This window comes from Podarcis vaucheri (assembly GCF_965113315.1).
Source record: "Podarcis vaucheri genome assembly, chromosome: 3".
In the NCBI taxonomy this organism is placed as follows: Eukaryota; Metazoa; Chordata; class Lepidosauria; order Squamata; family Lacertidae; genus Podarcis; species Podarcis vaucheri.
This window is the reverse complement of record NC_138761.1, coordinates 84,374,254-84,446,342: the sequence shown is the minus strand read 5'-3', so window position 1 is coordinate 84,446,342 and position 72,089 is coordinate 84,374,254. Positions and strand designations below refer to the sequence as shown.

The following is a 72,089-nucleotide window of genomic DNA, read 5'->3' as shown; positions in this document are numbered from 1 at the left end:
CTATGCTGCAGCTAGGGAGGAGAAATTTGATTTAGTTCTCCTTTAAAGGCGAACCTCCCTAATTTGCACATTCCAAAACAACACAAAAATCAAAACACAATCCTCAAAACTCCACTTCTTTTTGCACTGCCATTCTCCAGCCAAGTAAAGTGGACAAAAATGCACATATTAAATGTGCATAAAAATGCATATCTCCGTGAAAATAACATTCAAAACAACAATAATAATATGCAATCACAGGCATGATGCATTAGATGCCTGTGACACTTTGTGGAACTACATTCCACAAAGCTATCACTATCCAGGCTGACACAGCTGTCCGTTCAGGCGAGAATGACATGTCACCAGTGACAAAATAATATGCTATCCTAGTGTCACGAAAAATTAGGTACCTCCACTGCAGAAGTGCTACCTTGAGAAAAGATATCCAGATCTCCTGCCACAAATGCCTATTTATTATCTGCTTGAAAAGCCATATACTTGACATTCGTTTTTAGCACATTTTGACTTTTATGTTAGAAAATCCCTTTGCTGACTCATTCACAGTTCACCACCTCATTGTAAGTCCTTCATCCTTCTGAGCAATACATCACAGTCCTCTTTATAGCTCATGCACCCAATCCAGAGAACCATGGAACTGTTGAGTTTGAGGAGACCCTGAGGGTCATTTAATCAAACCCCTGCAATGCAGGAATCACAACTAAAGCATCCATGATAGAGATGGTCATCCAGCCTCTGCTTAGAGAGGCACACTTCTATTCAGTAATGCAATACAGGACAGAGGAGCCTGTGAGAGCATAGCCATTAACACATACAGTGATACCTCTAGTTATGAACTCAATTCGTTCCGGAGATTCGTTCTTAACCTGAAACTGTTCTTAACTAGAGGTGTGCTTTCGCTAATGGGGCCTCTTGCTGCTGCTGCACCACCAGCACATGATTTCCGTTCTCATCCTGGGGCAAAGTTCTCAACTCGAGGTAACTCTAGAGAGCCAGTGTGGTGTAGTGGTTAAGAGTGGTAGACTCGTAATCTGGTGAACCGGGTTGGTGTCTCCACTCCTCCACATGCAGCTGCTGGGTGACCTTGGGCTAGTCACACTTTTTTGAAGTCTCTCAGCCCCACTCACCTCACAGAGTGTTTGTTGTGGGGGAGGAAGCAAAATGAGATTGTTAGCTGCTTTGAGACTCCTTTGGGTAGTGATAAAGCGGGATATCAAATCCAAACTACTCTTCTTCTTCTAGGTTAGCGGAGTTTGTAACTTGAGGAGTTTGTAACTCAAGGTACCACTGTACACCCATGTATATAGGAAATATGTGCCGTGTTGGCTGTTTTACCATCCCCCTCAACACTTTCTGCCACCGTATCACCCCACTCATGTCGCATTGAAGTATCTTCAATGACATTACCACTATCTTTATAGCTTTCATTATATCCAAGACATGGACTGATCCTGCTTATTTTGCTGTGTGAGTATATTCTTTCAGATTGAATCAAGAACAGTGATGACAAGGGGGCGGGGAGTGGATTGATTTAACAAAGAGCTCCAGACTCCTTCTGTAAATGTAACCTTTGTAGGCTGAAATGATTCACTGGTCCAAAGCTTTAAGAAATTAGTTGCTAGATAAAAGCCCACAGAAGTGAAAGGGCAGCTGGCCTACTTTAAATATTTTAATAATAATAAAAAAAACACGGCGAGAAAAATAAGTTTTCATGTCTGTGGGCTTTAAGAGAGCAAGTTTCACACCACTGAGTTTCATGCAAAGCATTAGGCAATATATTCACATAACCACAGAGGAACTCAAATCAAAACATTGATACTTGCCAGTATTATCTGTCACACTTCCATTTATAAACAAAACAAAAAGGCCACTTTCTATTTACAGACAGAGGATGATATCCAACTACCTAGTGCAAGCAAATAGCAAAGCGATGTCCCACCATATTCAATCATTCTGTCTTCTTTCCAAGTTCCCTTCAGCGTAGGTGCACAGGATCTAATAAAATGGGGGAAGAATCTCTCTGTGAATGAACAGTTATAGTTCTTTAAAAATAGCAAATTAGTTTAGGCTTCTGCCACTCATATTGGAAAAGCTAGTTAGCCAACAATCTTAGACCCAAATATTTAATCCAAATATATATACTTTTCCCATATTATGTTAATAGATTAGCTTAACTGTTCCTTTCTTCCTTTTTTCAGGTTCAAAACAGTGTCATGAGAACCACTGCCGCAAGAACTAAAAATACTACAGTGCTCAATGGCAAGTTGATCACTGTGTTTTAGATGAGGGTTTCTCCTTTATTGTTGGTTTTGATATAAAGGTCACTACAAAGTCAGCTATTATTATACCTTGGGAAGCCTAAACTCTATGCCACCACATACAGAAATGACAAGTTTTAATTCTTTGGCTCTTACTTAGTAGGGGGGGTAATGTTTTCCATAGCAAAGTACTTACTCTAAGATGGTTGTTGAGTTTATATTTTAGACAAGTTGAAACATTTCAATTATGTTATATGTGGCAGAAAAGAAAAACAATTCTAGTAAACAGAATACCTATTGAGTAGTATTTGTACTTGGTGGATTTGTTTTGTAGGGGTTGCAACTAAATCCAACCATCCACCAACACAGACCAAGATGGACTGTCCTGCACTGGAGAGATGGGGAACCTCTGAAGCTCTTGCTGCTTGCTGGACCAACATTCCCATCATCTCTCATCATTGGCTATGCTGACTGGGGCTGATAGGAAATGTAGTCCTGCAACATCTAGAGGGCAACAAGTATCCTACCGCTGCCATTAAGGGTGATTTTTTAAAAAAATCTTGCTGATTTATTTTAGAGTTTTAACTCGCCATATTCTATAGGTTCGGGTTCAGTCACAAAAATGCCAAGCCCCACTCCCCACCCCTCAAAGTACATAAAATATATAACAAAAAATACATAGAAAACATGCCACTAAAACAAACCCACACTTATCCCTAGCCACTAAATGCTTCCTTAAGTGAATTATATCATTTCTGAGAGCTTTCCAGGCTCAGCCTTTGGCAAAACCCATGGAAAAGAAGGTTCCAGAAAGGGAGAAGAGCCAGCCATTAGGTAGAATGAGGTGGAGCACTTCAGGACTCAAAAGTAAAGTTCAAACGCCACTGCTTTGCAGGACTGTTAGCTCAATGACCCATCACATGTTTGGTATGCAGAAGGACCCAGGTTTAATCCCCAACACCTCCAAGTAGGTCTCTGTAAAAGTCTCCTGTCTGAAAGCCTAGAAAACAACTGCCAGGTGTTGTGGACAATACTCAGCTAGCTTGACCAATGGCTTGACTAAGCATACCATCTTCAGAACTTGGTTCTCAAACCTTCATTTCACAGCACTTGTGAAATTCATCTGCCAGCAGCTATACACACCAAACACATACCTCTAAAAAATATGGAATAAGCGGGTATGTCCTCTTACAGAATGGTAACAAGTTTAAGAACAATAAACAAAAAAGAGAAAATGAATAAATGGTCAGTTCTCACAATGGAAGGATGCAAGAAGTAGACTCCCACAATGAATTGTATTGGGACTTGTACTTTTTAACTTGCTCATAAACAACCTGGAATGAGGGTGAGGGGGTTAAGTTTCCTGATTTCTCCAAACTGAATGAGCATTAGAAGTGTGATTTAGATTCAGTATAAGCAAGTGTAAAGTGATGCTTATTGGGGCAAATGTCACATGCATGGGATCTGAACTGATGGTGACTGAGTAGAAAAGTGAGTGACTTTGGGGTTGGAGTGGGTGGCTGTTATGTACTGAGTTGAATAGGATCCAAAAGGCAGCAGTCTGATTGGTCCTAGAACAATAGGATCCATAATGCAGCAGTATGATTTGTCCTAGAACAATAGGATTCAGAATGCAGCAGTGTGATTGGTCCGCAGCCACCCAATCCAGCTCCAGGTGGAAGTGAATCCACAACCTGATTGGCCTACAGGAGAATCCCGGAATTAGCCAATCACGTGCAGCCCTTTGTGTAAATAATGTATATAAAGCAGATGTTTTGAGGAAACATTCATTCCTCCTCACCACTATGAGCTGAATAAAGAGCATGAAATCCACTCTCAGCTCCGAGTACATTTCAGTGGCTCAATGAAAAAGGTCAACCCAGTGCGCGGCAGCTGAGAAAAAGGCAAACATCATGTTAGGGATCAATAGGAAAGGAACTGAAAACAAAGCTGCCAGTATCACAATTTCATTCTACATATCTATGATGCAGCTGCATTTGGAATCAGTTCTGGCAGCTGTACCTCAAAAAGGATACTGTAGAGCTAGTAAAGATTAAGAAAAAGCAGCCAAAATGATAATGGGGATGGGAAAGGTTACACTATTTGAGGCTTTTTGGTTTAGAAACAAGGCAAGAGATGTATAGAATTATGCATGGCATTCAAAATGGAATAAATATTATTATACTTGTTATAATACAGTGGAACCTCAGTTTTCAATCGTCTCAGAAGTCAACCGTTTCAGCCTTCAGATGCCCAAAACCCGGAAGTAACTGCTCCGGTTTTTGAACAATTTTCGGAAGCTGAACGTGCCACGCGGCTTCCGTTTTGAGTTTCCCTATTGTATTGAGGCTTCCATATTGAGTTTTTGGTTTTCAGACGGTCTTCCGGAATGGATTACGTTAAAAAACCGAAATTCCACCCATGGCCATCTAATGAAGCTCAGTGTTTGGGGAGTCAGACAAAAGGAACTACTTCTTCACATAGCACATATTTAAAACGGCTCAATTTGGCCCTGCAAAACATAACTTGAATAGCATTTGGAAAGGTTTACATCAACTTGAGTCTCCAACAGTTTTTGGATTACAACTCCCATCATCCCTAGCTAGCAGCACCAGTGTCCATGGATGATGGGAATTGTCATCCAAAATAACTGGAGACCCAAGTCTGAGAAACACTGGCTTAGATCAACTCATGATGGATGAGGCTATTAGTGTCTACTAGCCATGGTGGCTGTGTTCTACCTCCACCAGAGGAGGGGATATGTCTCTGAGTACCAGTTGCTGCAAATCACAAGTGCAAAGAGAGATGCTCTGCTCATGTCCTGTTTGTGGGCTTCTTATAGGCCTCTGGAGGACTCTAAGAACTGGCAAGAGAAGGGACAGTATCACACCTGAGGGCAGGAGGTGGGTTTAGGATATAATCCACACAACTTCAATACCTCACCGCTGCTTTCCAACAGCACACCTGCTGCCTCACTCTGCCGTGGAAATGTCACACAAAATGTGTGACTTTAATGCTCCCCCAGGTTTTCTAAGCAGAGTACTTCATTTTCCAGGAACAGAAGAGGAAGGAAACAATACTTGGGAATGACTTGCAAAGGTCATACTTTGATTCATGCTACTATAGACACCCTCAACAAGCTGAACAGGATATAGACACATAACTGTGGTTGCCAATGACACTGATATCTTAATCCTACTTCTGTATCATGCTAAAGGAAATGTTTTGATGCAATCTGACCGGTATACAGGTGATGTGATACTTTCTAATCTGGACATTGACAACGTACAAAGGACAGACACAGGCAGCTGATAAGTGCTCTGGATGACAGTCACTACCTGAATATTCAAGAGCAAGTCTTGGGACTAGGAGAGCCCCAATCCTTATTTATGTAAAGCATGTATATGCTTTAAAAGTAAAATCTCTGGCCTGGGAGCTCCCATGAAAGCAAGAATATGCAACACAAAACCATCACAAAAAAACCCCAACCATAACAGAGCACAACCCTATTCAAACCACCTATGTATAATAATAAAAACTGTATATCGTCCAGCTTGTTAGCCTCAATGGAGCTAATTCACTGGTCTCAAACTTCCAGTACTACACCTTTGTCACTTGTAAATCTAGATGTTGACCCAACCATTTTTGGAGGGTAGAAGCTAGACCAGGAGCAGCTGGAAGGCCCAGTGGGGCTGCTAGGAGGTCATGAAGTGGTGGCCAGGTTGTTCCTCATCCTTCTCTATTGAAAATATATTATGGACGCATAAGCACTGCAATTTAATAAACTGCACCAAACTAAACTGAGGGGGTCGAAGCAGTCCCTGCTGTCAGAGGTGCTGCTTTACTGGAAGAACTGCCAAGAGCATTGTCTGAGCCCCAGGAACTTCTGCCTTCATCGCCAGAGCTTCTAAGTTCAATGTGATACATTCACAGTTGAACTTGACAGTTCCAGTAGTTTCCACGTGGATGAACAAGTACTACGAACCACCCCCACCACCCCCAAAGTAATACCAAAGAACAAGCAGAAATGATTTAGAGCAAAATTAATCATTAAACAGCAAAAATTGATGTGCCAGTCAAATTTAACTATTCCACATATGCCTCTAATACATTTCACTTGAAGGATTGATTTGTGGCAATTAGATAGCTCTCTTGGGTTTTATATATCATTCTGAAGAACCATCTCCTCATGAGGCATGTCGGTTTTCTTAATGGGATCAAGTCTATTTGTCTAGATGAATAATGAATCAATATGGCTATTAACAATTTACTACAGTTAAGTATTCAGAGTTGGATACTGCAAATCTCCGCCTCATAAGCTTGAGCTTTGTTAATAATGAATTCCCAAAGAAGTAACCATCTCTTTCTCTCTCAGGGGGGAAAAAAAGTATTGTGGCACCTTAAAGATTAACAAATGTATAAGTCACAGGGTTTGCCAACCTTTGGGGGCCTGTGGCAAATGTAGAACTCTATGAAAGAGCCATGGGCCCCAATCACACTTCGATTCCCCCCATATAAGAACTGAGAGGCTTGTGGTCACCTAGCCCAAGCCCCTCCCTCAAAAAACGACAAATGTAGCCATAAAGCTACAAATGTACCCGAACACACAGGTATAAACACACACTCCTGCCTACACACACAGCTTTATATCCTTGATAGTGTAGCATGTGATACTTTTGAGCACTTTTAACTAGGCACTGTAAGTGTCAGACTACCATTTTATTTTCTAGTTCTGTCAAGTAGTAGAGTGTTACCCAGAACCAACCTGGCCTTGCTGGTCTGCTTTTTTCACTTGGCTTCTTCGTTATTGTAGCCTGAAAAATGTCTGGTGTATTTCTTTTCCTCTCTGTCCAGTGAGTCTCAACAGATGTGATTGTATTGTAGGCCTTGGTCATAGACAATGGATTTGGTGTCCACATACAGATCCACAGAGATCCTCAACATCCAAGTTGAGTCCCATCAACATGGGCAGTTGAGCAGACACAGCACCTCAGCTCTGCTTCCCTTTTGTACTTTGCATGCTGATTGCAGAATCTGGGCTTGACGAGGCATTAGGCCCTCACCTGTTCTGAACCTACTCTAGATGAGAACTCATAGACCTCCTCCCAGAGCTAGCGAGCCCCACCTGGCCAGCTAGGGAGCTGGGCTGTGGGCCCTTGCTTGCCTCAGCCTCCTGGGGCACCCTGCCCACGGCTCCCTACACCTCAGAGCCCACCGTGTTCATGGAGTTATGGGTCCCTCTGCTGCTCTGGTTCCTGTGCACTGACTCCCATCACCTTGCCAATTACCCCGTGTGTAATTCCTACACCCACCTCTCCTTCCCCATCCCCAGTGTGTCCCAGTCCTGGCTACACCCCTTGCTGGGATCCTCTTCCTTCTCCCCATAGTCCTGCCAGTTCATGTTCATGACACTAGCTGGCCTAATGAAGAGGCATTTGATCATATCCTTCAGCTTCAGTCTGAAATGGTACTGCCCAAACACACACAAACAAAATTTCCCCCCTAAGTGAAATGGTCAAAAGCATTCCTGGCCACTAATTTAACTTGCAGTTCCAACGCTGCTGTGGCTGTAGGCAGGGGCCCAAGCTGGAAGTTTGCAGGACCAAGAGTAGCTATAACCCCATTCATCGTGGGAGAGGTTTTCTTGTCAAGAGCTACTAGCCATAACAGCCAGTGCTTTTTTCTGAAAAAATAAATGTTTTGGGGTTACTCTCATTTTGACTCAAGAAAATCACCATTTTATAGTTCAAATCGGGAAAAATAAAGGCAGCAAATGGACAAAAGTACAAAGATTCACAAAATGTTTAGGGGTATGCGTACCCCTGCGTACCCCCAGATAAAAAAGCACTGATAACAGCAATAAATCAAATCTCTATATTCCTGGGCAGCAACCATTTTACAACATGCTAGGAAGAAACAGGGAACAGTTCTCTCAATTATGCTTCCTAGAAACTTCCCTGAGGCATCTGGCTGGTGGAGACATTGAGTTGGATTAAAATGATCTGTCAATTCTTAAACCAAAATCCATGATCCTATGTGCCACAATGGGCCCAAGCAGGGGTGTTCTGAAGTGCATCTTAATCCCCGAAGATTTGCCAAGCATTCAGCTCCCTCTCCTGGTGCAAATCCCCTTGCCAAAAGCCACCAGCTGCAAAGGAGTGATTTGAATTTCACAATGAAGATAACGTTCATCGGTGCCCCCCTTCCTTCCTTCCTTTCTCCTCTTCTGAGGCACACGGCTTGACGTGCGTGAGAAACAGACAGCTCTTTCCAATCTGAACTTTTAATTAGTGCTCCCACCTTCCCCCTCCGCCTATTGTTTCAGCCGCTTTTACCAGGTGAAGAAAGCATACCGCTTTCTAATGAAGTGTCATGCTCTGCTCAATGACATTTAGCAGATGTGGCAAGCGGCTGCCCATATTACATTAGGGAGAAAATAGCCCTCAAGGATGAGTCACGGCGCAAGACGGCAGAGCTGATGAGTCACCCCCAACTAGAGGAAAAACGCTTTGTGTTCTCAGCGGAATTCACTTGTTACGATCGCAGATTTCAACTGGGTTGACTTTACAGAGAGAAAGGCACATGAAACCACAGCACCGTAATGGCTATGCGTCAGGAGACGAGGCTATGCACCAGAAAAGAAACTTTTAAGAAGCAATTACAACGGGTTTCCCCCCTGCATTTTTGCCGCATACTTCCGAAAGCAGAGCTTCCAAAACTGAAAGATGTGGAGATAAATGCAAAGTTGTTGCTTTAGCGAGACTTGGCACAGAGCCCACCGGAATAGGCAGAGTGGGATCCACAAGGCTCTCAGAACCAGCTGGCTGTATTCTGCATAATAGAGAAAGGCAGGAGCTGAGCAGGTACACTTCGCCTCGGCCTGGACGTCCAGGGGTGCTTGGGCTGCAAGCTGACTGCAATTGTGAAAAGATTCAGCGCCCAGGCTCAACTGTGGCAACAACCAAAGAATCCTGGCAATCTTTCTATACAGCAAACAGAGCGTGGCAAGTTTCTAGACCTCACTGCTGTTGGAACATTTCACGATGCTCAGATTCACTGCAGGTCATTCCAAAGTTATTTGAGGCTCAAGTATAAAGTGGTACCTCAGGTTAAGAACTTAATTCGTTCTGGAGGTCCGTTCTTAACCTGAAACTGTTCTTAACCTGAGGTACCACTTTAGCTAATGGGGCCTCCTGCTGCCGCCGCGCCGTCACCACACAATTTCTGTTCTCATCCTGAAGCAAAGTCCTTAACCTGAGGTACTATTTCTGGGTTAGCGGAGTCTGTAACCTGAAGCATCTGTAACCTGAAGCGTCTGTAGCCCGAGGTACCACTGTACACATTTCTCTCCTAATGTCCTACTGTCTACTGAATGCGCAGGATCTGCTGCTGTAGCCAGCCATTTTTGTTCTCTCCCCGCCTCCTGCCATCTTGAGGCTTTCTCCTATGTCACTTTCTAAAACTTGAAGCACCTCCCCGTTAAGATCTGCAATAGAGAATGAAGGGCAACTTCTTTTTCTGGAAGTTTTTATTTCTGTAGGAGCCTTTGGCTCTCCTGATGTTGTTAGACTACAACTGCCATCAGCCTTGAGTGTTGTATGGAGCTGATGGGAGATGTAGTCCAGCAGCTTCTAGAGGGCCAAAGGTTCCACACACCCTTATTACAGCATAAACTGACTTGGGAACATAGGAAGCTGCCTTATACAAAGTCAGTCCATTGGTTCATCTACACCAGGGATAGCTATTGTGGTGCCCTACGGGTGTTACTGGACTAAAGCTTCCATCAGCCCAAGCCAGAATGGCCATGGAGGCAGGTGGAGTTGCAATGCAACAGCATATTGAAGGCACCACATTGGCTACCCCTGGTCTACAATGGCTAGCAGTGGCTCTCTGGGATTTCAGATGGGGTCTCTCCCAGCCCTACTTGGAGATTGAACCTGATACCTTATAATAATAACAATGAAAAGTAAAAATGTACTTTTTGTACCCTGCCCATCTGACCGGGTTGCCCCAGCCACCCTAGGCAGTTTCCAATGAAATACAGTGGAACCTTGATTCTCGAACAGCTTAGTTGACTAACAAATCAGCTACTGAACACCGAAAACTTGGAAGTGTTCTGGTTTTTGAACGTTTTTCGGAAGCCGAACGTCCAATGTGGCTGTCAGCTATTGTTTCCTGGGCGCCTGCACCAATCAGAAGCTGCACCTTGGTTTTCGAATGTTTCGGGAGTCGAACAGACATCCAGAATGGATTAAGTTCGAGAACCAAGTTTCCACTGTATAATGGAACAGAACGAAACACCAGGTTTCCCGAAACAGGGCTGCCTTCGTATGTCTACCTTCTTCATGCCAAGCAGATGCTCTACCACTGAGCCACAGCCCTTCTTTTGAACTTGAGTAGCTTATTTAGAAAGTGACTATATATTGGGGGAGGTCTATATACATACACCCACTTCCAGAAGGTGGCTCCTCAGGACTAGAGAAGAACACATGCCCTGGCAGATCTCCAGGTAGGACTGGAAATGTCATCAAATCGTAGAATTGTAGAGTGAGAAGGGACCACAAGGGTCATCTAGTCCAACCCCCTACTAGACCAAATCTCTCCAGAGCTCCTGCCAGTGTGGGAAATAACTGAACTAAATGGACCAAGGGGCTGACTTGGTGCAAGGTAGCTTCCTATGTAAGCAAGGCTGTTTAGCATTCACATCTTACAATTTGTAGCTGTATCTTGCTCTCCGCTTTCTCAGAACTTGAAAACGTGTCAGATCCCATGCCTGTTGTACTTTGAAACGCATGGCCAAACTAAATGTAAATTTAAGTGTGTTACTACATTTCATGTGCATGGTTAAAAAATGCAAATAATCACTGGCTGTGATCAAGATCAAAATGAACAGGAAGTGGGAATATAAACCTTCCCCCCCCATACACAATCCTAATGAAATCCCACCCCCAACACTAAGTTTGGTCCTCCTAGGAACTTGTTCCCAAGTGATTGTGCTTAGAACCAAAGGAATATTTGTATAACATTTACAGACTTAACCATTAATTGGCAGCTCTTTGATCTCCTCTCCGTAAATAAGAACATCTGCATTAAGCAACAAGACAATAGGAATATTTATGGCTGGTGGTATAAGTACAGTACAGTCTGGGAGGAAATTAACAGCAGCTTGAAGATGCAAGAAGGCCACAGGAATAGTTTGATTAGGGGAAGGGCTAGACAATAATGTAGGCTGCTTTGAAGTTTTCGAGATAGAGCAAAAGTCAAGGTAAACAGAAATGGCCTATGAAAGAAGAAAATCAACATAATCACTTGGGTCAGCCTGGTTCAAACAAGCCAACCATTTGGCATTTTAGATACCATTGTGTACCACACAGATCAAAAGCCTTTGTTTGCTTTCGGGTGGGAAAAGCTAGCAGCAAGAGAATCTTGCAGATACATACAGTTATGTCTTATGCCAATTTCACTGTAAACAACTAGGATTGAAACAGATGTAATGCAGGAGATCATTATTATCTCGAACTGTATGAAGTGGGGGGGGGAGTTTGAGCAGCAGCACTTGGGGTGGGGAATGCTGTTGTATTTTGCAAGGGAAAACCGGGACTTTTAAAATTTCAAAGAACACTTAGCTTTTAACAGTAAGGTAAAGGTAAAGGACCCCTGGACAGTTAAGTCCAGTCAAAGCCGACTATGAGGTTGCGGCACTCATTTTACTTTTAGGCCAAGGGAGCCAGTGTTTGTCCACAGACAGTTTTCCGGGCCATGTGGCCAGCATGACTAAACCGCTTCTGGTGCAATGGAACAGTGATGAAAGCCAGAGCGCACGGAAGCGCTGTTTACCTTCCCGCCACTGTGGTACCTATTTATCTACTTGCACTGGTGTGCTTTCAAACTGCTAGGTTGGCAGGAGCTGGTACAGGAGCAGAGCCAATAGTAGGTGTGGCCAGAGGCAAAATGTGGGCAGGGCCAGGGGCAAATGACTTTGTTACTCCATCCCACCTGTGGAAAAGCCTGGTTTGTCACCCACCCATCCTCTGCATCCTCCATTCAGGCAAGCAAGAAGCATCATGACATAGTTCTAGGGCATATTCCAGCCACTGTCTAACCTACCACACAGAGTTGTTGTGAGGATAAGATGGGGAGGGGTGAACCATGTACACTGCCTTGTGCTGCTTGGAGGAAAAGGCAGTATATAACTGTAAGGAATGCAATCAACACCACACTATGGAAAAATCAGCTACATGTTTACAATCGAGGACAGTCTGATTTGCATGGGATATGCTGAACTTTGTAGAATTTGTAGCTTTAGAAACTGTGGAGGGTTCACTTCCTAAAAGAGCACTGTAGTGGTAAAAGTTATAGTAGGCCTTGAAATAGTAGGTGCAAGTCATGGACGCTTCACCTGGAATGCTGGAGCCTTTTACAAGCACTGGATGAGGTCTTCAAACTGTGCAAAACAGGCATGTGCAATAAGTAACCAGCCCTCAGTTTGTACCCACATACATCTACTTAATCCATTTAACTATATCATAGGTGAATAAGCATTTAAGTAGTTGCATTTCAACATCATATGTTAAGCTACAGCGGTTAGGAATGCTGCAGTTAAGTCCTAAATTACATGGAGTATTTGTAGAGTGAACGGGAGACCCTGATAGAGATCTCAGCATGGGTAACTTTGAGGATCACGTCAACATTAATGGTTTGAGGATGTTATTATCTATAGTTTGGTTGCCACTATTTTGCTAGGATCATTTCTACCTAAATGCCTAGAGGTTAACACAAATATTGGGATTCAAAGGACTTTAACATGAGCCCAAGTAAATTATTCCCACCTGTGCGCCAAGGCAACCACAAAGATATGCACACACAACTATTTTATTTGGGGTTCACCTGTAAGAGTTGCTTGCATACTCTCTCTCCTTATTTCGTTACTAGAGGGAATCCAATAATCAATGGGTCAAGTCCAGAACACCACCTCCATTTTGAGGTGGCATTTTCCTTGTGCATTCCTCTTCTTCTTTTTTAATATTTTGTGTTTCTCTTTAAATAAATATGTCATGGTTGTTTTCCAGCAGACGCAGAAACTCTCAGCTTTGCAATGGCATTTTGATGTAGCATTAATACAGTTATTGTTTGTTGGGCTTATATCTGTATTTATTCCTCTGCCACAGCCTGATAGGCAACACAAATAAGTCTTTGCACGTAATTAGGACTGTGCATTTATGGCTTTCCCACACTGTATTTGAGCTTCGGTGCAAGACTCCCACAGGATTTTTTAAATAGAGGACAGTGGTCCTGTGTGGAATTCTTGTGTAACAGATTGGCAACAGGAAGGGAAAAGGGAATTGCCTTGTAGGAGAGAATTGGGTTCATTGACAAGGGATTTTTCTTTTTTTTTAATAACACATAAGCAGGTGTGCTATTTTTGAGCTGCCAAGTATGAGTGCACAGCCTGCAGGCTAAAAAAGTTCTAAAAGCTCCAAAATGCTAGGATACTATTGCAAAGGAGAGAACATCATAGCTGGTGATTGTATTTTCTCGATGAGTGCTTAAGATGACTCTCGTGTAAACACTGGCAGTGTCACTTTTCACAGATGACACACAGTGCCATTAACTGTCCGTCTACAGTATTCAGAACTGAAGTTGTGCTTTGTTTTGTTTTTTTCCAGTAAAGGTATCAGTTTTGGGGAGTAGTTGGCAATCCTTCAAAAAAAGAGGTCATTCCCCATAATAAGCCATCTTGTTTTACAGGAAAATATATAAATAAATTTTAGGGAATCCTAATATTTACATTTAAACCTAGAACAAGTTTTTTAAAAACAGCACCAATCCTGAGAGTGTGTCATGCAATTCCTTTGTACGTAATATTGCAAAATCTACTTTTTGGAGTTCAAGGGTACAAAATTCATTTACATCAAAATAATGAAGTGATGGACTTTTGCCCATTTGTAAAGAGTTTACAGAAGGAACAGTTTAACAGCCAGACAGCACTAATTTATTTTGCGACTGTCGCTGGCAAAGGACTCGCTTTGTAATTATAACAGACAAACTGGAGGAGGGGGAGGCAAGGATTAAATCTGGACCTAAAGCAAAGTCAGGAGCTCACAGTTGGCACCTTCTCCAAATTTTGATTTGTCCCTTTGGGAGAAGCAGGCATGTTAAAAAATATATAAATAAAATGACCATAACACGACAGGCATGTAGTTGAAGCATATTCATTGCATGTTTGAAATTACTACTCGAGAGTGAACAAGAAAATGCAGCTACCTGTGATTCCCCAATAGTGTCAACAAAGCTCAGATGATGTTCCAAGGACTAACTCTAATCGTGGAACTTCACCAAGGTTAGTAATTTTAGTCACACAGAGGAAGATTTATGTTATATCCATGATATTTGTCATGAGTCCTCCTTCATCAGTTTATTCTTATTATAGCCACAACACACTGCTCAACTAACTACTAGGAATTATCAGTTATACACTCCATTATTTTCTTGTGCAATAATAAGAATTTTGTCTAGTCAACTGTCTTTTTGCTTGGTATTTTGAAAACAACTTGTGCAGTGCAGTCTTTTCCTCACTCTTCCCACACACAAAAAGGGCTATATCAAGAGCCTTCACCAGTACATGAGAAAATCAGCCATAGGTACACCTGTTGTACATATGAAGCATTATGAAAGACCTTAACTTTGGGGGGGGGGACAGAGGGCGGATCTACACTAGTCATCTAGAACATTAAAAGTGTGTTATTAAAATGTGACAACAGAGGGTGCTATAAAAATAATTCAGCTAATCCACAAAAATAACCCGCTAATTAATTGCGTATCCTGTGGTAACTCCTGCTAAACCACCACTTGCTCTTTATTGTGTTTAAAGAGTAATTTTTGGTGTTCAACTGCATACCATGAGATACAACTACATTTAATGTAGACTGCAGATAACTAAACTGCGGCTCCAACTAATCTCATCCCTGACCACTGGCCATGTTGACTGTGGCTGATGGGAGTTTGGAGGTTCTAGCAGAGAAGTGTAGCTATCACATACCTTTGGCCAAGGAGTAGTGAATGAGGAAGGAGACACCCACCTGGTCAATCAGACCAGTCAAATCAACCCTGTAAGTCAAAGGAGTGAAAGACGTTGCAGTCACATCAGGGAGGTGGAGATCAACAATCTCCAAAGCTTCCCCATCATTTCAACAAATGTTGAGATAATTGAAATTTGGCCTCCCCACACCCACACATACACAAACTCTGATCGGACCAACAGCACTTTTAATACAGTTAACAAACATTCTTTTATAAGACTTTCCAATGACAAGAAAAATCATCCACAATCAGGCATAGGGTTTTGAACACAGAGTACCAATGCATCTGTTACAAGTGAAAATTGTCAAAATGCAATGCTCATTTGTATGAATAGTTTTAATGCTTAATTAATAGCATGTGCTTTTCTGGAAACATTTTGCAGTTTAGCATGCTGCTACCTACCCCTATCCCATTTTTGCCATACAAGCCAAAATATGCCTTTTTTCTATTTGATCTGGACTCCCAGAACAGTAAAGTCTGCATTATTACAAGGTCAGTCTCAGAAGAACTTGAATACCTACTTAAACCAGCACAAAATGCCTACCCAGTACAGACTTGTTTGTATAAGGCATGATGGCAACAAGCATTGTCCAGAATAGCAAGAATGAGGCACCGAAACATACCAGACATTGGATACCATTGCTTCAGCAGACAGCATTTTTTTTCTTTTTCTCTTTTTACACACAGTAACAAAATTTAGGAAATCAAAATTTGTGGTATTCTGGCTGATCATTCATTTGCATTAATTCAACATGTATGCATGATATTGACAGTTCAGCTGTTGTTAACTGGAGAAAAAACACTTGGCTTTCCACCTTTTGCTAATTACTAAAAGGGTAAGCTCATACAGCCCTACTTATAACTACATATACTTAGTTTTAAGTATATGCAGACTTCATTCTCCATCTTCATAATATGAACCTTCGTAATATGAACAATTAGTAATGCAGTCGGATAAGGAAGATACATTTTCAAAGCAGGTATTATGTTGAAAAGAGATGGACACACGTTACTATCCTCAATCTTAGGGCACACATCTTCATAAAATCCAAGATTAGTCCAGATCAATGCTTGTTCCACATTGGAGCTGCTATTGGCCCTTGTGGAGACCTTTCAACCACAACAAACTCATCGGGGTTGCCAACTGCTTGATAGTGGATTAACAGGTCCTGGATAGCACGTTCTTCTATCTGGAAGAAGAGAGTAACAAAGGGGAGGGTGATACTTTTTGAAATCTGACAGGGCTAAGGATGATGTTTACACAAGCAGAGAAAAACAGATGTCACCAGACCCTTAAGCCTCAAAGTGCCCAAATCTTCTGGCAAACTCAGTAGCACGGCAAAGCCTCGCAAGACGTACCGGTAATTAACTGTAATCCCACATTCTCCCAGATTCTTCTATTAAGGAAACAACACATCCAACTTCTCTTGAACCATGGCACAAGGGAATCAACTAAGCACATAGATCTATTGGTTAGGACTAGTTAAATCAAGGGAAGGGCCTCCAGTTGTTGCTGGACTGGCCTGTGCAACTGCTCCAGCGGAATCTCATACCAAACTGGGCCTGGAGCAGTTTAAGGCATTGGGTGATTTGTGAGTTTGGGGGGTGGACAGAATGCAGAGGATGCAGGAAGTCTGCTTGCATCTCCTTCTCCCCTGCCCCAACTGCATGCTTAGTTAGGCTTTAGAACCCTAATTAAACACAGTTCAAGGCTCCTGATTCGCTCTATTCAGATTTAAGTTGACTAGATTAGAGATGCTCTGAAATGCCAGATCAGGCTCTAAATTGGATTCAGGGGGGACATTACCAGCCCTTTTGTTAGACTCCCTACTCCAATCAGCCCCAGCCAGAATGACAAACAGTCAGGATGAGGTGAGCTGTAGTCCAACAACACCTGGAAGGTGGCGGAATTATGAAATGAGAAATAAACAAATAATACTGAACTGGCATTAAGAAAATACTTGACTTGAAGGCATGTGAATAACACAACATATCATAAACAACATGGCAGAATGTTATATCGGATTGTATTTTCAAAAAGTGGTTGTAAACAGCTTGTTGGGGCCAAAGGTCTTGGTAAAAATGTACTTAATAAAATAAAAAGAATGGTAATCAGCCACTCTTAACTTATTGTACTGAGCATTTTGCCTTACCTGGATCAAAGCTAAAGGTTTCTCTCTACTCCGGATGAGAGCAGCTTCTTGCTGGAGTTCTTCCTCGACAATTTCTGCAAATGTGATAGTTGTTGCTACAACTGGACTCATAACGGATGCTGCCAACCAAGGGCTGCAAGGTAGATTACCAAATGAAAGATGTCACCACATCGCAGAAGACATTTTCCTACAAATACTTTTAATTACAAATCCAACTTACTTCAGATTTTCTGACAGTGTTGGTTCATTAAAATGTTGATTTTCAGCCCCGACAGCAGTGGCAGTTGAGCATCTAGAGACACAAATAAAATATTAACAGAAGAACTGTTGATTAAAAACACCACCTAAGGAAGTAAAAAGGTTGCCAGCCAACATGAATTCTGGTCTCTGGAATAGTATGAGGAATACATATTTTGACTAGAATTTGTTTTCTTTTTAAAAAAATAAATCCCACATTTTCCATTTTGATTAAAAACAACAACAAGGCAAGTTTTATTTATCTATAGAAACCAGGGCATCTATTTATGAAAAGTGGGGATAGAAGCCACCTCCCTTCACTAATGGGATGGCATGGCTCAGGGTAGAGATTATTATTTTTAACAGCCACGCAGAAAGTAGACTATACCTCTCTCTCTATTGTTCCCCCCCAACTCCTTCATTTACATTAAACTGGTGTGCAAACCCAAAGAAGTAACATTATACACACATCGCACTTGAACTGCTTCTGAGAATAAGCTTCCTTAAGCCACTTCAGCTATCAAATTAGTCATATCTATACAATATTATGGAAGTACCGTAAGTGATCTATCATTTATTCTGTTCAGTAATTTATGATAGCTTTAAAACAATGAAATACAGCATGCTATCAGAACAGATATTCAACTAAAATGAGATGCTCTGTATTTAAGTATTTAAATAGCTTTTTATATTGATGTGCACAACTTCCGTGCTCGCCAGAAATGTGCAAATAAATGTTATACTTTCTCACCTCAGAGATTTTTGATCTTGTGCATCGTCCATCACTTTAGCACAATGTTTTCCAGGGCTGGCACCAACTGTTCTTTTCCCTTCCTCCAAGAGATTACGGAATGACTTTGGCGAAGCAGACGGCAATGAAGAAGCCCTTTAGGAGAAAAGAGGGACAAAGTCTCAAACCCTTGTACCTTTTGTGCTATATTTGAGTCACACCAAACTAAATGAATCAAACACTGCTATGCTGTAACTTCCAGAAGATCCTAGAGATTTTTCTGTCTGAAAATTATTTTACCAACAGACTAAAATTGTGTGAAAATCCTAATTAACACAAATCTGTTGCATGTCCATGGCTGTTTATTATTTACTTAAGAGTATTTATATCCTACCAACCAACTGGAGTTATTGAGTCATCTTAAGTATACTGAAGACCCTACAAAACAGACTGGAGTTACTAGGCAAAAGTGCTTACTAGCCTCACCCAGCACTCCCAAACTTGAGTCCCTAGGTGTTGGACTACACATTCCATAGAGACTGGTTGGGGATGACAGGAATTGTAGTCCAACAACAACAACAACTGAAGACCAAAGATGGATGAAGGCTGCAGACACATACTCTAGTACTAATGCAATTGGGAACAGGCGGTAAAAGAAGATCTGGTTATTCCCCAACTATTCACAAACAGTGAGGCATCACTTTACCTTACCATCAGTTACACTGAAACATTGTTGCCCATTGGAGAGATCCTTTCAAGCATTTTTAACATTGTTGTAGATCTCTTCTGAGCACAGTCTATAAATAACTTCTTTTTTAAAGGAACAAAATTTGATTTGCAGCTCTCGTTTTGAGAATAATACTTGGCTTCAAGTTAGACTGACTACTGGTAATTGTTTTGCTGAACTCAGGACTGGGGCAGAGGTGCCAACTTGAATAAAATATTGGGCGGGCTAGATAAGCCTTGCCCTGCACAATCGATCACATGACATGGCACACATACCATTTGAATGACAATGGCCATTGACTTTGGAGGGCTCCGGCACCCTCAAATATTTTATGGGGGGTGGGGTGGGGGTGAAGGGACATTGGCCCCTAGAAGTTGGCTCCTATGGACTGGGGAAAGCTTTTGCATGAGACTTGAAAGATCATTGAGGGCTGTAACCTGAGGTACCACTGTAATAGTATTTGGTGCATCTCTCATGCACCAAATGCAGCATCTCTCAGCAAAGGTATTACTGCACTCCCCCACCAAATACTATTACAGTGGTACCTCAGGTTACATACGCTTCAGGTTACATACGCTTCAGGTTACAGACTCCGCTAACCCAGAAATAGTGCTTCAGGTTAAGAACTTTGCTTCAGGATGAGAACAGAAATCGGGCTCCAGTGGCGCGGCGGCAGCAGCAGGAGGCCCTATTAGCTAAAGTGGTGCTTCAGGTTAGGAACAGTTTCAGGTTAAGTATGGACCTCCGGAACGAATTAAGTACTTAACCTGAGGTACCACTGTATAATAAGTGCACCTTGAAAACTTGGTCAGAGGTATTTTTTGCTGGGAGTGTGTGCTAGTTTACCTTCAACCTTTTATTTGCTTGCCAACAATTGTGCTTCCAAAAATGCTTAACGCTGGGTTTGTTTTTATTAATTAATCTTCAAAGAACACTCCACAGTCCTAACTCCCCCCACCCCGCAAACCATGAAACTAGAGGTTTCTTTTGGCAAGCATGGTTTAAGATATATTGAGTCTCCATGTCAACCAAAAAAAGAAGAAGAAAGTTCCAGAAGGTCCCACACCCATCTGGCATGTTGTCTTGCCAGTAGAGCTGCTGAATTTCCAAGACAAGGATCTTATTTCACTGCAAAACAAAAGTTCTGGAGAATGCCACATACTGCAAGCACGGAAACCTCAACGTGGTGCCAAATGTATGCATGTGAGTTCATTTGGGCTTCAAAGCAGTCAAGGTTATACCAGAACTCAACAAGCTTAAGACAAATGCAAACTCTTTTCTGTCACTCTAAATTAGTTAAGTCAAGAATCCTTAATGAGAACCATGTTTATTAATGAGGAATTGTCATCAATCCAGCAGTAGTGTTTGTTTGTGTGTATATATATTTGAATATATGCAGGTTTTGGTGTCTTCGGGTGTCTTCCCGTGTAAGAGTCGGGGTGTCTGTGCGACGTTTCGACGAGGTCTCACTCGTCATCTTCAGGCTGGTGCTTTCGGCTTCTTGTTACTGGAACAGAGCAGAGTCTGGTGTTTGAGTTCCTATAAATACTGTTGAGGGGTGTGGTGTATAGCCTCCAATATATATATTCAAAAAGGACATTAAAATAAATTCCATTATCCAATGAGCCATAATTCTTTTTAAAGAAAAAAATACTATAAGATTTCACACTGATGGTCTGCTTAAAGCTTTTAGGGGGTTTGCCATTTTCCATTTTTTGCAGCCAAAGGAATTTTATGAAGGAAGTTTGGCCATCTATGCCCACATTAAAATTAAACCAAAACTCATTCCACAGCTGAAGTGCACCAATATATGCCAGTGTAATATATTGTAGTGGAAAGAAAAATAAATTTCCAATCATGTTGAAATGTCTGCTCAGCTATGGAGCTCACTGTGTAATATTGGCCTAGTCATCATCTCTCAGCCAATCCAAGTTCAAAGGGCTGTTGAGAATATGCAGTGGGAAAATGTCGTGTATCCTGAGCTCCTGGTAGGAAGCACAGGATACAAACATGACAGATATATAATGCAATTTTAAAAGGTGCCCAGTGTGTTCCCCCCCCCTCACCTTGGGCTACTGTGGAAAACTACAAAACTTTGGAAATGCTTTGGAAAATGCAATATTCGCTTACTTTGTACAAGGTCCCAGATGCAATCTAAGACAACTCTAGTTAAAAAGAAAGGTGCAAAAGAGAAGGAAAGAATTCTGGCAAGACGGTGAACAGCACTAAGTTAGATGGGTCAATAGCATGATTCTGTAGAAGCCAGCTTGACCGAGAAAATATAGATGATTGCAATAGCCTGGTTTTCCAGACTCTTGAAACCCTACTGATCAGTTATTTCAAATTAACGTATCACACTTCATACAGAGTAGTCAACTCCTCAAAATTAGCACTGTAGTTAGTCGTTTGTATATATAGGTTTGTTCATGAACCCTGAGAAAGCTTGCCCACACCAGAAAAGAGAAAATTCTGAAAATACTACTTGGGTTCAGATAAATTCCTCACTACTTAATAAGTTACTTAGGTGTTCTGCTCAGCTAAAACAAAGCTTATTTTAAAGACTGAAATAGATCCCAGCAAGCATTAACACTAAGGCATAATAAGAAACATACCACACATTCCCTGGTTTTGCAGCATTTTGGGGTGCTGGTGGCATGGCTGCCTCTGGCACAATCTCTGGGCTGTTATCCTTAGCAGCCATAGCAATCAGCTTCCTTTGCTTCTGAGAAAGCTTACTTCCATGAGAAGTGAGTCTACTAAAAATTACAAACAGAAACGTGAAGTGGTTTACTACAGCCTATCAAATCCCTCCTGATCTGTTTTTACACAATCATGCAATTAAAAAACAATATTTCTGAGGCAAGACAGGTGCTATATCATCAGGTAGATCAGAGCCCCATAAAATTATTTCCAAAGTTTCAAAGCCCCTCCTCAAAAATTAGGAATTTATAAGTAAGTTAAGAATTTAAATTAACACAAATAGATCTTATCATTTCTCTTATTAAATCATTTTCTTTTACCAACCCTGAATTTATCTTTGGCATGCTTCCACATTTTTGCATGTTTTCTTCAATTTCCATAATAGTTCTTAAATCCATAGCAGGGGGACTGGCAGGACTGAATGAAACAACAACAACACCACAACAAGTTGTTACTTTTCAAGACATCCATTTTTACTTATCTTCTGCTTGCCAAGTACCACTGAAATATTCTATATCTTGCATATATTTTGTAACCGGATGTATAATTTATGTCTCCTTCCTCAATTACGGCAAACCTCAAATAGAATGTTTTATATGTTTTTCAGAGAACACATGCAAACATCAGGGACACTTTTAGTTTCGCTGACGATGCCCAATACATTAACTTTTAGTTTGTGTGAAGTTTGGCGACTTTTCTTTCAAAACCTACCATGAAGTAGATACTTAAAAGCTAGCACGTTTGGGCTGTAACTTTTACACAGCTAAAGTTGTAATAACTCCCAATGAAAAGGGGAAAGTAGCACTTTCAACACAGAGTCAATATAATTGCTTTTAACTTAATGTGCATAACTACCACTAAATAACCTGGTCATCTGATGTGTCAGAAAACATGTCAACAACTATGCAGGCCAAATGCCCTCTGGAATCTGAACTTCCCTTCCACAATGAAGACTCACAAGGATGGAGGAGAAATTCAATTCACATTTTAACTTACCTAATTCATGGTATCAGCAACCGACTCTATTAATACTGTTAATAACTCAGCACATTACACACGTGGGAACAAACAAAATATATACCTAAAAGAGCTGATAACCCAGTTGGAAGAGCTTGCAGAGGTGTTTTTGTTGTTAGGAATGCACTGTGGAAGAGATATTTTTTGCAACGATGTTCTCTCGGGTATTTTCACCTCTTTTTTAGCATTTGGAACGTGTGCACTGGAAACACACATTTTCTCTTTCACCTAAAGTCAAAGCACACTAAAATTACACAGTTTTAAGACACAATACGTGCATTTACAGACAAATCTGATGAGAACAAAATCAGATTCTGCATTTAATCCAAAGTAGATCCAGAGAGCTACTTCAGGCATGCCCAAGAGTTTGGCATGAATCTCATATTCTGTGGGATTTTCAACACCCTTCAGCTTTAGAAATGGTTTGCCATGCAACACAGTCTGGAAGGTCTGTGGCTTAACATGTCAAAAGCCCTGCATGGTGCTCTGGACTGCACTGTGAATGTATTTCAAGAGTGTAATCGTGTTCACAGTAAGTGGTATTTATAAGAGCTACAGTCCTTCAAGTTTTAAGAGAATCCTTTTATAACTTATTCATATTACTGCATCCAATACAACTATTCAATTAAATGCAACAATGTAGCCATTTCGCTCCTTTAAAATTTATGCTACATTAAGCATAGAAGGTATTCTGTTATGTGGCATACATAAAGATTAGAAAGAAGCCAACTAAAGAAGAGACATAATATCTGCATTATTCAGTTGCCAAATGAATATACATTAAATGTGTCTCATCACAGCCACACCAGAAATTTGAAGACCCATCAAGGTTTGTTTGCTGTTCAAGAAGATCCCCAAGCTTCTTCTTTTTGGGGTTTTTTGGTGTGTGTTTTTTGCAAACTCAAAAGCAAAAAAAAGAAAAGATTGGCACACATCTTTAAAAACATTAGATGCTGTGTTTTATTTAATTAGTAAACACTCACTGAGGCAAACAGAAATTAAAATGTTCTAACCTCAACTTTATCTGCATTGAATCCTGCTGTGAAGTCAGGGGACTGCAAATCTCTGGGGCTATTCACTCCTACATAGCTACCTTCAGAATCCGAGGTCAGCATTTCAGGAAGGGATTCAATGGAGTTGGTTTTATCTAGTTTCAGTATCCCTACAAGTATTAGGAGAGGAAGGAAAAAAGAAATGGTTAGTCTCTGTAATTCAAGCTTGATTAACACCATATCCTGACAATGTAAGTTTCCTGAGATGCAAAAGTTTTTTGAGTTGGGTTGGGGATTGCTATCCTATGCTTTACAGCCCATCTGCTTGACTTCAAAAGATCCAGCCCTGATCTCACCCTTGCATCCAGGCGCATGCACACACCACCAACAGCTACACTTGCTACACCAGCCAGTTTAGCAGATAGCTTCCTCACTCTAATCTCAGCATTTACTCTTCACTACTTATCTGTACAGGGACGCGGGTGGCACTGTGGGTTAAACCACAGAGCCTAGGACTTGCCGATCAGAAGGTCGGCGGTTCGAATCCCCGCAACGGGGTGAGCTCCCGTTGCTCAGTCCCTGCTCCTGCCAACCTAGCAGTTTGAAAGCACATCAAAGTGCAAGTAGATAGTTACCGCTCCGGTGGGAAGGTAAACGGCGCTCCGTGCGCTGCTCTGGTTTGCCAGAAGCGGCTTAGTCATGCTGGCCACATGACCCGGAAGCTGTACACCGGCTCCCTCAGCCAATAAAGCGAGATGAGCGCCGCAACCCTAGAGTCGGTCACTACTGGACCTGATGGTCAGGGGTCCTTTACTTATCTGTACAGTGGTACCTCGCATTAAGAACTTAATTTGTTCTGGAGGCCCGTTCTTAATCTGAAACTGTTCTTAACCTGAAGCACCACTTTAGCTAATGGGGCCTCCCATTAGCTAAACAGAAGAGTGTCTTCTGCTTCTCCTGATGCCCAGTGCTACTGCTGCCAGTGCTGGGGCAGCAGCCAAACTGGACGCTAAGGAATATGTATGCATGTATGTATTCTGACATCCCTTGAAGTTGTTTGTTTCTGCAAGGTCCTGTTGAGGCTCTGGGAGTCAACACCAGTGATCGGGTTATCTATTATGCATTTTATAGTTGTACTGTAATAATGATACAAACAAGCCATCTTGCGATACAGAATAACGTAACGAGTTTTTCAATTGAAGATTTCAGTTTGCTCTACTTTGTCATGGACTATTGAGAGGAAACTCTTGCTTATAATGGAGAGAGTGAGAGAGACAGAGACAGAGAGAAACAGCCAGCAGCTGAATGCACCACATCTGACACAAGTGAACTGGCTTCATCACTTTTACTGCAATGAAGTTGCCTGCAACTGTCTGCAGAGGTCAGGGGAAAGCCCTGTCTCATTTCAGCACAGCTCTTTGCAGCTTTGGGGTACAATTTACAGAGCTTAATCAAAACATTATGTATTATCAAGTCCACAGCCACAATGAAAGCAAAAACAAATGGCAATACAGTAGCAACAAGCCCCAGCAAGTCACTCACACCAACAACTTCTCAGCCTGAAAAACGATTGTCACATGATACAACAGATTTACAATATTACATGGAAAACAAAGTGGCAGCTGACACATGTGAATCAGAAACCTTCCGCTGATCCTGTCAGGTGGAAAGGGTTCTAGAGGAACAGGTAGAGAGCCACAAGTAACTCGACCATGGTATCAAGAAAGCATGCATACTAATTGCTTCCCACATGATCCATACAATATTCACAGTGTATTAGGTGACTAGTCTTCAACCATGTTGAGATCCATGCATCCCAGAGCTAATTCTGGCATTACAGAACTAACAGAAACCGAGAACCATACCTAGTACACTACTATTATGTGAGTATGCAGATTTACTTAAGTGATAAAAACCACTTTAAAAGCAATCTACAAATCAGCAGTGAAAACAAAGCTCATCTGCCACTAACCTGTAGAGGGTGGGCTCTGAATAATATCAGAAAGATTATACCCTCCTGAGCTGTCTGACCGTTTTCGTGGCTTCTTCTTCGCCTTTGCTTTTGCTTTTTTGAAAAGAGCTTCCCTGGTTTAAAGCAAAACACTTTTATTTAGATTCCACTTACTTTTTTTATTGTGACAAACAGAATTTCAACTTTTCTTACTACATTCTCCCAAGTTTTCCCAAATTAAGGCCCGTGTCTTTTCCTAACCCAGTTTTTTAAAGCTATTTTAGACAAAACTTTTTAAAAAATAAAAATACAAGAATTTGTTTCCTTAAATTTAAGTGTCTGAGCTCTACAAATCATCCCCTGCTTTAACAAATACCGTTTCTCCATCTTTTCCTGCTCAGCTCTGAATTGGGATAATGAGATTCACACTGGGGATTTACGATACCCAGGGAACATAACACAGTGCATTTAAAAGCAAATTACTCTCATAATCCTTTCTCCATCCCACCCCAGTCCCCCTTACTATTTGAACCAAAAGATGTATAGGCAGTAGTTTTTCCTTACTAAAGAAAATTCTGACATTTAAAAACTTTTATATGGAATGTGTTTACTGACACCAATCCACAGTGTTCCATTCTAGCTGCAGATTTGCTGCTTAGAATAACTGAAAACAAATAGGAACACAGCAGGTGAGAGGTGGGCAGAGCAATGCAAACCTGCCACTGAGGCTCTGTGAAGCAACAGAGCTACTGCCACACTAGAAGCCTCGTCACTCACAGCAGTAGAAGGTGGAGGGCAGGCAGACACTTACTGAGTAGTTTGCTCTGCACTCAGCTCTTCTTTCAGGAAGACAAAGGTTTCTCCTTCCTCAGGCTCCAAGGAACTAATATCAGGGCCATCTTGGTATGGAGTAATTACCCTTCTGACCATAGCAGGAATCTACAACATCATAAATGCTTGTTAAGCTGTGCACTAGGAAAAACAGGTAAGAATTGAATGCATATTTTAAAAATCTGTGCTGTTGTGCATTTTGAAATCCCATAAAATCCAGTTTGGAAGAAGAGTGACTAACCCCCAGTTTGGGGGCCTCGTTTCCCACTTTTTTTGGGGGGGTCTCCCTACACCCAGACCCCACTATTTTTGGTGGCAGCAAAGAGAACAAACATTAAAGGTGACAAAGCACTGACGTGGATGGAGCCCAGGGCTCCCAGGTCATTGGACTGATTATTTCAGTCAAGAGGGCCACATACACATACAGTCACCCATCCCTTGTTTAAAGTAAGGCATGGTAGAGAAACCCTCCATATGATTAATCTAAGGATGTGTTGGCATATATAGATGATTCATAAAGTAACCTAAAACATTTGGAGTAATATAATCCAAGTAAAGTTGTAAATACCTGGTGAAGCCTTGACAAAGTTTCTAAACCTATATTTTATTCATTATAACGACAGTTCAGCAGACTCTGGAGGAGTCTTGCTTTAGTATCTGCTGGACTCTTTTTCTATTATGGCAATTTAAACCATGAGACAGATTATCAATGCTGCACAATTAGAAAATAAATTGGTCAGAATTTCTTTTAACAAAAGACATATCAAGACATTTCATCACTCAAGCTGCTTTAAAATATAGCCTACTTAAACGAATAATAGTACTTACCATTTTTCTGTAGGAAACGGAAAGGTCCTTCAAAACATCCTCACTTAAAACATCTAGAGCCCTAAGACAAACACACATTAAATGCAAATTCAAGAGTGGCTTGCTGATAACACTCAACATTTAGTTGTGCCCAAGCACAAGGAAATGAAAGGCAATCTTGATAAATTCTACTTAATTCATAAAGTATTTGAGTGTACTGATAACAGAACAAGATTCTAAAGAGCTGGGGATTGACTGAGTTGCTACAGACCTTAGACCTGTAAATGCCTGCTTGTGAACTGTCTCTTGGCTTAGTCCCAATTCTAGAATTTCCAGGTAATCCTTTTTTATTAATGGTACAAGTGTGAATGGGTGGAAAGAGTAAAGATACAACAGCCCTCCAGATAACAACTTCCCAAGACCAGGAATCAAGAAGAACTACAGTTGCTGCTATGACGGTACAGAAAAGGGAATCTGCTGGTGAAGTATGCAAGGAGAAATGATGAAAGGAAAGAGAACAGACAGGAGCAGAGATTATGTAGAGCAACCTTTCCCAATCTGGTGCCCTCCATGTTTTTGACTACAATTCCCATCAAACCTGACTATTGGCTATGCTGGCTGGGACTAATGGGAGTTGTGGTCCAAAATATCTGGAAGGATGAGGAAGGTTGGTTTAGACATGGGATGCAGCCTGTCATTCAGAAGGCAGCAATAGCAAAATGGATCAAACAGAAGAGCGCAGAAGACTGTGAGAACAGGCAAAAGATCTGAGTGGTAAATATTAAGGGAACAGAACTAGGAAATCTAGAGCCTAGGCCCATGTAACTTGAAACTGATGTAGTAAAAGACAGGGATCCAGTACAGGCACAAACCCTCTTCAGGCATTAATGCTCCTGTGTTGAGTAACATGGCAGCAGGAAGTGGCAATACCATGAATAACTCCATCCACTAGCCTTCAGATGAATAGCACATCTATCTAAGATGACAAAGCTTATCTGTACACAGCTGAATACTCAAAGGCCCTGTACACTACTTGGCGTGTCCCTGTTACTCAGCACATGAGCCTTAATGCCCAAAGGGAGCTATAGTTACTTTTGCCAAACCTCCAAAACCTATTAAATAATGGCTCCCTCACTCCATTCTGAAAATCTGTTTGAAATGTGACACAAGCATTCTCTTTAAAGAGCATGTGTTTATCAATGTCACTTGCTTGCCAGCTCTTTTATTTTAAAATGTTCATGTGTTACATTTTCAAACTGATTTTTAAAACTGGTGTGTTGATGTCAAAGCAGGAAACTCTCAATGCATGTTAATATACTACTCATTTCCCTTTGGGTTATGGTCTGAGACAGTAGTTGAGCATGGAGTGCCAGGGATTGCTTTTACCTTGTTTCAAGTATAGCTGCCATGTTTAGAACAATGAATTGCAAGCAAGATTGTTTCAATTGCTCAGCGTTGTACATAGCTGCAAACTCCAGAAGCTCAGCAGCATTCTTCAAAGTAACTGAAATTGGGGGGGAAAGGAAGAGAATACATTTCCCAAGCCATTTCTGTTAAAATGCCACTTATCCACAATATAAATTTATAGTGTTTCCGGTATGTTCTAGGGTATGAACATGGATCATCTAGGGCACTAACAAAGCCATTTAGACTTGCACAAATGAAATGCATTATCTAAAATTCCTCCATTCATGCTCCATAGGCACATACTGCAAAGGAAGATTTATAATGGAAACTTTATTTCAGAAAGTTTGTCCACCATTACTAGCGTTCCTTACAGCACAATTTGAACATCATTGGGCCTAAATGTTTTATCTTAACAGGCACACTACAATGATGTGCAATAAGCAACATCATGTTTTGACATTCATGTGAGCTATTGTGTAACTTTAAAACAATAAGTAGCATTACTACAGGGTCAATCCAGTAACAACTCACGTTTTTCGGTAATGGCTACTTCGCAGATTTCTTTCAGTCGTAATGTAAGGAGCTGATCCGCTACCACAAGAATATTGCAGATGAATTCCACATTTTGAGATTCTGGAAATCATTGGAAAATTGTATCTTGAGCCTAGTTTCCAACTTTCTCTATTTATTGTCTATCTGTTAACTCAGCCAAGATTATAGTCTAACATAACACAGTATGAATCAGCCCACTCAACTGCAAACGGCTTCAGATGATTAGTTAGCCTGGAATGTGCAAGTCACTCTCTAGAAAAAAACCTATCCCTATTCTGTGTGCCATACTGAGGCTACCGAAAAAGGTGCAGATCTCAGCTTTCTGCAACATTAATCCAGTGCCTTTGCAACTTCCCAGTACTTGTTCTAGTCCTAGTAGATCTAGTAATTGCCTCAACCCTCTTCTACCCTTTCATATTTGTCTGGTTTAGGGAAGACAGGATGCCATTTTTACATAATCAGCCATCTGCATCTCTGTCATAAGGTGATTTGGAGTGAAGTGTTGTCAATATGCAGATGACACCCAGCTCTAAATCTCTGCTCCAATTAAACCAGGAGAGGCAGCTGGTGTGTTAGATCAGTGCTTGGAGAAAGCTCGGTCCTGAAAAGACATAGGTACTATGTGTCCCGACTGCTCGTGTTCCAGGAGGTGGGGAGATGACCAGCAGCTTAGGGGTGCTCCTGGATTTAACACTCTCACTGGAGGCTCAGGTGCTTAGGAGTGCCTTTTTTCAGCTACAGTGGTGGCCCCTTTTGTACAGAAATGACTTAGCCACTGGGCTCCATGTTCTGGTAACTTCCAGACTGGATCATTGTAATGTGTTCTACGTGGGGCTGCCCTTGAAGATGACTCAGAAACTTGATCCAAAATGCAACATGCAGATGACTGGGTGGGGCTCCTTCGGGTCTCATACATGCCATTTTAAAATAGTTGCCCTGCTTACCAGTTCATTTCCAGGCCAAGTTCAAGGTGCTCACTTTAATGTTTAAAGCCCTAAACCACTCAGGCCCCAAATACCTGAAAGATCACATCCTTCCCTAACTTCTCAAAGTGCTAACACAAGTGGAGGGTGCCCTCTTGGTTGCTCCATTGCCCTCAGAAGCTCAGGGCAGTCGCGGCAGCAGTCCCTTAGTTGTGGAATTCGCTTCCCACATAGGTATGTCTGGTGCCAGCACTGCTTTCAGCAAATGCTGAAGACAAACATCTTTATCCTGGCTCTTTACACTTGTTTCAAACTGTTTTTAATATTATGTAATAAAGGTAAAGGTAAAGGTACCCCTGCCCGAACGGGCCAGTCTTGACAGACTCTGGGGTTTGTGCGCCCATCTCACATCTATAGGCCGGGGGCCAGCGCTGTCCGGAGACACTTCCGGGTCACGTGGCCAGCGTGACAAAGCCGCATCTGGCGAGCCAGCGCAGCACACGGAACGCCGTTTACCTTCCCGCTGGTAAGCGGTACCTATTTATCTACTTGCACCCGGGGGTGCTTTCGAACTGCTAGGTTGGCAGGCGCTGGGACCGAGCAGCGGGAGCGCACCCCGCCGCGGGGATTCGAACCACCGACCTTTCGATCGGCAAGCTCTAGCCGCTGAGGCTTTTACCCACAGCGCCACCCGGTACTCCCTTAATATTATGTAATACTATGTTTTTAATTGTTGGATTTACATGACATTATACCATTTGTGTACCGTAAATTTCGCTCTATAACACGCAGATTTTTTCTCCTAAAAAGTAAGGTGAAATGTCTGTGCGTGTTATTGAGCGAATGTGTGGTCCCTGGAGCTGACTCGCCGGAGCTCAGGGGCAAAATAGGCAAAAATAAGATCGGGCGGGCGGAGGGAAGAGGGAAGGCAGAAGCTTTCCTGCATTCTGCCTCAGGGTCTTACTGCCCGCCCGCTTCTGTTGCTGCGTTTGCTCAAACTCAACAAAGAGCAGGGAATCCCCTGCCCTCCTGGCAAGCAGAGGGTTAAGGAAATGATCGCGTCCTTCCTTCTAATCTTCCCTAGTCACACTGCGTGCAGGCTCCAGCCCACCACTTCCTCCTCTCCGTGCTCTAGGGACTCGCAGGCAGCCGAAAAGCATGCAGGTGGGAGAGAGAGAGAGAGGGCTGGCTTGGGTGGTGGTGGTGGTGGGGAACGACTTTTGCTTTACAATGGTAGGTTTCTCATTTCTTTTCCAAAAGCAGAGAGCCCTGCCCCCAGGCCCCCTCCAAATTACAGCTTCTCCAAGCAATGTACTGCTGGAGGGAGACAGTATGCTTGTTTGGAAGAGAAACCCTGCTTCCCTGCTCGTAAGTAACAGCAGGCTGGATTGCAGAGTGAGACATGGAAATCTCTGGATTTATATGCTGTATATCAAATATCTTAATCTATACTTTCTACACGCGGCTGGTAAATCAGAATCTCCTGAGCCAGGAGGATTACAGCATCTCTCCTCTCCCCTTCATTAAAAGCCTAATACTCTTCTTTGAAGAAGTATAATGTGAGAATGTTTTATATATATATATATTTTTAAAGTTCTTTTCCTCATTGTGCGCTATACACTGATAATTGCTGCCACAATAACGATTGAAAATGGAATTTAGTCTCCCCCCCCCCATAGAGAGCTGTTCTTCAAACGTTTAGCCTTAATACAGTGGCTGATGTAATACCCTTCTGCTTCACTAGGCATTTTATATAGGGACATTAAAATTGATTTTCTACATCTTGGCAGATGAAAAAAAGTGTGTTACATGCCCTATTGCCCAAAAGTGTGCAAGCACAGAGCAAAGGTTGCAGTGACAGAGGTGGCCAAAAAAGAAATACCGTAAATAAAAAAGAAATCATACTTCGTATATCCTGTCTGGCTTGGGTGGGGGGGGGGACTTTTGCTTTCCTTCTCTCCCCATTTAAAACGTGGTGACAAAGCATGGATCCACATGGACCCACAGGATCTTTGCATTGGGTCACCCCAAATTCACCATCAGATAACATAGCATGTCCATGGCTACAGCCTGCACCAAAAAAATCACGCACCCACTGTTGCCTAGGGTCGCAGTGGTGCAAAAACGTGGTTACAAAGCATGGATCCACATGGATCCTCAGGATTTTTGCATTGGGCTACTCCAAACTCACTGTCAGATCACATGTCTGTGGCCACAACATGAACCACAAAAATCATACATCCACTGTTTCATTTAGAATATTTTTTTTTTTCCTCCTCTAAAAACTACGTGCGTGTTATGGTCTGGTGCGTGTTATAGAGCGAAAAATACGGTAATTTAATCTATTACGCTGGCATTTTGCTACTGATACTATTTTCATCCCCTCCTCCTCCTCCTGTTCCCAGATTCCCAAACATGTAATTTATTCCCATTCTATTAACGTCCTTACCTTTTACTATAACAGCTTCGTCAGTGTAAATATAATCCAAGATGACCTGCAGGATGTCAGAGGGGAATGGCATTTCCAGAGCAGCACAACATGATGCCTAAATGGAAGCGGGTTTAAACAAACATTTCAAATGCCAGCCCACTTTAAAATCCAGTAGAAGCTCCTTGTGAACCTTTAGGGAAGTCATCAGATTTTAAAAATGATATATGCCATTACAAATAGTGCATGCAACAGAAAACTAGAAAAACTAATAGTAGTAGTAGTAACAACAGCAGCAGCAGCAGAATACATAAATCTCAATCCTTTCCAAATAATCCAGATCACCATATATTGTGTTTACTCTTCTGTATTCTACTAATATATATTAAGTGTCTTGGTAGCTTTCATAAAAATCAACATACTAAAAGGGTGGGTGAGCAGTGTTTCCAAAGGTTCCAATAGCCAGTGAACACTTTCCCCCTTCAATGACCTCAGATGCACATTTTACTAAAGGCTTTAGGGTATGAGTATGAGTGACCAATCCTCAAGGAAGTACACCTCCAACGTTTCTGCATGGGTTATGGTTCTGAGCATGCCTCTTGTTTGGAAGATGAAGGACTAGAAAGCCCATGCTAGGAATGATACAATGGCACCCAGTGGAGAGAGCTTGACCAAATTACCCACTCCCAATAGAAACTGATTAGGAGGAGACAGGCGAGAACAGTACATCATGCTGAGATGCAGAGGGTAACCTCCTCTGCATTTATGCATGCTGGACTTATAAAAAACCTTGAACTTCTCGTGGTGCACAATGTGGGAAACACTGACATAGAGCACCCATCCCTAATCAACTGCTCTAAACAAACCAGCCAAATATAAACAAAAGGAAAAACTTCTTATGAAGATAGCATTCTGCAGTCATAACAGAATTATCTCAAGATTGTTGGCAAACGCCCCATTTGGGAAATAAAGTAGTAAGAGGTTCCATTAGATTATTCACAGCTATTAGTCATCCTCTGGCACTTTCAATATGCATAAACTTGAAGAGGACTTGATCCGACTTAACGTTTTCAACGTTTATTGGAAAAATCTCGTTTCAGACGGACTGCTGTAACATGGAAGGAATTTCAAGAACCAATTTCTGGGTTACTGTTACATACTTCAAACTCTAGTATTATGTGTCCACCAGTAAAGAGAACAGCAAGCCACAAACTTGTCATTCACATCTATCCATCGCCTAAAGCAAACTCAAACCGGCAGAACTTGCGCAAGTGCTTACTAATTAATTCTTTAAGTGTACAAGCATTACCTGTAACCAAAGAGGTCTATAACTACTAGCTACCAAAAGTTAACCTGCAGAATAAAATATCTATCCCATCATGGCCAGTAGGAAGTCTAGGAGGACAGAATTCCATACACATTAGATATCTGGCAGAGCATGTGGTAATATTCTGTTGTAAAGGTTCATTAGTTTCTAAAAGCATTTTCTATATGGCAATGGCCGGGGACAGGGGGTAGTATGCAAAAAATTCTAGCTATTGATTATTTGGATCTTGATATTTGAATATGTGGTATTTTAGGAAACAATCAAGGCAAACACATTTCACAGGCATGGGTGGGCTTATTTCAATAAGAGCACAAGACAGAAAGACCCAGGGACCAAGAAGCCAATAACTTCAAGAAAGAATGGGAAAAAATTATTTAGGAGACCATTGTAAGCAGATGAAAACATTAGCAGGATTCTAACAACACTTGTAATGCAACTAATACAATGGACAATATAGAAAGATACAAAATACTGATTATGCAGTTGACAATAGGACCCACGGAGAGGAAGGTAGGAAGTCGAGGGATTCAGAGAAATCTGTATATATGGTTATGTATTTGGTAATGTGACAATTTTTTACTTGTAAAATAAATAAAAAATTTATTTCAAAAATGAAAGAAAAAAAGACCCAGTTTGGACATAACAATAGGCCAAATCATGACTTGTTGTGAATGAGTGAGTCTGAGGGTTCCAGACAGGAAATCAAGGCTCCTCCTCTGGAGCCTGCTGCTGCTGCTGCTATGAACCAAGCCATAGCTTGGCTTAGTATGTCATCCAAACCTGGGCTTCTGGTTAATCTCACTCCAGGCAACCACAAGATGTAACCAAAGTTTGTTCTCTCTCTGGGAGCCTGTGTTTCCACACTAAGTTATGGTTTAGCTTAGAATTATGTGCAAACTAAGCCAAAATAAAGGGCTGCTGGGGTTATTTTCAAAGTATGGCTCAGAAATAAAGCATTTATAACTATTTCTAACCTACAAATTTATTAACTTCTGAAGCTGCCTTTTACCAAGCCAGGCCATTGCTCCATCTAATGATTAATCCATTATTGTGTCTACTCTGATTGGCTGTGAAGCCTCTCCAATCTTAGGCTGAGAGGCTTCCTTACACAGAGTAAGACTGATGGCCCACCTAGCTCTGTACTGCACAGAAATTGATGTGGATCTCCAGCGTTTCAGCTAGGCATCTGTCCCAGCTCTATCTGCAGGTGTCTGGACTGAGCCAGCATGTGTTCTATAGTCCCTCTAACCCTTCCCCCCCCCAATTTATTTTAATTAGGTAAAAGGTAAAGGTACCCCTGCCTGTTCGAGCCAGTCTTGCCAGACTCTAGGGTTGTGCGCCCATCTCACTCTATAGGCCGGGAGCCAGAGCTGTCCGCAGACACTTCCGGGTCACGTGGCCAGTGTGACAAGCTGCATCTGGCGAGCCAGCGCAGCACACGGAACGCCGTTTACCTTCCCGCTGGTAAGCGGTCCCTATTTATCTACTTGCACCCGGAGGTGCTTTCGAACTGCTAGGTTGGCAGGCGCTGGGACCGAACAACGGGAGCGCACCCCGCCGCAGGGATTCGAACTGCCGACCTTGCGATCGGCAAGTCCTAGGCGCTGAGGTTTTACCCACAGCGCCACCCGCGTCCCTTTTAAAATTTTGGTGTAGGGGAAAGCGCGACCGCAGTCCCACACTACCACAAATTATGCAGTCGAGTTTCCCGCATTTGGGAAAATCACAGGGGTCAGCACACCCGCAGTGCAATGGATGAGCCTCACCCTGGGAAAACCTCCTTCATGATCAAGGCGTCTCCCCTGCCAGGTAAGTATTATTTTAATTAAGCTGCCATAAATAAACCACAATTAAAATCCCATCATCGAAACAACATTCAAACTAATGTATCATAGCATAGCACACAGCTGCTATAAAAGGCCCCTTGTGCTCAATATCATTTATGTAATGAAGGGTGCACATGTAGAATTCACTGCTGGATAATTTTTATATTCTTGCCTTCTGCTTTGCAAGCCATTACAAAGTTCTCTTTCGTGAATAATTACTTTCTCCTCCACAATGCCTGAGTAAATATTTTTGCACAAATTAAAGACGAAGGGCAATGCATCCAAGCACTTATACAGGCACACTTACCTCAATCCAGGAGCTGCTCAGCATGCTGTGAAAATAGTCTGAAAAGGAGAGAGACCTCATTTTGACATGCATTAAAAGACAGATCTCTATTAATAACGTGGCCAAAGTACCTTACATTATACCTACCAAGTCTTGCACAGAGCACACATTTGTGACATGGGAATTCTTTTCCATCTACAGATTTCATGGTCACATCGCAGAGGTACGAGCTGCAAAACAATTAAAAAAACTACTACATTACCACATTAAAATGACAAATGTGGTTTAATACAAACAAGGATAAAGTAAAGGATAAAGTAATAGGGGGAGAATCACCAGATTTTTTTCAGTGTTAAGAATCTGAACAGTTTATACAGGTTAGTACATATGGGGAAGGGTATTAATGACACAGGCTGGGACTCCCCCATGACACAGAGGACTCAACATGCCCCCACTGACCGCGGGAATGTGCAAGGGCCGACAGCAACCCCGGCCCTCTGTGAAGAGGAGCGGCCTTAATGAACATAGAGACGTACAGTCAGTAAGAGTTCAGCATATGGCCAGCTGCTTGGTTCTGTAGTGATTCAGACACATTTACAGTCATACCTTGGGTTAAAGACGTTTCAGGTTGAGCGTTTTCAGGTTGTGTCCCGCGGTGACCCGGAAGTAACGGAACAGGTTACTTCTGGGTTTCGCCGCTCGTGCATGCGCACTCAGAATGACGTGACATGCATGCGCAGACACGGTGAATCGCAACCCGCAGAGGCAGGTTGCGTTCTGCTCATGATGCGTACAGGATTATGGAATGGATCCCGTTCACATCCAGAGGTGCCTCTGTATATACACTAAAGTGATGGCTCAGTAAGCATTTTACAAGAATAGGAGTAGCAAGGATTTTTCCTGCTTAAATTCATGGAGGTCTGATCACAAACATGTTGTATGTTTTATCCATGTGATAAAATGCACAACAATTATTCTCACTAAGAGAAATTTTTGAATGTATAAGTTTGAAGTTTTATTTTACATGGTTTTGAAAAAAAAAAACACAACTTCAGAAAAATGAGAAGTTGAGACACTTGGGACTTCATACAAACTAGAAGACAGAATTATGTGAATTATTTGAATTGGCTTTCATTATATCCTATAGAAATCTTCAAGCTTCCATACTGCATCTTTTGAAACTCACCATTTTTTCTGGTTTAGCTTTGGCTTGTTGCCAGTTTTTCTGTTGGCAATGTTTATTCTTCCATTTTCTATTCTGACTCCATCTAGCCTGCAAGGAAAATGAATTGTTAAAGTGATAACAATGCTCCACTGTAAAAGGAATAATGCAACAGGATTAGGTGACAGGAAGAGTTATAGATGTTTATTCAACTTAACCTGAGGATCAACCTGTTAGAAAAAGAAAAAGCACGTGTGTGTGTGTAAAAGACTTAGCGATAGCATACCTTGAACTTAAGCTCCCAATTCCAAATTTATTTGCAGCAACTTGCAACATTTTTATGAGATTCACTTCTTCCCCAACACTCTTACATTTCTTGGAAGCAGATTTTGGTTTGCTCTTCTGTTTTTCATTTCCCATGTATACTTGGTTACTTCTGTAAACCTCAAATGCAGACTTCTTATTAACATCTCCATTGATAGTTATTTTATTCAAGTTTGTAATTAAAGTGTTTTCATTCTCTTCCATTTTTTCTTTGTACACCGCTTTGAGCCTGTGACCATGAATGAGGAGATCACATGTATCCGTGTAAATGTACTGCAGAATGTACATAAACAAATCTGGGTGGAGTTTTTCTATCACAAAGAGATCACAGCCAACAACATCTTCATCTTTACGATAAATATCAGCAGAATCTATCCAATTGTGATCCGATTCAAAGAGCTTCCGGAAGAAGTCAGAGCGTGCTGCCAAAATGTACTTGTGCACAGGGAAAGTCCTGGAGCCAACTTGAAAAGTCACATCATGGATGTTGTCCGTAATGTCTGCTTCTCCCAACAATTTGCCAAAATCCTCAGAAAAACTAGAAGTCGAGACACTTGGGATTTCATACAAACTGGAAGAAGAGAGTTATAAGAATTATTTGAATTGGCTTTCATTTCACTTTCATTTCATTTCATCTTCATGCTCCATGCAAGAAAAGAAAAAGCAAGTTTCTAAGGCAGGAATTGGGAACTTGAAGATCTTCAGATGCTGTTGGACTAAAACATTAATAATCCCTAACCACTGGCCATACTGGCTGGGGCTGACTGGAGTTGGGAGTCCTACAACATATGGAGAGCTGCAGCTTCCCCCACCGCTGGTTCCAAGCAGTATTTGCTTTCCTTCTTCAAAACATTAAACGAAAGCCCTCAAATGCATCATCACACATGAGTATGTAGAGCCTCATTGTGGTAGACTCGTAAATATATTGGATTCATGCCTGTATATTTTTAACAGTACCAGCAACGCTTTCCCAGTCCGCAGACTAATAGCTGTGGTTTAATGTAGCATATGGTGTTGCATTTGCAGAAGGCAAGACTGGGCATGTCATCCCTCTTTTCAGGAAGGCAAGGACATCCTCATCATAACCTCATGTGCTAAATATTAGTAAAGGACTGGCTTGACCAGAGTATCAAAAAGCACAAGTAGATCAAAAGAAAGAGCACTGCATCCAGGCACTAGTTTTAGAGGCCCTTGTGGTGAGTGCCCCTAAGGTCTATGAGGTGGGAGCCCTCATGGCATTAGAACTCCCTTCCCAGTAAGTTTTCATAAGGCTTAAAAGTCCTATTTGTTTCTACTGGCTTTCCCTTGAGTTATTTTGGTCCTGTTTGTTGGATTGAGGCTGGAGTGGAGAATGATATGGGAAGATTTGAACGGGTTTTATTCTTTTGTTTTTCAATCATTGTAATTTGTATTGCTATCAGTTAGTATGGATGGGCTTTGCCCAGGAAAACAGCACCGAAATGTTTTAAAATAAAATAAAAATATTGTTTTCAAAGCTTTTAGGTAAATTATCCCCATAAATTTCAGGTAAATCATTCCCAAAAAGGTAAATTATTCCCATAAATATCAGGTAAATTATTCTCATAAATAGCTGAACTATACCTTGTTTTAGGATCTGACTGTAAAACAGCAAAGTTGCACCCATTAGGATCAGTAGTAACACTAACAGCTCTGTGAACAAAAGCAAGCTTCTCAAGTCGAATTCGTTCATATACGTTGTTTGTATCGCAAGATGAAACCTCGGTTGAGGAATTCTGAACATTTGTCACAATCTCTGCTGTATTTGGAGAGATTAACTAGTTAGATAATCAGTTGAGGAAACAAATAGGAAAATGTTTTGCTGGAAACATTGCACTGATTCCACTAAGGTTGAAAGGCAAGTATTTGGCTTTAGTTAGACATTTATTGAAGACTACTTCATACTTGATGTGATTTCCAGACAGTACAACTAATTTCATAAGAAGAGCCCTGCTGGATCAGAGAAACATCTACAAGTAGGAAAATAATATAGAACACTATCTCATTTAATTGCAGCATGAGTATAGGAAAAAGTTACAACTGACGCTTCCATGAATAAAGACCCTGTGAAAAAAATAATCTCATCATCTTAGAGTGGAATCTTATATCCCTTTTTAAAAAAAGATTCAAAATGTTTTGTTAATCGAATCATACAAATCCACCAATCATATAGTTTGAAGTCTGTACAGTGGTACATACACAAATTGTTTAAACTCCAAACTAATTTTAAGTTTTCTACAAGTTTTGGAAAATATTTTGGTACAGAACATCATTCAGTTGAACTTCCAGCTCTACTGAAGACTATAAAACATCCTGAATGTTGTATTCATATGCAGCAATCACTGTTTTAAATTTCATCAGCCCAACTACTCTACTGATAGATCTCTGGGTGATTTGCAATAGATTTGGGGTTCTCAAATTGTGGCTCATGAACCACGAGTTTCATCAGGTGGTCTGTCGTGTGTCTGTGGATTTGTGGTTAAAAATAGGAGGTGGCACATCCATTGGACTGGATATTTAAACTGATTTAAACTGTATTTTTATTGCTTCTTGTATTTTAGTGTTTTACAATCTGAAGTCTATGGAATTCCAATTGCTACAACTAGTAGGGGAAAAAACATTAAAACTGCCAGTCTGCAAAGACCCTCAGCGATTTTGAGGAAGTTGAGAAACTCCTGAAATACATCCCCTCCTCACAAACATGCGCCTTGAACTAAATAAGCTTGGGGAAACCTAGAATGTATTTGTGTGAGAAAGGACTGGCTGCTGAGCTGAGCTCCATTTTGACACACAAAAATCTGTTTCTCAGCAACTGCTCAGAGCTATTCCACCTTTTGCAGTGGGCTCACTTTGGTAAATCTTGTGGTTCTAGTAAAATAAAGCTGATACCACAAGCTGGTGTGCCTGCCCCATGTCTTTATCATTATTTAAATAAGAATATCATTTCCCTGACATTTTTATGTAAGCTTGCATACTGCTCTGATGGCACTAGATGGCACTAGTTACTAGTATTTGCTCTGCGGAAAACAGTGTTTCCTTTTAATAGCAGATTTGGTGGTCCAGTGTCAGCAAGTAGAATAACTAAACACTCCAAACGAGATAGAGAATTCTGAAAATTCCTGAGAAATAGAGAAAGAAAAATGTTGCTGTTGGCTAAAAAAAAGAAAAGAAAAGGAACAGAATACCCTCAAATCCTTTCGTGCATGCACATGCACCTACCATAGGAACAGAACATTAGAAAGCCCTGTTAGTGCTACAAAAAGTCTACTGGATAATTAATTTGCTTTGACAGGGTGAATAAGAAGACATATACCTATAAAATAACCTGATGGAAGATTAAATCAGTGAAAACAGCAGGCAAGAGAAAATATTTAAAAGCTCCCTATTAGCCTGGAAAAGGCACAGAAGGTAGCTGCTGCAAATAAAATTTTTGAACCTCAGGCTTTTAATTCCTCCCTTTGCATGTTTTAAGTGGACCTGTGCCAGTCCTGATACTTCAGTCTTTGCAGTGCTACAGCGTTATGGCACTCAGGTTCACAGCTAACAATGTAGTTGGAGGAGAAGAAATTAAATGCCCCTCTTCGTGGTGTTAACTCCTGGGCATGGGACTAGCCTATCTCCTTCCCCCACAACCATTACTCTGCAAGAGGCTTAATCCTCTCTCTGTCTGTGGGTCTTAGAGGCAACAAGCTTCTATTGTTAGAAAGCCAAAAGAAAGGACCCCCCAAAACCCACAAGTACCAAGATCCTGTCAAACATTTTTTTAATAAAAAAACAAAACAACATAATTTGGTAAGACTCTAAAACCCATGCCCACACAGAAGCCTTGTCTAGTGCTATAGAAACTTGTTTTTAAAATTCCATTACAAAAGGTACAAACGACAACCAAAATACTCTGTGACGTGTTTATTCATAGTTGTTATGGAGGAGTAGGAAGGGAAAGCAACACAAGTTGTGCTAGATGTAGAATGTGATCCTTCCCCTACCCCCATGTTAAGGTTGGGTGTGTATGTGTCGTGTGTAGATTTCTCCCCACCATCCTCTGCTGGCAGAGACGAATGCTACTGATGAGGGAAGCTCTACTACAGCGAAGGAGCGTGGGTGGGGAAATATTGCCAGCAATTTTCTTTATGTTGGCCAGTGGAAATCCCTGCAAAAGGGGCATTCCAGTACATGGACACAGCTTCCTTGGATCCAAAGCCAAGGGGTCCAAGCTACGTGAACCTAAAGTTGGCAGATCAAAAACAAAGAACTGCTCCCCCCCCCCCCCGCTTTCTGTCCTGGCCAGTGCAAGAAGCAGTGGTCAGCCACTCTGCACCTCTGTAGCCCCTTGTTAGAATTCCTGTGTCCTTTGAGTAGTACAACTGTAGACCTCTCCTTTTTATTTTTATGTCTTAACTCAGGGAAAAAATGTTGTGTGTTCACATTCACATTTACACTGATTGACCCAAAACTGTTCTCTCAACTGCTTCCGTTCAGCCAAAGTTAACACACTCAAAAGTCTACTTAACTTACCTTTCTTCTCCGAATTTTTGTTCCCCTCCATCCACTTTCCTTTGAAAGCTTCACCGTCTTGTGTAACAAACATAATTTCATTCCTATTTAAAGAAATATCAGACATGTAGACTTGGCGGCCATACACCCATCGGCACTGCTTCAAAGGATTGTTGGCAGATTTCCAGCAAAACACCTAAAGATTTGTGGAGTGTGGGGTAGGGAGAGGAGAGAATGAGAGCAGTTTGCACATTTCTGCAATAATTTATCCCCCTGCCTTCTTTAATTGCTTTAAACTAAATTCTTTATGCACCAAGAAGCTGCAAGCACCTACTCCTGCTTCTGCAACCTATTCAGGGATTTGCTCACCATCTGTTTTGTCCTCATACAGATTTGCACAATTTTAAGCAAGAGTTGTCCTGCTTCCCTAAAGCAGGGGTGGGAAACCTCTGGCCCAAGAGCCAAATTTACCCTGGAACAAGTCCCAAATTGAATTTCCCCTTACCATGCCCCCCTGGCCCACACCTGATGACATTCGTGAGAGGTATGGGGCAGGTAAAGATGCTGCTGGATTGGCTGTGTGGCCAACTTCCTCATGCTAAACTCTACTGTGCATCAGATCCTCAAAGAAAGCAGCTTTGTCAGCAAGTCCCCCACCACCACCACCTGAAAGTTTACAAAATTTGTTTGCTTTTTCAGTCTTAAGTAAAAGTGATCAAACTGCCTCACAGCTGAACAGCAAAAAGTTATTGGTAGACAGAGATGCAGACTTGATCTAAGGGCCAAACTATGTGTGACATTAGTCACATTTAGACAAGCTTGTGTGAGGAAAAAGCCGGAGCAGATGAGGAATGCTTGATCATTTTGTTTGGTCCATTTAAGTAAAGGGCCCTGAATCACACTTCCTGGACTAATCAGATCAAAACACAGTGATGGGCTGAAAAATTGTGTATATAAAATGTATATTTTAGGATAAAATTCATTCAAAAATACCTATTTAGTAGAAAACTATACAAAAATACTAAATTTTGTGTGTGCTTATGTTTATCATTTGCAGAAGATGCAGAAACAGAATGGACTTAAGAATAAACATTTGTAAATCTGATATGGACTGAACAGACTGATCTGTTCATCCCTTGGAGAGGCATTCAAGGTATGCCTTTACACTTTATAAAGTGGGCAGCGGCGGTGGCACAGTACTGGTCAACTTACTCTTCCCGCTTGGTCCAGTGCAAGGATACAAATCCTCTGGCCTCCGTTTTCCTTAAGGTGTTCAGGAGCCACTCTGTAGTCCAAGTAGCCTCCACTAACAAGAACCTTCTTCAGATTTAGTTGCCTGGACAATCACAATGCAAGGAGAACTTCATTTACACAAAATACACACAAATCAAAAGTGTAAAGAAAATGAAACATTTACATAAAGAAAAAACCTAACAACTTTACTGTTAAAGAAGCTACAAACAAGCAACTGCTACCAGACTATCACAGATGCTAAAACCATTATATTGACCTTAGGACAAGATTCATCACAAGATTTTACCCTGCCCTCTTACTAACATGTTGCCCAATAGTTCATACAAACCATGTGTCATGTGAAACATATTTGCCACATACATATGTTAGAAAGATATATTCATAAAGAACAAAAATAAAACCTGCTTTGCATTGTAAGACATCATAATCTATAAAAAAGCACTGAAAAGAAGCAAAAAAGGAGGAAGGACAGCATTCAGAGTTTCCACTGAGTGCAAAATCAGTCCAAGGAAATAGACAAACTGAAGAGATTACTAGTAAAAGTAAATCCTTCCCCTTAACCGTAATAAGCTGGGAGTGGGTACCACTACTGAGAAAGCCGTCTGCCTGGTTCCCTGTAGCTTCACGTCAGAAGACCCTTAGAGCTGGACCTCAGTGTCCTGGCTGGACTAACAAGGGTAAATTCATAGATTTTTTTCTGAGGAAAAGCACTCACTTGGAAGCAATCTTCTTGCATTGATAGTCGGTGAGCAAATAGATATCTCCTCTTTCAGTAACACAAACTGTGGCACCATCACTTGCAGCGACAAAGGACATAGTAATGTCTTTGTGATGCAGAGCAGAGACTTGGCGAGGTGAAGTTACACACTTCTCTCCGTTAGGATCTAGCAAGTATCCTACAATGTAAGAGAACACTTTCAATGCCAACTTTTTCAGACCCGTAATTAATTGGCCCAATAGTTTTCCTGCTCAAAAGAATGACAGAAACAAGTGCTGTCAATTCATACTTCCACACACACACACACTTAAAACTTCTGGAGCATCAGAAACTAGTTTATAAATTTAGGTCAACATATGAAGCTGCTTTACACTAAATCAGTGCATTCCCTGCCAAAGTACAGATAATTTGCGAAAACGAGAACATTGAAATGGAACACTGGAAAATTTGGAGGATTTATGGGGTGCATGGCAGAAAGACCAACAATATATATGAATGAATGTAGACTTAATTTAACCTGAACTAGCACATAACTCAAAGACAATGTGACAGCGAGGATTTAAAACAGTTAAAACCTTTTACATAGAAAATTAATACTTTTGATTCATAAGACATAGACATAGCATCCTGGTGCATGTTTACTTGGAATGAATTCTTAATTTCGTTCTATTTGGATTTTCTTAGGATTACAGCTTTACAAGACTGAATCAGTTGTCATGGGGTTCATCCATTCTACATAAAGCACTTTTTAAAAAGGAATCTTGCTAATGATTCCAGAGATGGGGCCGCATGCCACTGATTATTAGCATCTTGAGTTAGCATAAGAATCGCCCACTGGCCCATCTAGTCCGGCATTCTGCTCTCACAGTGACCAACCAGATGCCCATCAGAAGCCTGCAAACAGGACCCAAATGCAACAGCACTTTCCTCTCCTGCAGTTTCCAGCAACTGGTATGCATATTGCTTCCGATCATGGAGGCAGAGTATAGCCATCATGGCTAGCAGTCACTGATAAACTTACCTTCCATGAATTTCTCAAATCCTCTTTTAAAGCCATTGTTATAAGAATTATAAAGAGCAGGGTTTTTTTCTTATAACACCATCCAAGTTGGTGGCCATCATTACCTCTTACAGGGAGTGAATTCATAGTTTAACTATGTGCTGTGTGAAGAAGTACTTTCTTTTATCTGTCCTGAATCTTCCAACAATCAGCTTCAACAGAATTCTAGTGTTATGAGGGGGAGGGGATATTCCCTTTTTTTGTATGTCAGTAATAATTGTACAGTGGTACCTCAGGTTACATATGCTTCAGGTTACACAGGCTTCAGGTTACAGACTCCGCTAACCCAGAAATATTACCTCGGATTAAGAACTTTGCTTCAGGATGAGAACAGAAATCGTGCGGCGGCAGCGGGAGGCCCCATTAGCTAAAGTGGTACTTCAGGTTAAGAGCAGTTTCAGGTTAAGAACGGCCCTCCAGAACGAATTAAGTACTTAACCTGAGGTACCACTGTATACACTTCTATCATGTCATCTCTTTGTCACCTTTTTTTTCTAAACAAGAAATGTAACTATTTTTTATACGGAAGTTCCTTTGTCCCCTTGATCACTTTGGTTGCCCTGTTCTGAACTTTGTCCAATTTTGCAATATCACTTTTTTAGGTGAGGCAACAAGAACTGTACATTGGCAGTTTTGTTTGCATTTGCCTAATGATCCCTCGCATGAAATTTGCCTTCTGAGTCCCTCGCATGAAATTTGCCACACACTGAGTCAACATCTTCACTGAGCTATCTAATATGAGCCCAAGGTCTTTCTCCTGATACTCACCACCAGTTCAGACCCCATGAAATGAAGATTTACTTTTTGCCCCTATATGCATCACCTTACACTTCTTTGCACTGAAGTAATTTACCATTTTACCTCCTATACACTCAGCCTTGAGGTGCTTTTGGAGTTCTTCACAACCCCTTTGTTTTAACAACCCTGAACAGTTTAGTATTGTCAGGAAACCTAGCCACCTGACTGCTCACCCTTAACTCTAGATCATTTATGAAGCAATTTAAAAGGCACAGCTCCAATACCAGTCCTTGGGGAACTCTACTTTCGACATCCTTCCACTTACGAGAACTGTCCATTTATTCCTTCTCTCTGCTTCTTGTTACTTAATCAGTTCCCAATCCTCAAGAGGACCTCACCTCTTACTCTATGACTACTATGCTCACTCAGGAGTATTTGGTGAGTTCAGATGCCAAAGCCAATTTAGAACATTTCACTCGATGATAGGACTCTATGTCCTCACACCAAGCATTTTCACATTGTGCATAAAAATTACACCGTACAATTTTTGTTGTAAAACAAATTATGGCCTCTGCGTGTATGCATTTTAAAGAAGAATTTCAGTATCGACAGTGGAGACAGAGAATAAAGAGAGCTAGCAAGTTGCCACAGGGTGGAACAGAGAGTGCTGTCCAATCTTTTTCTAGTTTGAGCTTTTAACAGCATCATTTAGACCAAGGGGAGGTAGGGTCTGGATTCAGTTCAGCAACCCACAGGCAGTGCCTCCACCCCCACAGCTTTGGTTTCATTCTGGGTGATAAATCGCTCTGTTCTGCAGAGAATGATCTCTAGAGAACACAGAGAGCATTTTATCTCCTGTTTTGTAGATAAAAGATCTCTCTGGCTGATTTGAGAAAGCAGTCAATCTTTTCTCTGAGTGCTAAACACCACAGAACTGAAATGAGATAAAGCTCTTCACTTGGCTCTCTGAGAGTACATTGCAGGATTTCCCCTCCACCACCACTCAGGGCTAGAATGGTGAGGGGCAGAAATGCCAGGATTATGCAAGTGTGCGTGCATGTTTGTGTGAGAGTTTGACTTAACCATTCCGCTTTAAGGCGTTTTTAAAAAAAACTTCTGTGTTTTATCAGCAAAACTGACAGTCCAGCATTTACTAGTCAGCAAACCAACCACGCAAAGTATAAAATACAAAGCCACATGCTCAATAAAGCCAATTATTACAATATAAGCTACCATAACAGATTTAACAGACAGGACAACATCCTGATATTTTGCTACCTATTCTGAATTATAATAAATTAAGAGACCTTGTCTCAAATTTTGAGATACCCATGTGAACTGATAATAATCACTTTCCCCTTAAGATGTCCCTTGGTTTTACGAAGGGATAAAACTCAAGTTCACATCATTTGCCCTCTAAAATGTTTAGCACCAAAGGAAACGAAAAAAGACTTAGCTGGTCCACTGTAACAGAGGATGCATTTGCTAAGTTCACTTATTCTTGTTGAAAAATGTAAATGTATTGACAAATAACAATGGGTTTTTCATATGAGTGCTGTATATTGAGGTCTGAATCCCTAGTACCCAAAATACATTTAACTTTACAGTCAATATATGAACTCCTAAATAGTCACTGGTGCAAAATACAGGTGTTTGACAGAGGGAGCTAATCTTAGTAAAGCAACAAGGAGATTTTAAGCTGCTTCTTAAAGGAATGGCAATGTTTTGTTTAAAATAATCTTCTTCCCCCAGCCATCACCTTAGATGTAAAACTCCCTCTCTCACCTAGCTGTCCGCCATTCAGTCCTATTGTGTATACTGCTTCTTTGGTCCATAGAACAGTATGGAACCTGCCTGCAGCCACACCAATCACTGTTCTGCCTTTAAGATTTTTTGCTTGAACCTATATGAAAAATCCAAACAAACACTGGTGTTAGTTTTTATTATCAAGTATTTACTACTATGCTCTAGCTATTGACAGAAGAGACAGCAATGTTTTTATTTAAAATAAAGAAATAAAAGCAATGTAACAATACAGACTACAGTTAAAAACACGACAACATAATCAGTGCCAAAATACTTAAAACCACAATGGCCGGCATCATAAGCCATTCAACACCAAGAGGAACAAAATGCTTTTCAGCGTGTGCCAAAACTGTAACAGAGTCAGCACATGTTTTATTTCTAGAGGAAAGGTATTCCAGAGGATGGCATCAACACGGAAAAAGCCATGACAACCAGGAGGGCTTCCACTGTTGATGATCTCAGTGGCAGAGCAGGTCCTGAGTTGTTCAGAGCCCTCAATGTTAATACCCAAACTTTACACCTGGTCCAGTAGCAAACTGACAAGTAGTGGAGACTCTCCACCATCTTCTCAGTGAAAGTCACTCGGCAATGTCTCTTGAGTTTCAGGTGTGACATAAAAATGGTTCTCTTCTACCTGGCTTTTAACAGTTTCCAATGGCCTTCAGGTTGCTTAAGTTGTTACAGGCAGTTTTCATAGGTGCTTTGCCACAGTGTTGCAAGCACCAATTGTTTTGTAGTTTAATGTTTTGTTTTAGCCGCCTGATCTGCTCACTTTTAACAATGAAATCAAAAGCACACAGAGGTTTGTTTGGCAACTAGAATAGGACAGTGCAGTAAAAATACTAAGTGTGTATCCTATAGCCTTGAAGACACTTTGAAACTGTGTTAGTTTGAACTGTTGCCCCCCCCCCACCAACTCCTAAGAGCTTGAGATCGATAATACAATTATTAGTTAGGTAACTTTTCCATGATACAGTAATTTTTTATTCTCACTCTCTTTGGAAATTCCACCTGCAGTTTCAGTTAAGCTTAGGAATAGGTCCACTGCTCACTTTCATTGATGCAGTCCCACAGAAAAAGGTGGAAATAAACCACAGCAAGGGATCAGCTAGTTGGCCACTTCTTGGCTGAGACCAGAGGTAACCAACTTGGTGTGCTCCAAGTGTTGTTGAACTACAGTGGTGCCCCGCAAGACGAATGCCTCGCAAGACGAAAAACCCGCTAGACGAAAGGGTTTTCCGTTTTTTGATGCGCTTCGCAAGACGAATTTCCCTATGGGCTTGCTTCGCAAAACGAAAAAGTCTTGCGAGTCTTGCGATTTTTTTCGCTTTCCCCCCTTTTTTCTAAGCCGCTAATAGCCTTTTAGATGCTAAGCCGCTAAGCCTTTAATAGCCGCTAAACCGCTAAACTGCTAATAGCGCTAATCCGCTAATAGGGTTGCTTCGCAAGACGAAAAAACCGCTAGACGAAGAGACTCGCAGAACGGATTAATTTCGTCTTGCGAGGCACCACTGTACTACTTCCATCATCCCCAGCCAGCATGGGTGGTGATGAAGGATGATAGGAATTGTAATCCAGAAACATTCAGGCTGCTCCTAGTTTGGACCGCCATGCAATGCTGCCAAGTACTGTTGAAAAATGCACATTCCTCATTTAAAGGATTGTGTAGGCTACAAATAAGTCACTGCCATGGAGTCGTCCAGGTCATCTGATGTTTCTCTTAAGCAATCTGAAATATTTTTTTTCCAGCAACAGCAATAGATAGCATGTATCAAGCAGCAGCAGTATATCTAGCACTGACCAGCATGTACACATGGGAACATGTGCACACATCCATCCCTAATTTACAGGCATGCCAAAACTATCCAATTATTAAAAAGACCATTTTACCTGTCTGGGAACATTACAATTAGGGGGAGGAGGAAGAACACCCAGCTGATGAAAAGTATTCAGGCCAAATGTATACACACATCCATCTTCTGTTAAAACAAGTGTATGATCTTTAGCTGCTGCCACCTGAGAACACTGGTGACCCATCAAGCTTTCCACAAGTCTGGGAATCTAAGACAGATTAAGAAAATATTGTACCTGTGTTTCAGACATGCCTCACTCAGTCAAGACCTACATCAACTTTGTCAGAAACAAAGCAAAAACATTTCGTAAAATATATTAGGTGACACACACAAACGTCTCTAATAAAAAGATCCAGAAGCTTTACTATTTATATGCACTAGAATCCTCCAGGCTTAAAAAACTATTTCCATTTTGAAATATTTATACACTTCAGCTAGCCATTATAGCCATTCAAAATTTGTGGTCCCCACTAATCATGCTTCACACCCAACCACATGGTTCAACTGATGACAAGAGTTTGAATCCACTTAAAATCAAAGCCACTTAGGCTGGATCTAGACGCATCAAAGAAGTGTTTCAGTTAAACACGTTGTAAATTGAAACAGGGAAAACAGGAAGAGAAAAATGGGACTCCACAGCACCATCTGGTGACAAAATGTTATATCGCATATACAAGGTATAGAAACCGCTTTTTTTTTACCAATCTACACATATAAATCACTTTTCTTTACCAATCTAGCTGAGTCCTAAGTCACTCATGGTTAAACTCAAAACCAACACAACCCTCTTAACCAAGGGTTCAGGAGAATTTAGTTTATTTCTTGTGAAATTAAAACAATATGGTATCCTCGAGCATTGTTCCCATTTAGTTTAAATATGGCATAATTTAGAGGGTACTCAGTTGAAAATGTATAAGCGATATGATTTTCAGCAACATAGAACTCTGCAGAAGATCTGCACATGGAACAATTTGCATAGACAATGATGCTTTTAGCTCTCTTGTTAAAGCAGCAGCTGCATGCTGCACTAAAGTAGCAGCTACTTCTGACAGTGTGTCAAAAGCAGTTTTTGAAGCACTGCAGGGGAGTTACTTAAAATAAATAAAAAATTTAAAACCCTGTGTATGTACAAAAGATGGCTCAGTGGGCCAAATACAATATTTGAAACTAGTTTCCTTTTTCATAACCTAATAATTTGTTTTAAAATACCAAGCAAGTCTGTTCATCACCATGACCCAAGCGTCCTCCTTGACCATGTCCGCATGTGTATACTTGTCCTTTTTGGGAAAGAAACACCGAGTGAAATTTACAGAGCACCACCTAAAGGAGAGAGAGGGAAAGGTCCTTAATGATGTTATTTGAGCTGCATCATGAATTAACATTACTTATTATCATCACCATGAAGTAATATATAACTAACAAAAGGAGCAGAGAAAATTCCAATAACTAAACCAGATTTTCTTCGGAAAAGGAAATGCTGAAATGCGTGTACTTACGCTAACAAACCAACTTATGAGAGTAGAGAAGGTGCTGAGGCTGCTTGCTTTCCCACCCACACCAGCTATTGAGATTTAATGCCAGGTGTATTGAGAGAGAGTGGAAGAACTGAAGCAGGGAATGGGCTGTTTCTGCTTTATAAGTCATAGAAAAAGAGGGGAAGAGGATGGAGGTCAGAAGTGAAGCAAAGACACATGATCAACTGGGATTCTGAGGTCTGAGACCTGGGACTAAGCCCTATATTTGCTTTGAAATAAATGCTTTGAAGTGGGGGACTTGAGGGAGTTTTCCATGCTAGTCCGGCATGTTTTGTTGCATATATATATATTAATTACCTGTTTAATATAAACACCATTCCTAGGAAAGAGATCCACCAGCTCAGGATGATGTTTACTCTGTTGACCACCATGTCCCAAAGTAAAATTTATATTGTTTCCCCAGGTGTAGACATCTGTGGGATCTAACACAAAATCATGACTTCCATTTGAATCCTCATTCACATATGCACACGATGCATTATTTTAAATGCACTTCTACTTTCTGATGAATGGATTCTTTCTAGATATCCTGCAAAACTAGATAAAAGGCCTAGAAAAACTCAAGACTATGAGTTTTTTTATTACAACAAAATTACATGCCTGAGCATTTACATAAAATAACATAATCCCAACATTCTCAAGATATACCATATTTTTTGCTCTATAAGACTCACTTTTCCCCTCCTAAAAAGTAAGGAGAAATGTGTGTGCATCTTATGGAGCGAATGCAGGCTGCACAGCTATCCCAGAAGCCAGAACAGCGAGAGGGATTGCTGCTTTCACTGCACAGCAATCCCTCTTGCTGTTCTGGCTTCTGAGATTCAGAATATTTTTTTCTTGTTTTTCTCCTCCAAAAACTAGGTGCGTCTTGTGGTCTGGTGCGTCTTATAGAGCGAAAAATACGGTATATGGAAGAGAACTAAGTCACTTAAGTACCAACAGGCGTGCATGTACACACACAATTTCAATAAATGTAGGTTCAACATGCTGTTTGAAGGTACGATTTAGGCCTCTCTGGATTCAGAGGAGAGGCAAACCCAGCATCCAACACCTAACATTGCACTGCACTTCATAAAACATACATTTTCTAATATATAGCTTTTTTCTGCATGTTCAAAACATATTTATTTCTTCATGTTCAAATTTGTATCAGTAAGCATAATGATCCTCTTATGGTGACATACCTGTATTCTTAAAAATGACATGGGCTGGTCTGTCCTTCATTACAAGATCCAAAGCAGACAAGCCTTCTTTATCCTGCATATACAAGTTGACACCATGCTGAGAGCAAAGGGAGGAGAGAAAGGGGAGAGGAAGTGAAAACTGATAATCCGGTTTCTTTTCTTATTTCATCCATCTTCTAATCTAAATTAGCTCATTCATATTTTTATAGGTGTCTGAAACCTCCAATAGACTCATAAACTGAAGCACCATCCTGCCAAGACACAGGTATTATTGGTGAACATTTTTATGTTTTGGTTGGGGGATAAGGGACTCCCTCCAAAGATCAGATTCATAGCCTGATGATGGAAGGGTGCTCCTTCTACCAGCTGAGGCACCTCTAGATATACCCCTCCCAGTTCTCCTTAGACAGGCCTAATGTGTTACAGTGGTACCTCGCAAGACGGAAAACTCACAAGACGAAAGGGTTTTGGGTTTTTTGAGTTGCTTTGCAAGACGATTTTCCCTATGGGCTTGCTTCGCAAGACGGAAACGTCTTGCAAGTTTGTTTCCTTTTTCTTAAAACCGTTAATACAGTTGCGACTTGACTTCGAGGAGCAACTCATAGCACGCGGTGTGGTAGCCTTTTTGAGGTTTTTGAAGACTTTGGTGATTTTTGAAGCTTTTCCAAAACTTTTCCGACACCGTGCTTCACAAGACGAAAAAACTCGCGGAACAAATTAATTTTGTCTTGCGAGGCACCACTGTATATGCTGTGAGCTGCCTTTGATGGGCTAACTTTATGTAGGCATTGGGCACATATCTTGTTGTGCTTAAAGGGGTCCACTGACACATGATCTGTGTCATTTTTTTCTCAAACTTGGGTCCATCATCCCTAGCTAGCAGGACTAGTAGACAGGGACGATGGGAGTTGTAGTCCAACAACAGCTGAGGAGGCAACTGATCTATGAGAAAGATCCTGCGAGAGGCAAGCAAAGGCCACCTCTGAACATGGCTCAGCTGAACGATCTGCTCCTCTCACAGGGCCTTCTACCATCAAGTGCTCTATGGGAAGGAGCATGATAATTAAGTGTTTATATGTATATATTTTTATTACATTGCATTAATGTATTTTCTTATTTGTAAGCTGCCTTGGAATTATTTGGATAGCTAGGTAGCTCAGCTGGTTAGAGCATGTATCATGAAAAGAGGGATATAAATAATTGTAACAAAAAAAGGAAGCAAGAACAATTCAAATTGGGGCTAGTTACATTTAAAGTTCTACACCAGCCTTGCCCGACCTGCTGCTCTTCAGATGCATTGTACTACAATTCCCATCAGTCCCAGGAGGCACAACTGTGTTGTAAACTGCAGTCCAAAACATTTGGAGGAGACCAGTTTAGAGAAGACTAACAAGGAGAACCTAGAACTGTTCTTCAGTTGAAAACAACTTCAAATGGATCAAAAAGAAAACAATGAGACAAACAGACAAAAACCTAGAGCAAACCTGAAGCCATCTGTAGCCCACCTTGCCTCCACCTTGCCTGCAATGGCAGGGAATGATATGTTTTGATATCAGACTCAAACAGTATACAGAAGGCTTCCTGTTAAGATTCCACCCCCCCCTACATATTATTCAACAGAACAATCTAGTTTGATTTTATTTGAACAAACCATGACAACCTGATAAAAAGATATGTGCAACTGAAAGAATGACCACATGGGATTTGGCAGAAGTGGGCGGTATTCCATCAGCGCAAGGATTTTCACTTGTGGTTACTTTCCTTGCTTCTCCCCACATGCCCTCCCCAGGAGAGAAAGAACGTTCTGTTGCACAAGAATAAATGCTTGCACTAACATAAAGTTCACCTGAGTACTACACTGGGGTCCATCCAACTGCTTATATACAGTACAGTCTGATTTTGCTCAGCGCTTGGTTCCTAAAGTCATGAGGCCAAATGCATATTCATAACGGCACAAAGAATTGCAAAATACCAACCTTCAGTAGCGACCACGCACAGTCTATATGACCATAGAAAATGCCACGGTGCAAAGCTGTCCATCCCGACTCCTTGTCTTTTGCCAACAAATCCACTCCGTTTGTTTCTATCAGCCAGTCTAGCACCCCTTTCTTGCCACAGGAAGAGGCAAGATGAAGGGCGTTCCTGCCAAAGATATCCTTGCTTGTTGCAGCATTGTAGCAGTGAGAAGTGAGGAAGGCCTTGATTTGGCCTTCACTCCCTTGAGTTATGACAGAAACGATATCCAAAGCATGCTGCAGTGATCGACACTTCAAAGTACAGTCAGGCATCAAAGAACTCATCTTACGCTTTACTGCACTACTCCACTGTACAAGAGAAACCCCTGTAAAACACACACAAGGGAACTCTGCTTTGTGCCCCTTCTTCACAAGAAAATCATGATTTTCAGGTACAGTCTTTATTCAGTTGCAGAAAGCTGCCATGGGAATTATTGTGCTGTTAAGGCTTGGCTTAAAAAAATAAATATTTTCATCGATATAAATTCAAGAGTTCATTTCTTTATCTACAAAATACCGTATTATAGTCAAGGAAGAAAAATTTCCAAAAGGCAATAAAGGTGTGAGGAGGGGGATTCCCCCTCCACACTGGCTAGTTCTTTCAGATATCCATAATTGCAAGGGAGATCTGCAAGAAGAGAAATGGGAGAAAAATGAGATTAGGAAATGTTCTGAATATCAGCAACTGTGTTTCAAGGATTTATTAATTGATTGATTGATTATTTTTTCCTGGCCTCCCTCTTAAAGGAGATGAGGGCAGCAAACAATGTATAAAACAAAAACAAAACAGCATCTTAAACAGTTCCAATACAGATGCAAATTGGGAATTTATGTGAAACTCCACTCCGCCCCCATCCCTCACTGGCAAAGAGAATACTATGTTAATTGTGCTAGAGCAAACAGACAATTTATATTATATGTGAATGCCACCCAGACATCACATTGACATTTTACGTTCAACTATGCCAGATACAGGAGGAAGCACAAAACATTTGGGTAGAAAACTGAAACTCTGAACTGGATTTCTAAGACCAGAAAGATGTGCCTTCTGTGTTCTGCAGACACTTCAGTTTTTACCATTACACCTACCCCTATCCCCCATCTCTTTGGGAACCCTCACTCTTCAAGCATTTTCTTGTACCACACAAGCAATAACTAAATCATACAGACACACAAGCTATGCCTGCTTCTTCTTCGTGAGCTCTCTACATGAGAGGTCTGGAGGGGGGCAACACAAGAACAGGACTTTTCTGTAGTGGCTTGCCATTTGTGGAATGCTCTCCCCAGAGAGGCTCACCTGGTTCCATCTTTATATATCTTTAGGCGCCAGACAAAAACTATCCTTTATAACCAGGCCTTTGGCCTTTAATTATCTGTGACAGTGACCTTTCAGAAGTGGGATGTTTTTAATGTATTTCTCTTTCCTCTTGGTTTGAAAGTATCAATGTGGGGCTCATTGTCTGTATTTGACTGTAAGTCGCTTTGGGTTGCCCTGAGCAAAATAAGGTGACTGACATAAAAAGATATGGAAATAAACAAGATTTAAACCACATGCTTCTATTCTATTTATACATACATTTAAGTATATTTAATCTTTGTCCCAGGTACTACATATTCACTAACTAATTTACTGACATATTATATGAACTTGCTTTTGGAGATATACTACATCCATACCTTGTTTGCATTTTTATATCCTCAAGTTAACTTTGTTCATCACTGCACTGTTCAAAATTTTCATAAATCACATGATGCTCAGGTAATATTAACTCTATCCCCCCCCTTCCAACTTTGGCTTTCAGACTTGAGCAACAAGTGACATACATATAACTGAACATACAACTGAACTTATAGAAAACAGAAAGTAAATCCATCTCAGCATCTTATGCTTTGATAAAGTATCTCACTCTATGACTCCTAAGTCTCAATAATGTTTAATTTGTTTCAAAAAAGATACTGTAGAGCTGGAGCAAGTTCATAAATGGACAACTAAAATGATCAAGGGGTGAAACAAGTTCCCTATGATGCAAAGTTACAACATTTGGGGATTCTTAATTGAAAAAAGAAGCAAATAAGGAGGAGCATGATAGAAAGGCAAATATGATGCACAGTATGGAGAAAACAGATAGGGAGTTTTAACTTCCTCTCTCATTATTAGAATTCAAGGATATCCAATGAAGGTGAATGTTGAGTGATTTAGGGCAGACAAAACAAAGTACCAAGGAAGCTGCCTTATACCTAATCAGACCACTGGTCCATCAGCGGCTCTCCAGGGTTTCAGACAGAGGTCTCTCTCAGCCCTACCTAGGGATGCTGAGGACTGAACTTGGGACCTTCTGTATGCAAAGCAGATGCTCTAATACTGAGCTATGGCTCTTCCTTCAAGTACTTCTTCACACAGTGCTAGCTAAACACCCACAAGATATAGTCATGGACACCAATGTGGACGGATTCAGAAGAACAGACAAATTCAGAATGGCTACTAGCCATGATGGCTATGTTCTGCCCCCACTGTTGGAGGCAGTATCCCTCTGAATACCAGTTTTCATGTAGAAGAGACAAAAATTCAAATGCTGAATTAAAATTGAGTGACCAAAACTGCAAAGCAACCAGGAGGCTATTGCCAGACATGTAACAGAAATAGACTCTAACTAGGGACTTTTCTTACTTGCTCATTACCAGCAGTTGTGGCTTGGTGCCTGATGCAACTCATCATCATATTTGTTTCAAGTTTTATATGGTCTCTGACTTGCCCTGCCTCATATTTCACACACTTGTGTCCATTTTTAAATATGACACCAGCATGTAAACACACACACGCACACACACAGAGAGAGAGAGAGAGAGAGAGAGAGAGTGTACCCATATGGGATTTCATGCAATTGGTGTTCTATTTAAACTAAGGTGCCTATGCACATATAGACACCTACAAACAGGTTTAAATGTGACACTAAGTACATAAACCTCACACGGGTAATGTTTTCTTTATGCTTCTTTATATGCCTGGCCTCATGTTTAATCAGGCAAAAAGGACTTGGGCTACAACCTGTTCTTTTTCATTTTTGAAGTGATATGTGTGCTTGCTGATTGCATTTCACAAGAACCTGCCTTCACTACTTTTTAATGTTAAAGTGTACTTGCAAATGAAGTTGCTTTGTGCATCTGTCTGTGAGACACCTGTACCCCCACACCCTGTTAGCCACTACACTAGCCAGCTCTCAAATTATGTAGGCATGTTGTTGGCATCCATCTGTCTTGAGGGACAATGGAAGAGCGCAGCAACGGGGGTAAATTCAAAGAGAGTTACAGTGCCTACTGTTGCTGTAGAGACCAATATGGGAGAGAGATGTTTTATTGCAGCTGGAGCAGATGAAGGTGTCCAGTTTCACTGTTACAGATGCACCATGGCATTTTTTTTTCTCTGCTCTTCTCCCTGTGGCCATGTAGGCTTATATGTATTTATTTATAAAATTATAAACCACTTGATTTAAAAAAAAAAACATGGGCAATGTAGAAATAACATTATATATAAGCACAGCTAACATAAATTTTGGTAATTTTCACTACAAACTCTCAAACTTCATAATTAGTGTTGATTTGGAAATATTTCACCCCATCAACTATGATATTTTCAAAGAACCACTGAGTCTTATCATCCTATTAGAGGAAAAGGGCAGAATATCAAATATTGGTTATATAACCATCAAATACTTGAAGTGGAACCAAACTATCAAATGCCAAAGACAGCCTGTCAATTTGCAATGAATTATATTGCATATTAATAATTCACACACACTCTGTAACATCTGCAGCACTAAGATTTATAATGGCAAGCATATTTTATCACTTATTTCAATGGCTGTCAAGTTAAAACTTAAATGCCTCCCTTTCAAAACTATACTTCTCAACTGGGAAGGGCAGTTTGAAGGGACAAAACATACAGCTAATGTATTGTAACTGCCAAACTCCACAATCCAAAAGTGGGTTAGCAGCACTTACTTAACTTGTTGAGTTGACAGTAAAGGGCACAGAGGGAACAAACTGGAAGGCAGGACAACATTAGTCAGAGTACTATTTAGGAACTTGCTATAAAAAAGAAAACTGCTGACATCATGAAGCATTTTTGACTCAGCAGTTCTCTCTTATCTGTTGCTTCACAGGTTGTGTAATAGTGATAGACAAATTCAACATGCAAATGTTGGCTCACATATCTGTTTCACTGTAAGCCAGCCTGCATTCCTTGCCAATGAAGTGGGCAATAGGTTATTATTTAACAGTAATATATCCACCTGTCATGGAAATGAGCACAAAACTAAAAATCTCTAGGTAAGACACATCAAAAAGAAATCTTAATACAAAGCAGAATTCAAGGGATCATGAACATTAAAACGAAAATGACTATCCAAGCAGATCAGGTCATGGGGGGAAATGCATGCATTTACTGGAAAGTTATGATTCATCTCAAATATGATCAACACCAGATGCTTCCAAAAGGTAGGAAGGTGTGCATCTAATAATTTAAAGAAATACAGGTAATCTCCTACATTGCTTTTCGACTACTATCTACAAATATCTTTTTACTATGGTGTTACAGCAAAGGCAATCAAATAGTGTTACAAAGTAAGTAAATTTCATGTTTTGTAAGCAAACAAATAATATTTGCAAAATATTTTTAAAATCACACAGATGTTGACCTAAATTATGTTGTCACTACAAGGTTCACATTGCAGCCAATCAGGAAATGCTTCTTTTATGACTAAACATGTAATCAATAGCAACAAGTTTTCATTTAGAATCAAACAGTTAAAAGGCTCATTGTACACAAAATTACAGTATAAAAAGGTAAAGGGACCCCTGACCATTAGGTCCAGTCGTGATCGATTCTGGGGTTGCGAAGCTCATCTCGCTTTATTGGCCGAGGGAGCCAGCATTTGTCCGCAGACAGCTTTCGGGTCATGTGGCCAGCATGACTAAGCTGCTTCTGGCGAACCAGAGCAGCGCACGGAAATAGTGAAGCCCAAATTACATTTTTGCTACCACACTAGTAAAAGCAACCAAGAATACCAGAAAACCTGTCTTGTAGAATCACTTACACTAACACAAGCTCTTAAAACCAGTGTGCCTTACTACCAAAGAAGCCATTTGCTCTGTAGGCATTTTTTTGCAAAGCACTTATTTTTCTGCTTGTGCCGTGCAGTGGCCCAAATGTAGCACCTATATTTATGATTGACAGACACCTATTTCACAGCAAGGACTTTGTGTAACCTCTTGATTTTTAAAAACTGTATGATTTTAAGAAGCTAGTTCTAAGTCATTCCTTGTGCAGCAGAACAGGTCTGGGGACTGGTCTCAGGGGAACCTCGAGCCCTTGTTCTTGGGCAAAATCACTCCAAAGACTGTTTCAGAAGAGAAACTGGAAAGGAAGCATGGGAGTGGTCTTGTGTAACCCCGGGTCCCTACTGCCCACTAGTGGGCGTTGTCAACCTGGTCCCTACTGCCCACTAGTGGGCGTTTCAGGATTCTAGGTGGGCGGTAGGGGGTTCTAAGGCACAAGCTGAACCTCCTTCCATTGAGCACTGGTGGGCAGTAAGGAAATTTGACCATCAAGAAAGATGCATTAGTGGGTGGTAGGTATAAAAAGGTTGACTACCTCTGGTCTAACCAATGCTGATGTAAAGTTGCACCAACAAAGGTTAAAGAGAATTTAAAGGGGCAAGCAAAGCAATCTCTGAACTGTAATAGTTATAGCAGGTAACGGTATCAGGTAGCTCATTTACTTGTACAGGTATTTGTTCTATTATTGCAATCACAGGAAGTACAAAACAGAACTACAAAACTTATTGGCAAAGGAAACAGATCAGGCAATTTAAAGCTACAAATAAAAAAAACCAATTCAAATTTCCCCATGAACAAACAGACATATTAACTGGTTTCAAACAGTTGGGGAAGTTATACATGACCATCTTGCTGCTCACATCAATACATTGGCTGAAGCATCCTGCAGCAGCTCCACATCAAGTACATTGTTGTTGTTATTTAGTCGTTTAGTCGTGTCCAACTCTTTGTGACCCCATGGACCAGAGCACGCCAGGCATCAAGTGCATTACAATGATCTATTCTGGAAGTTGACAGAAGATGTATAAGTGAAGCCATACTACCCATGTTCAGAAAAGCCTGTCGTAATTGGTGCACCAACTGAAGCTGGACATAGGCACTCTTAGCCATTAAAGTCACTTGGGACACAAATGTCAATAATGTTCTAGGAACAACCTGCAAACTACAAACCTGCTCCTCCAAGGGGAGGTAATATGGTAATAGGAAAAAAACAGGAGTGGCCAGTCATGCAAGAAAGACTAGAATCATTTATTTGTTCTAATGCCAAACAACAGTATGCTATGTACCAGCCCCACAGTCCTTTCCACCCATTAAAGGAGAGAACCCAATTTAAAGTGTCAACAACCATGCAACACAACAATATAAGCAGACATTGGCACAGACTCTGCCCCCCCCCTGCCCCCACAACACCCAGATGTCCACAAACAACAGCAAGGGTACAGTGAGGAGACTGTGAACAAAGAAGTCTCTGATCAAACCCCAGGCCATTGCGGATCCCAGGAAGTCAAAAAGCAATACCAAATAGCTTCTATCAATGCAAGCTCTTGTCCTATAGCAGAAACACTCCAGAGGAAGAGATATGGTTCAGTAATAAAACACATGTTTGCATACAAAAGGTACCAGGTTCAATCCCTGGTATCTCCAGGTAGGACCGAGAGAGGCTGCCATTTGAAAACCTGTAAAGTTGCTGCCAGTCAGTGTGGGCAATTCTGAGCCAGAAAGACCTATGGTTTCACTCAGTATAGGGCAGCATCCTATGTTTCCTTAAGGCTGAATTGTCAGTAGTTATTAGTGCACTTGCTTATATGGCTTATGTTATGCTTCCTTCAGATTGTTTGCTCAGTTGAGTTGCCAACTTGGAAGAAGTAGAATCTTGGATTGGACATGCTTACAATATTAAATTCTCTACTCCTTTCTTCTCATGCTTTTAGGCTTTTGACTAGGGAATAATCAAGTAGCTAAGGTTTTGCCTTTAGTCCTTTGAATATTCAAGTTCAATAAAAAGGAAACTTCCAAAAATCAGCACAATGTCTTCATTCCCAAGGAGTTATTTTTAAATCACTGCTCTGAAACCACCACTACAGCTGAGCTGCTACTCTCAAGACATTCTGAATTACAATTATCATCATTTCTACTGGCTAAACTGGCAGGAACTGAGAGATGGAGTCCACCATGCATGAAGTGCACAAGGTTTGGGGGAAGGCCATTGTAAGGAGCAGTTGAAAATGGCTCAAGAGGAAATAGACAAGGTGTGAAGGGGGATACAGAAAAACGCTGGTTTGATGTCATTATCTCCAAATTTGCATTTAATCACTACCACCCCCATCACTACTTGGGCAAGGTGATAGATAAGGTGTTAGTGGGATACATGCTTAGATGAAACAGTATATCTAGACCTGTGGTTCCCAACGTGGGGCACACACCCCACAGGGGGGCAATTTGATTTTTAAGGGGGACAATTTGAGAATGAATTATTAACAGTTAATGGCCTTTTAGGCTTCCTCCACGTGAATAGGAGTTCACTTTTTGAATAAGAATTATATGTCATGGGGGGCAGGGAATCAGGATTTTAGAGATGCTTAGGTGAGGCATGGCCAAAAAAGGGTTGGGAACCACTGAACTAGACCCATTTAAATCTGCATTCAGTCCTGGTTTTGCAATCAAAACTGCCTTGGTCACCTGGTTAATGGCATTTGTTAGGGAAGTGGAGAACCCTATTGATATCAATACCCTGCTCTAGATGCAGTTGCACTCCCCCTGGAAGAGCAGGTTTGTAGTTTGCAGGTCGCTTCTAGAACCATTATTGACATTTGTGTCCCAAGTGACTTTAATGGCTAAGAGTGCTTATGTCCAGCTTCAGTTGGTGCACCAATTACAACAGGCTTTTCTGAACAGGGATAGTATGGCTTCAGGTATCCATTCTCCGTCAGCTTCCAGAATAGACCATTGTAATGTACTTGATGTGGACCTGCTGCAGGATGCTGCAGTCAATGTATTGATGTGAGCAGCAAGTTGGACATGTATAACTTTTATTCTCCAACTGATTGCAGGTCTAATTCAAGGTCCAATTTCATAAAAATTGATTATCAATGCAATATTAAAACAACAATACAAAATAAAACAATAAGATGTCATAATTCATTAACAGACTTGGGGCATCTTGTGAACATTTCAGAGTGATTGATGTACACAATCAAGATTTAGAGGTCTGAACTCTGCCTATACAACCAAGAATATTAGATTCCTTTTGCTCACTGTATTGTCAGTACTTTTCTTCCTAAGCTGTACATTCCATTAAATAGAGATGACCTGCTCTGCGACAGTGTTTGCAATAAGTTATCCTACAATCAAAGTAAGGAGAGCAAGGCGTTCCTGACCTAGACAGTGTAAACATTCAAGGGGAAGGTGTCCTCAGCATTATGTGTCAGAAATAAACCGTCATGCAAAACGGCCCTCAGCATGTTGCCCTTGGAACCAATGAAAGCAACACTGCCCAGTGGAGTTTTGCAGCGGAGTTCAAATTACAAGTCCTATTAGCAAAATGTTAAAGAACCACAGGGCACAGTAGTGGCCCTGAAAGTCAGTCCTGCAAACTAGGTGTAGAAGCATCCAGAAAATGTATTTCCATATACAAATTCTTCTGGGGGGAAGTGGAGAGAGAGAAAGACGAGGGACTCTTTTCCCCTATATAAAAATACAGCTGCCCAGCTTCAGTTTTCCTTAAGTGTGTGTGTGTCCCACCCCACACCTCCTTCCGAAGATTGCCATATTTTATTTTTCTGGCAGAGCTTCTGCAGTCTGGGGGGGAAACAACTGCATGGCGAGGAGAAATGCAATCGGTGCAGCTCTTCCGTTCAACGCCTGCCCATCCTGGAACCGTCTGCACCTGTGGAATTCCTGCCTGCCATGCAGCTGCTAGAAGACCCCAGGCCACTGCCTGGGCGAAGGTCGGAGGTGGGGAGGTGGGAGACGAGGTCGGAACGTTATTTCATGCCTGCCTTCCCTCCCGCCGCCGCCCTCTCCCCCCCCCCCAAGCAGTCTCCCCCCCCCCTGCGCAGCACCTCCCCCCTCACCAGTCGCTAGATGAATGGGCTGGGACGGTCGCAAGAGGACACGCGCTGGGGGCCGCGCAAGCTCATCCTCAGTGTCTCCGAAGGGCTCCGGGCCGAGCCAGGGCGACTGACGGCGGAGGGGAGAGAGCGGAGCCCAAGGCAGCAGCCAGGGAAGGAATCGGCCACGGCTGCAAACCCCTCACAGGAGGAGACGGAACAGGGCAGGTTGAGGACAGCGGAGCAAAGGAGCGCGCGATTGGGCGAAGCGCTGAGTATCGCGAGCGCCTATTGGCCGGCGTGAGCCAACGCTCCGGCTGGCTCTCTGGAGCCAGAAGCTGTAAGGGGCTGACGCGCAATAGGCCCTCTCCGGGCAGGAGGGAGGGCGAAGAGCCCCCCACCCCAGAAGGGGAAGGGCTGAGGGACGGCTTCCCCCGCCTAGTCACCGCCGCCGCAACCGTTCGGGTTGCCAGCGAAGCGTGCGGCGGCTGTTTCCCCCGAAGCCAAGCCCCTTTAAATAGCTTTAAACTGCCCCGGGCGAAGCAGCAGTTCGGAGAGAGCGCAACCCTGTGCGTGTTTGCTCAGGTGCGGGGTTCTGTCAAAAGGGGAACCACTTTCGCCGTTTGATGCAAAGCCGCCCCTTCTTGTTTCAATGGGTGTCGCCTCAGGAAAACTGCGCACCGCGACCCCTCCTGTCTTATGTCCCCTTCAGTAGTAAGACACACACACACCCGGGTTCAGATCAAGGTGCAGAGAGAGGATTGCAAACTTCCACTAGCTCGAAGGAAACCAGGAAGGCTAACCTTAGGAACTATAAGCTCTCTGCTAATTTTAACCGGACTTCTTTGGTGACCTTCTTGGGAGGGGACATGACTCATGCAAAATGCGGGCTGCATTTGTAGAAGGAAATCGTTGGTGGCACATAGCGACCACACCCTCAAGCTTTTGGTGTTGAGCCCCTGCAAGAGCTTTTGGAAAGGCTGACAAAAGAATTAGTAGATGGGGAGTGTTTCTGAGGTCAGAATTAGTACTGGGGTGTAGGAGAACAGACTGAAAATAGATCTGAAAAATGAAGCATCTGTATAGCATTGCATCAGAGGAGCTTTTCCAATGGCTTTAAAAGGCCTGTTTCAGCTATTTCGGTAATCTTTGTTCAAGGTTAAATATATATATAGTACAATAGATATCAAGCCATGGCGAAAACCACTGGGGTGATAATTATTTTTGTTTTTATATACTGAAAGACATGCACAGAGCAACTCGGTTCATGCCATAGACCACATTACTGGCAAACAGAAGTGCATTTTAGGTTAATGCACAACTGGAAGAATCCCTCAGGTCCTCATTGCTTGATGACTTTGCAGGCGAATGTGTGAACGGATTCATCTTACTCAGCTTATCTTTTCAGCAGTGCCAGTTGATGTGATATTAAAATCAAAGCTACAGTATAGTGGCAAACTTGGTTCAGTCCCATGCATGTACCTCACTTCCTTCAATAAAGCCTATTAATTTTGGCCAATGCTGTTGATTAAAGCTAAATCAATCTAGATTTGTTTATGTTAATAGAAAAGGGCAGGTTTGATGTCTTGTTTTCCTAAGTAAATAAATACTGTTCATTTTGTTGTTCAAATTTCATACCTGTCAGTGACGGTATCTGCCACACCTGCATATATGATCATTCAAGCCTCCAGCATTTTTATTATTTTTAATTTCTAATTCCCTGTCATCTTTTGGATCAGAAGAGGCCCAGCCTCCAGCCAAGAAATCCCACTGTTGTTTATGTTTAAAAATGGGGTTAATCAGAGTTTTCAAGGCCAATAAGGTAAGGAAGGATATTCACAGATGCTCAAGCAATTGGTAAGGGAAAATTCTTTTTTTTTTTCCCACTAGATGTCACTATTGAGATATAGGTCCTCAAATTCACCGTTAATGAAACACACCAGTGTGTTTGGAATTGTTAAAAATGCTTATTAAAAGTACCTGTTTTCCACTTTTTGGTGCAGAACTAAAGTTAGATGCTATAGCAAAAAAAAAAGTGAAATACAGTAATAAATTTATGAACACATTTAATTTGCCATTCCAGCATATATTGAAAAAAGTGGCCTTTCCTGTTAGCACCATACTCATGCTAACGTTTCAATGTTTGCCACTTAACCACTTCTCTGCAACCATACTTGCTGAGTAAGCTTGAAAGGATGAAAGCATCTCAATTTCCCCTGTCACAAAATATTAGAGATTGAGGGTTGGGTAATGTGATATATCCACACAATAGAAGCATTAGCTTGAGAAAAGATCTTCTGAATCCTACACAATAGATTAATAACTGCGCAGAAATTGCATGAAGACATCCTGAAGGAGTTGCCTTCAGTTGTGCAATTCTTTATCTCCTTGATAAAGATGTTGGATGTCAAGGAGATAAAGAATTACACAACTGAAGGCAACCCTGTATCAAAAGGTTTGTAATGCTCTATGTTTTCAGTATGCTATAAGCTGCCCAGTGGGAAGGGGAATAAAGAAAATCATTATCATCTTAACAGGAATATGGAGAGGTCTGGGAGAGTGGGAATTACTTTTGTTAATTCAGGGATCCAATTAACACTAGTGCATACTATATCAATATCTGGCCAACATGACAACAATAATTGGCCCAGTGAGATGGAATGAATTATGACCGGCAATAAAAACCACAGACTCAGAATTGTAACTGAAATGAATCAGTCATTTTACTGGTGTAAAATGCTTTGAGACAATAATGATATTAGTATCCTCACTGATGACTTTCAAGTTTTGCTCGGATATCTTTTTATGCTGACAGACCAATGCAGTTGTCCAAACTTTCTTGATCAGCCGGTCATTTTAATTATTATTTTAATTTGTTGTAGTCTATATGTTTTATTGTATATACTGTTATATACTGCCTTGATATTTTATTTAAGTTGGCAGCAAGCAAATATCATAATAGATAAATATGACATCTGCATGAAATAAAGCAACTTAAAACAATATAGTAGAAAATAATATATGTATGGTTTAATAATAAGAGTAAATCATGGTAATGTCATTAGTTTAAAAATTGCAATTGTATTAACAAAGCAATCAAAGTCACTAACATTGTTAAAATAGTCTCCTAACACCCTTCAGCCCATCTAGTTGTGAAATAGAAGTTATAAATTCACAAGCATATCTGCAGGTTGGAATAAAGTTCAGAGTTACCAGTCGGGGGCAGTACATATTGTGCTCTTTGCCTAAGCAGAACAGAGCTGACTAGGCAGCAGGTTGCAGGAAGGAGTGTGAGGAGACAGAAAATTATTCTCTATACACTTTATATTGATCAGGAACTGAACCAGGACATGGACTTTCCCATCTTTAGCATTAATGCCATTCTTAATGTGGCCCTAAGACTATGAATTACCAAAATCAAGCAGGAATGAGACTTATGTAACAGGGACCCTTGCTTGATCAGCAGTTCTTCACACAAGGCAACTGACACACAGCAGCACTGATTTTCCAAAACATGCCATGGTTTCTCCTTTGTTTTGGTTTCATGGCTATTGCCTTCTTCAGGTAGATAAGATCTCATAATGCTGACAACCTTGGGTCACCTTCCAATCATATCATCCTGAAGGATGCCAAGGTCTCACGTGACCAGCAGTGAAGTTGACTAAGCAGCACAAAAGTGACAGAGTGTTACACATGCCATCTATTTCATGGCTGCTGTACCGTGTGCTTGAGGTTCGCTGTAGTTTCTGATTCTAGAGGCCTAGCAAGGTCCATTTTAACAACTTTCAACTGCATATGTTTAGGACCCAGCTGTAACAAGATACATAGTGATCTTCCTGACCCTTTTGGCATAGTGTGTATGCTCATCTTTCTAATTACTCCTTGCTGAACATCTGCCTAGGAATGTTGTTTAGTCTTGAATAATTTTCCATCACCTCTCTGCACCACTCATATTTCACCTGTGCTCAGCTGTGTTGTGCCCCTAGCTGTACAGATGGATTCGGACTGATTTAGGGAAGCCCCGGGACATAACATGATCCTGGGTGATCATACCATCAAACAGTGTCATTCATTTAAGTACATGGGGCTTAATTTTTGCAAAAATGCTTTTATGGCACATTCATTTTTAGGCAATTAAAATTTAGTTTTCGATCACCCACTGTGGCGGATGACCCTTGCTCCGAAAAGCGTGGTCAAAATCAAAGGGTTCAGGAACTCAGACAGGACCAAATTTCATGAAATCATACACAAACTTTACTAAAACTAAACTCTACAGGAGAGAAAAGCTCCAAATAATTACACAGATTAAAATAGCTTGGAAGGTAAGAAAACAACAAACACTAACTTATCCAGCTAACATAAATGCTTACACTTAAATCTCAGTAGGCTGAGCAACAGAACAAGATGCTGTCAAAAGCCCAAAGAGACGCTAACCTCGGCTTTGCTGGCTCCCACCAATCCAGGTTTTATGGGCACTTAGACCATGGGTGTTCACCTCCTCCACCCAATTATCTTGTGACACGGGCCTTGAAGCCTTAACGGGAGACAGCTGCATGTAAGCTCTTTACTTCTGAGGTTCTAAGACATTCCCATAAACCAGTCTTAAATGGGTGACATCACCACACCCGCATGAGGTTGCTATCAAGTAATAAAAGTATGCATAAATATCAGGATTACTGTATTAAGATGAAATCTGACTATAAAAAGGCTGCTTACCTGTGAGAATTTTAATCCTGCCCCTCCCTGTTAAACGTATTCACTCAGCTTCAACTTTATGCCCACAGAAATAACTGACCGCTAAATGCTTTTAATAAGCTAACAAATAACCATCTTCGTATATGCAGATCAGGCAAGATAAAAACAAAACAAAACATTGTGGTATTGCCTTTTGTACATCTCACGTAAGGATAGAGTCTTCTATTCATTTCAGAATTTTCTAGGTGGTCAATCAGATGACTTCATTAAATTAAATGGCTGCTGGTCAGTATAGGCAAGTCTGTTACCAACAGGGAACTATTATTTGTTCTAGCAGTAAGTTACAGACTAATTGTTTTGATCTGAAACTGCCAAGGGGATTTATTATTGTTTAAATGGTTTGGGGAAAATCTGCAGTTTTAAGTTTTTAACAAATTGTATTTGTGAAAAAGTATCTGCTGAACAAACGTCTTTGATTATCTTGTTTCTGAGAGTTACATTGTAATAGCAAGTGACTACAAACAATAATGTCATGGGAGTTGACCTATGTCACTCTCTAATTTTGTCCCCAGGTAGAGAATTTATTGAATAAAAACACAGACAATATTCAAGCAAGAACAATACTCTTTTTTAAATTTGACTTTACTGCAGTAAAGGTCAGTCCCATAAAGTAATGGGAACCGTAATGATCACAGGTTTTACACAGCTTTTATACTTCGTCACATACATCTGCCATATGGGGATAATAATAGTATATACAAGGAGGGACTGTTGTGTGAAAAACTGAGATAGCATGAAACACTGTACATATACTCTAAAGTGGTATATAATTGCTTAATATTGGTATTATTACTAACACTCATTCCCAGCTGAGAATTACTGTGTGTGTATTTGCATACCATACAAAGAGAGAAACAAACTTTGTCATCAGTATAACAATACTGTGAAACACTTATGTGATTCAAGATTATGGGTTGATTCCTTTAATCACCTAGATCAACATTTGTACATATAGGTAGGTATGTCATCACATTATCTAGAGCAGATCGAAGCTGGAATAATGGTTTGAATAACTAGATGCCAGTATAAGATGATGATGATTTTAACAGAGCCAGTGTTAAAGCTTTAATTACCAATACTTCAGAGGAATCTGGGGGGAAATGCTTCTGATTTATGATTGCCATCATTCAGTCCTCTGTGATTTCTTGAGCTCTCCAGTCCACAGAATAAAAGGCAAAAACCTCCCACTCTTACAAGGTTCCCCAGATGCAAGTAGAATATGTCATGCATTAAAGTATTTTCTTCATTTCAGTGAAATGTTCTTTTATCAATTACTTTAATTCCTTGCCTCTACCTCATTTGCCCAATGAAAAAGATTTTTCAGCAAGAGCATTTAATCTCATTTCCCGGAGTGTTTGGGGCATAGGAGGTAGCTGCAGTAGAAAGGGGTTTTAGAAAAATCCCTTTGGCACTTTTGCACAGGTAAGCCAAGAAGCAAGGCCATTCAGAATTAAGGAATCGGCAGAACTAAATTCAGGAGGTCAGCTCGTTAGCAACGCTGCTTCAGCACATGGAACAACAGGCTGCCGTTAGAGATGGAGCTTTAAAAAAATGGCTTAATTAGTGTGGGCATGATAAATGGTCTTTGCAAACATGCTATATTTAAAAAGAGCAAAGAATGCAAACCCATATGTGGAGGTAATGAGCCACAGACAGCCCTTCTCTCCCACCTACAGTGGCCCCTTGCATTTTGGTACCAATGCATATAGATTCTTAGTTTACCCTTGGAGCCATTATTTAGAGGTAGAGCGCAGGCTTTGCATGCAAAAAGCCTGACGTTTGATCCCTAGCGTCTCTAGGTAGGTCTGAGAAAACACTCAGATTTGAAACCCCAAAGAGCAGAGCCGCTGCCTTTCAGTGTATTTAATACTGAACTACATGAACCAATTTTGTCAGGAGAAGGTTTGGACCTTAGTGTCTGCTGTGGGGTGCTTGTACCTTTCATTAAAGTAGCTCAGGAAAGAGATGCTTTTCCAATTTCTTTTCTATCATGATGGTTGTGCTGGTCTATTTGGTCCCAAAGTGGCACCACATTGTTCTGAGTCACTCCTGATGGCATGAGACTGTTGAAAAAAATTAAGCTCCAAATAGTTTTAATAATAATAATAATAATAATAATAATAATAATAATAATAATAATAATGTGTAGTATTGCCAACTTGTAGTTCCAAGTTCTAAAAGATCTGTATTATTGTACAGTCGTACCTTGGTTTTCGAACAGCTTAGTTCTCGAACGTTTTGGCTCCCAAACACCGCAAACCTGGAAATGAGTGTTCCGGTTTGCGAACTATTTTTGGAAGCTGAATGTCCGACGCGGCTTCTGCGGCTTCCTTGGTTTCTGAACGTTTTGGAAGTCGAGCAGACTTCCGGAACGGACTCCGTTTGAGAACCAAGGTACGACTGTACTTTTATTCTTGTATTGTTCTTTTTATCTATCTTTTGTTTTTGATAGCAAACCAATGTGAATGGGCATTTGCCTAGAAAAGCAGCCTAAGAACATTAAAAATTTTGTTTACTTATTTATTTTAACCAGATTTATATAGCACTTAATCCATAAAACAATACAAAATGTACACAATACTGCTAAAATCAAACATTTAAAATGGATGAACATAAACCTTCTCAAAATGAACATACTGAAATTACATACATTATATTACAAATAATATATAATAGTCAGAGTTCATTTATTCCACCTCTGAAAAGTGGCCTGTATGCATTTAAATTAGCAGGTGTAAATTTGCATTGCAGGCCTGTGGCCCTGAGTCCTTTAAGGAATGTCCCTGCATATAAGGATATCATAGAGAAAAGTTGAGGTGGGTAAAAAAAACTGCCCTACCAAAAACTCTCTTACCGTCCACATTGCAGTAAAGGAAATTATGGAGCATATTCTGTCTGTGATTCAGCTTATGGAGAGTGTGCCAGCGGCCACAGTCCTTATTGCTGGCCCTCTGATGGAGTACATCACTTTTGGAGGTCACAAAATGTCAATCTGAGTAGTTACACTATCAGAAAACTTCCATTTCTGTTATACTCAGTAAAAGACAGCATAAAAAAGGTAAAGGTACCCCTGCCCGAACGGGCCAGTCTTGACAGACTCTGGGGTTTGTGCGCCCATCTCACATCTATTGGCCGGGGGCCAGCGCTGTCCGCAGACACTTCCGGGTCACGTGGCCAGCGTGACAACGCTGCTCTGGCGAGCCAGAGCCGCACACGGAACGCCGATTACCTTCCCGCTGGTAAGCGGTACCTATTTATCTACTTGCCCCCGGGGGTGCTTTCGAACTGCTAGGTGGGCAGGCGCTGGGACCGAGCAGCGGGAGCGCACCCCGCCGCGGGGATGACAGCATACAGAGGTTTAAAAGTTCACTCATTTAAAATAAATTAAAAAGCATAGACCTGCTTGTTCCCCGCAGTCATGCCTTATAAGAGAGAAAGAAATAAGAAGGAAAAATGAGAGAGACCTCACAAATAAATCGTAATTGCAGGCTTTATGTTAGAAATAGACAGGCCCCAAAGTGAGATAAAAATAAATCTGGTAGTTTAATGTTCCGAAATGAACACAAAAGGCTATCTTCAAGGAGCTCGGAGACAAGATGTTTTGAGGCACTGGTGGAGCTGGCTGGCACTGTAGCCTTTCAAACAGTTGATGAAGCACTTTGTCCCTATATGGAACTTGAAAGAGCAACACAGGATTTGAAAAAAGACGTTTGGGACTTCAAAAACTGGGGCAGGAACTGTAGTAGTAGCTCAGGGGCAGAGCACATGCTTTTGCAC

The 72,089-nt window shown here is 41.2% G+C and overlaps 1 protein-coding gene across 1 annotated transcript; it reads right to left on the bottom strand.

Moving 5' to 3' along the window:
- Nucleotides 1–15,507: 15,507 nt before the first annotated feature.
- IBTK (inhibitor of Bruton tyrosine kinase) lies at nucleotides 15,508–63,798 on the bottom strand. Its single transcript, XM_082218495.1, has 29 exons — nucleotides 63,582–63,798; nucleotides 54,355–55,021; nucleotides 52,379–52,475; nucleotides 51,492–51,616; nucleotides 50,869–50,979; nucleotides 49,697–49,867; nucleotides 47,786–47,903; nucleotides 44,200–44,380; nucleotides 43,443–43,566; nucleotides 42,252–42,426; nucleotides 39,321–39,495; nucleotides 37,681–38,289; nucleotides 37,419–37,505; nucleotides 36,380–36,462; nucleotides 36,254–36,291; nucleotides 32,815–32,911; nucleotides 29,422–29,523; nucleotides 28,870–28,987; nucleotides 27,505–27,565; nucleotides 26,657–26,784; nucleotides 25,867–25,979; nucleotides 23,916–24,064; nucleotides 22,967–23,130; nucleotides 22,210–22,302; nucleotides 21,798–21,941; nucleotides 18,480–18,614; nucleotides 17,712–17,783; nucleotides 17,492–17,624; nucleotides 15,508–16,528 (listed from the first exon to the last, which is right to left on the bottom strand). Exons 2-29 carry the CDS (start codon nucleotides 54,676–54,678, stop codon nucleotides 16,403–16,405), a joined length of 4,053 nt encoding a protein of 1,350 aa, XP_082074621.1. The 5' UTR covers nucleotides 54,679–55,021; nucleotides 63,582–63,798; the 3' UTR covers nucleotides 15,508–16,402.
- Nucleotides 63,799–72,089: the final 8,291 nt, after the last annotated feature.

Coding starts and splice junctions, on each gene's coding strand:
- IBTK (XM_082218495.1), bottom strand. CDS start 54,678: ATGAGTTCTTTGATGCCTGACTGTACTTTGAAGTGTCGATCACTGCAG. Junction 50,980..51,491: donor ATGGTGTTTATATTAAACAG/GTAATTAATATA, acceptor TCTCTCCTTTAG/GTGGTGCTCTGTAAATTTCA. Junction 38,290..39,320: donor CAGTCAGATCCTAAAACAAG/GTATAGTTCAGC, acceptor CTCTTCTTCCAG/TTTGTATGAAATCCCAAGTG.